The sequence below is a fragment of the Ricinus communis genome, chromosome 9 (genome assembly GCF_019578655.1).
Source record: "Ricinus communis isolate WT05 ecotype wild-type chromosome 9, ASM1957865v1, whole genome shotgun sequence".
Lineage (NCBI taxonomy): Eukaryota > Viridiplantae > Streptophyta > Magnoliopsida > Malpighiales > Euphorbiaceae > Ricinus > Ricinus communis.
Genome location: NC_063264.1, coordinates 21,370,883 through 21,442,971, shown reverse-complemented (window position 1 = coordinate 21,442,971; position 72,089 = coordinate 21,370,883). Strand labels below are relative to the sequence as shown.

The 72,089-nt window shown below is 36.7% G+C and overlaps 1 protein-coding gene and 2 non-coding genes across 3 annotated transcripts; 1 reads left to right on the top strand and 2 right to left on the bottom strand.

Annotated features, from left to right (window-relative positions):
• The first annotated feature begins 10,862 nt into the window (after positions 1–10,862).
• LOC125371215 lies at positions 10,863–11,529 on the top strand. The gene is made up of 2 exons (XM_048379749.1): positions 10,863–11,342; positions 11,461–11,529. The coding sequence occupies exons 1-2, from the start codon at positions 10,863–10,865 to the stop codon at positions 11,527–11,529; spliced, it is 549 nt and encodes a 182-aa protein (XP_048235706.1).
• Positions 11,530–56,398: 44,869 nt separating this feature from the next.
• On the bottom strand, positions 56,399–56,505 carry LOC112535327. The gene has a single exon (XR_003079481.1). It is a non-coding gene; the product is annotated as a small nucleolar RNA R71 (small nucleolar RNA).
• Positions 56,506–62,658: 6,153 nt separating this feature from the next.
• Positions 62,659–62,765, bottom strand: LOC112535334. Its single transcript, XR_003079488.2, has one exon. It is a non-coding gene; the product is annotated as a small nucleolar RNA R71 (small nucleolar RNA).
• Between the last annotated feature and the right edge of the window lie 9,324 nt (positions 62,766–72,089).

The window sequence follows — 72,089 nt, the reverse complement described above, 5'->3', positions numbered from 1 at the left end:
CACAACCACCCCACACTTGAAGAACACACTGTCCTCAGTGTGAAACGATATGGATACCCTGCATGGGATGTTCAACTAAGAGAAACAAAGGCAATACAATCCAAGTGCATGACATGTACAAAAAGAAAAAAAAATAAAGTAAATGCAGAAAATAAAAAGATCTAGGGGACTGCCCTGAACATCCACCGACGCTGGTGTAGTGGAAATTCAGTGCGTCCTCGGTAAAATCTAAAAATAATAAAATAATGAAATAATCGAAACTGAAAATAAAAATTAAATAAAATATGAAAACTAATACTAATAAAATGTTTCAAAATGAAAGGTTAGAATATAAAAAATGAAAAATAAAATTTGGGGTGCCTCCCAAAAGCACTTCTTTTTTATGTGATGAGTCTTTTTAGTTGGACTCATGGTGAAAAGCAAATGGGTGTGATCAACGACCATCCATCTCTCCTCCAAGCAAATGGCTTAAAGTATCCGCTTAGAGGGATAATTGTCAACTTCCTCCTTTCGACTGTCAAGCACGCTGCTAATATGATGGGTAACACTCGCTCCTCACATAATTGCACGTAGTCATGATGCTCTAGGGGCTCTTCCAATTTGAAAGCTGAAGTTTCACCAATTGGAAGGATCAACAAGTAGGCAATTTTGTCAGGAATGTCACTTGGCTTGGTTCATTTGCTAGAAGAAACTCTAACGGCTCCAAGACTTCTTCATTAGATAACTCCTGCTCATCTTCCATCATCGAAGGGACTTGTGGAAAATCCACCAAAAATTCCTGTAACTGCAACTCAGCATCATCAACTGTACGTTCCTATTGGTAGTCTTTCAGGTTTGCCTCTTCCTTTTCTGGTTCTATCTCCATGTTGAAGGAGTCGTTCAGCACATAAGCATCATCGTCAAACATAGTAGATAAACTAGAAAATTTCTCACCTGAACGCAAAGTGACAGCGCTCATATGTTCCTCGGATTCAGTAGTGTTTGATGGAGTTCCCAAATGTTCTGCAGCTACTAACTTGAAGATCAAGCCTACTTGATGCTCTATGTTCTCTATCGAGGCTTATTGACTTTCAAGTATGCTCTTTACTTGTTGGAATCTATCCTCAAGACTTATGAAGAACCTCATCAGTAGCTCCTCTGAAACTAACTCCTCATCTTGAGTTAAAGGTGCAAGACTAGGCTGCTGATGTAGTTGCTGAAATCCTGGTGGTTCTTGGTCATCTAAGCTCCATCCAAAGGATGAATGAGTGCTCCATTCTTGATTGTAGGTGCTTTCATACGAGCTATTTAGCCAAATTCCCATATAATTCACCTGTTCATAGTTATAAGAACAATGAGCAAAATCACTACACAATGGACAATCATTACTCAAATGTAAAGCACAACAAATTTCACAAAAAACTTGAGATGAAAGGATAGGAGCGGAGAGTTGATTGGTCACCCTGCAAAATGATTCCACTCGAGCTTCTAAGGCTGCACGGGTATCTCAATTTTTAGCACTCTCTTGGTTCCTGATCCCATTTTCCAACGCGTCATACAAAGAGTTTGAATTTAGCATTGAACCCATTTATCATTCACTAATTGAATTATAAACTTAAAATAAATAAATATGTACAAAAAAATAAAATAAATGAAATAAAATAGAATAAAAATGGCTAAAGTAACAAATAGTAAATATCACTCTAGTTTTCAAACATTCCCCGACAACGATGCCAAAAATATGATAGCCTTTTTGTGGAGCTACAATCTCAAGCAGTGAACCTATCGATGTAGTCTAGCACTAATGGTGAGTATCAAGGTCGTATCCCTCGGGAAAGTGAAAGCCTAGAGTTACTACTTTGTTCTCTGTTATATTAGCTTGAAATAAATGATGAATAATTTCTAAATTTATTAATAACTACAAGCTGAGTTCTAAGTGAGATGTAAGAATGAATGGATAAATGAAAAAACCAAGACAAGAAAGCAAACCCAAAGGGAACCTAAAGTAGTTGGCAATCAAACAAAAGATAACAGATTGATAAGTCCAATTACGCCACCCGTGGATGAATTCTTAACTGAATTCAATTTCTCTCTCTCGATAACCGAATTCCTAAACTCAAGAACCTAAAGTTGGAATCTCTTCTTAACGATTGATCCTTAAATTAGCATTAAGCTTTAATCTGCCTCTATTAAGCTTTGTTAATTCTTAATCTGGCTAGTTAATTATCCTTATCTCTAAGTGATTATTAACCAATTCTTGCTATTCAAATTTCCAACTGCCAAATGAACTTCTCAATCACACAAAGCAATCTAAACACCACAATTCATAACGTCTCATGAATAATGCATTATCTTATTACTACTGAAAGTAAGAAGAATATAAAACTAAACTCAGACAATCCAACAATTTAATACTAAGCCAACATAGTAAAGAAATCCCAATGGATTTAATCGATCTAGCAACAGATGTTCATGTTTAAAAAAACTAGGAAATCAATTACAATGAAAGAATAACAAAAATGAAACATATACATCATTTTCTCTCGAATTGGATGAACAGCTCCAAATCTGAATCAGCACTACGGTTGGTCTCTCCAATTGCTTGTCGATTTGCTCTACTACTATTTTGCACTCGGAACCTTGCGACTTAGGGATTCTCCCTCTCTGCAACTCTCTCCTGAACTCAGTACTCTGCAAAAATCGAACTGGCCGCCAAAACTCTCTCTGCTCCTCTCTAACCCTAGCTCAAGAAATCGTTTTCCTTATATAATTTTCCCAGCACGATTCAGGCCGTGCTGAACCTTCGGATCTTGCAAATTAGGTCTTCTTCCTGTCCATGCCCTCGCCGATTCTGAGCCACAACGGGTTGTGCTGGAGGCTGTGATAGCATCGAAAACTGTGCCAAAACACCACATTTGAGGATCAAAGGCTAATGGGTTAAGCATGGCCAGAGTCCAGGCCGTGCTGATCAGCACGACCTTGACCTAGGTCGTGCTCAATGTCTGAAATGCGAGCCCTTGTTCAATTTTGATGTATTCCAGTCCGTTTTCGCATTTATTGATCTAAAATTTCTCAAACACTAATGATGGACCTATAAATTTTCTTGAAATGGAAAAGAACACAAAACACGGGTGATCTTGGAATAAAAGCATAATAATTGCTAAGAAAATACACAATAATATGCAAGCAAATATGTGTAAAACTATGCACATCAAGAATAAAAAACTTCTGATTTGTTAGCTTATCGGATCGATAATTGATAGGCATCATATTATACGTATTTACATGCCCGATTGTTTACATTCTTGTGCATGATTATCTCGGTTTATGCTAGAATCACCTGTCTTTTGGTTCCTTTCACGTTTTAGGTCACTATCGACGGAAATTATCAACAATCAAGGGAAATATGCGCGATTACAAACTAGTATCCATCAAATTGAACGAGGATTAGCACTTTGAGGTTGAGCTCGGCCTGGACTCCGGCCGTGCTGAATTGCCAACTAGCTGCCCTCCAAGAGTACCTTTTGGCACGGTTTTCGTAGCCACCACGGCCTCCACCACGGCTGTGGTGGCTCAGCGCCGGCTTGGGCATGCCCTGGAAGAGGTCAACAGGAGCTGATCCGCAAGTTCAACATGGCCTGGACTCAGCACATGCTTAACCATGGCCGTGCTGAAGGAACTATATAGGAAAATTCGATTTGGTGAATGGTGGCTCGATTTTTTGACCTAATTCCAATATACACACTCAACTCACTTGTTTTCTAGACTTCAATTGTCAACTTTGGGAGATCAAATTCATCAGTTGAAGGAGGATTACACTTGTTTCAACATTGATTTGAAGATCAAAACAAGATCTGGGAGCATCCAATAGGCAAATTAGGGTTTGATATTTTGAATTGGCAAATTAGAGTTTCTCATCCAACTTGAAAGAGAAGGTTGTACGTGCCTTCAATTTTCTTTTCCTTATTCGTTCCTTACTTTGCTTTAACTATGAACATGAGTAGCTAGATCTTTTGAACCCATTAGGGTCTTTATTATTGATAGATTGTGTTAGATTCATATTTGCCATTCTTGTAATCTTCTTACTATTTAGTAATAAAGTTTGATTCAGTTAATTTTAGACGTTGAATTAATTGTCTTTTGGGTTGTTTCTTAACATTGAGAAATGCTTGCTACAACTGGAATTTGAATAGTAAGAACTGGTAGTTAACACTTAGAGATAAGGTTAACTTACTCGCCGGATTAAGAATTAACAACTCTTAATAGATCTAAATCACGCTTAATGCTAATCTATAATAATCTGATAGGAAGAGATTCCATTGGGTTAGTGCAGGTTTAGGAAGTCAGTGAGCTCGAGAGAGGAATCGAGTTCGATTCAGGATTTAGGCATGGGTAAGCAAGATTGGTAATTTATAAAAATCAACCTTTAGAATTCCATCACTTAGGTCCCCTTTGGGTTTGTTTCTCTTGTTGCGATTGTCTTTCGATTATCAGCTGTTGTTCATTTATTTATTTGCATTTATAATCATTAGTTAGTCAATTTAACTTCTCACACTCTATTTCTGACTAGATAATATAATGAACAGTAGTAACTCTAGGTTTACCCGATCTCTAGGGATACGACCTTGATACTCACTAGTGCTAGGCTGCATCGATACGTTCACTTGCTTAGGTGTAGGTTGCATAAGTAGCCCATCAATAATCCTACCTATCATCTCATTTTGTTTGTTTGTTTTGTGCCTCTCTTTCTAATGTTTGTCTAATAGTTTTTTTTTTTTAGAGAGCATAAACATGAGTGTTTAGTGAAAGCACAAGGAATCGGTAATCATAGGCATCGATCCAATGCTTAGACAAATGCAAAGAAAGAAAATTAGTTGATCGAGTGTTGATATCATTCTCTGAATGATCGCAGATGAATCTTCTAAAAGAAAAAAGAAATTATAAGAATCGTGGCACGCTCCAATATTTCAATTCAGGTTTTGCACCATTAGAATCTCTATCATTCCTTGTTCCTCTAGGCATGAGGACTCTTGATGACGCAATAATTGGCATAAGGAATCATGGAAACACAATTAACAAGTTTTACTGGTGGCATTGGAGTGTGACTTGATGGTCAAGCAAGATGAGACACAAATCCATGTACATGAGGAAGAAACCATATTGCTTTATATTAATCCAAGCGGGAAGTATGACATAAATAACGAAGTAATTTGAGCCGGAGTGTTATTAGATAGGCCTACACGAATTTTCCCTTATTTCCGTTAACCTCACTGAAACAATTTAGGACTGTGAGATTTGTTGACCAGTCAACTCCTCTCTAGTTCTTGATTTGACTTTATTTATTCATTTTATTTATTTATTTATTTCAAATTTGTCTTGTAGTTTCTTCTTCTTATGGAATGAGGGCCTTTACACTATGAAAACCGCATTCAACTGAATATTTGAGGCTAGTGAGCATATTATTTGATCCTTACACTCAGTTGTATCGAATAGAATAAAGAACTTGCGATTTCTTATTGGATCTGAAATCCTACCTATATTCTCATTTCTTTTGTTTGTCCCTTTATATTCTATGTTTAGTATGATGATTTGGTTTTATTTGGCGAGCATAAACACGAATGTTGAGTTATAGCGTGTAAAAGCGGCAATCATAGCCACAGATCCAATGCTTGGACAAACGTGAAGAAAGAAAATTGATTCATCAAGTATTGATATCATTCTTTGAATGATCGGAGAGGAATCTTTTGGAGGGCAGAAGGAACTTCGAGTCTCAGGGCATGCCCAAATATTCTGATTTAGGATTTGCATCATTGTGAGAAATCTTGTTGTTTTCAATTAATCCAAGTGTAATAAAAGCGAAAATGTGAGAATTTTGATGTTTGGAATGCATATAATGAAGTAATTTGGGTTGGAGTATTATTAGGTAGACCCACACGAATTTCCTCCTGGTTTTGTAAAGCTGGTTCATAAGATCTAGTACTACGAGAGTTGTTGACCAGTCAACTCCTCTCTAATCCATGATTTGACTTTAGTTTATTCATTATTCTTTATTCATTTATTCATATTTAGCTTCTAACTTCTTGTTCTTATGGAATAAGGGCTTTCGCACTATAGAAACTGCATGCAATTGAATACTTAAGGCAAGTGATCATATTATTTATGTTTTCTACCTTGTGGGAGATCAAGTTTTGGATTCGTTCAAGAACTTTGCAGAATGATCAAGACTCATGCTAGCAAACATAGAATTATTGCACTAGCAAATGAATAAATGAGAACTTAGGTAGGATTTCGTATCCGATAAGTAAAGAAATTTCCATTTCTTTATTCCCTTTAATGGTTAAGCATAAGGATCAAATTGGATTGATTTAGACACAATGGTACACAAAGAACACAAAAAAGGAAGGACGCGAGCGATAAGTCTAGTTTCGCTAGTGTGATTATTCGTAACTCCACAAAGTTCTTAAAAGAACCAAGTAAGAATAATCTCACAATAATTTTATTTCAACAATGATCAATCCCTTATGCCATTCAGCTAGATAGGGTTTAAATAGATAAATACATAACTTAATTTCCTATTTACATAGAGCAAATAAACTAATTAGGAATAAATTAAAATATAACCTAAATACATTTTTTCTAAATAATAAAATAAGGAACTATGCTTAATTAGGGAATGATAAAATTCTATTCTAAAAGAATATGATAAAAGACTTCCAAAATAATAAAATAGGAAGGTTGATTGATTTAGTCAATCATAATAAATAAAGATATGACTAAATCAATCAAGATATAGTCCTAAATAACTAAATATGGGTTGCCTGTTGTTTCCTCTTTGGTGTAGATGTTCCATTAGGTCAAGGAAGCACTAAAGTGGCACCTCCTAAAGCTACCTCTTTCGGAAAATTTGTATCCCCCCTTCCTTCTCAAGGCTAAAGTGTGCCATGGCTTAAATAAGCCCAAATAGAAGGCCTAATGATCATGCAAGGCTTGGCCAAGCTTGGGCTTTGTCATTTACTTGCATTTACCCATTATGTCACGCCCCAAATCCACTAATCTTGTATATCCGTATCTTCTTTCAGAATTGGATCTTTCACTAAGGCATCTAATATTGGAATTGTATTAAATTGCCTAAATAAGGCAAATTGATTTCTTCCAAATAATCTTGTTAAGCACATACTCTCATGCAATTCATAGACTTTAATTATGCTTATTAGATCCACATCAGGTTGCCTCTTCCACGTGCTTTAAGTCAACACTCGTGTATATGCTTGCCAAATAAAACCAAACCATCATACTAGACATAGATTAGAAAGAGATGAACAGAAGAAATGAACATATGAGAGCCTAGGTAGGATTTCGTATCTGATAAGGAAAGAAATCATAAGTTATTTATTCTCTTCTATGGCTAAGCATAAGTATCAAATCGAATTGATTTAAACATAATGATAGACAAAGAACACAAAATAAAGGAAGGACATGAGTGATAACTCTAGGTTTGCTAGTGCGAGTCTTCATAAGTCCACAGAGTTCTTAAAATAACTGATAACTTGATTTCCCACAAGGTAGAAAACTGAAATAATATGCTCACTAATGTGGAAGCCCTGATTCCATAAGAAGAAGAAACTAGAAGCTAAGTATGAATAAGTGATGTGCGTAAAATATACACATCTAAATAGGGTTTTTGAGATTGATTTTATGGACATTTGGATGTGAATTGGTCCCAACACTCACCCTATGCATCTGTTTGTGTGCATTAGGTTCAAAAGAAGTCAAAGAATGATAAAGGGAAGAATTCGAGCATAATTGGATGTCAAAGCTGCCGAAACAAGCTAAGTATGCACTTGAGGAAGCTGAACATGGCAGTGTTGATTTTAACACTAGCCGTGTTCCTAACAAGGGCACCAACACGGCCGTGTTGGGTGCATGAAACATCAAAGGAAAAAGAAGTTTTTAGGGAGCACAGCCACAGAGAGTAACACGGGCATAAACACCAGCCCGTGTTGGGAACACGGTCATCAATACGGCCGTGTTGGTGGCGACAAGGGGAATTAATTAAAAGAAAGAAGAGATGAAAGAAAGAAAGGAGAGGGGGGAAAATGTCCCCAACCCTAATATTTCTCTTTCTAAGGGTTTTCTGAGCTGGAACCAAGGGAAAAGGAGACTTGGATCAAGGTTTTAATCGGATTCCCTTCAAAGATTGAAGATTGGGCGAGGTTCGTTTATTGGTTTTCAAATCGAGCAAGAGGAATTGGGGCTGTTTACTCTCATCCAAGGGTGTAATCGGGTTTCTCTACCTTTACTCATTGTTGTAATTGAATTCTTGTGGATTTTGATAATCAACATGATTAGCTAGACTGATTAAATCCATTGGGATTTCTTTACTATGTTAGCTGAGTATTATATTGTTGGATTGTTTGAGTTAGTTTTGTATTCTTCTTGCTTTCAAAATTAATAAGATAATGCATTATTCATGAGACGTGAATTGTGTGTTTAGATTGCTTTGTGTGATTGAGAAGTCCATTTGGCAATTGGAATTTTGAATAGCAAGAACTGGTTAATTATCGCTTAGAGATAAGGATAATTAACTAGCCGGATTAAGAATTAACAAAGCTTAATAGAGGCGGATTAAAGCTTAATGCTAATTTAAGAATCAATCATTAGGAAGAGATTCCAACTTTAGGTTATTAGGTTTAGGAATTCGGTTATCTCGAAAGAGAAACTGAATTTGGTTAAGAATTCATCCACGGGTAGCATAATTAGACTCACTAATCCTTTATCTTTTGTTTGATTGCCAACTAGTCTAGGTTCCCTTTGGGTTTGCTTTCCTGTCTTGGTTATTTTATTTATCAATTACTCCTGCATCTCCCTTAGAATATAGCTTGTAGCTATTAGTTAGTTTAGAAATTATTCATCACTCATTTTAGGTTAATATAACAAAGAACAAAGGAGTAACTATGGGCTTTCACTTTCCTGAGGATTACGACCTTAATACTCACCATTAGTGCTAGACTGCATCGATAGGTATACTGCCTTAGGTTGTAGCTAACATAGTAGCACACATCAATAAGCAAAAGAAAGATGAATAATTAAAGTCAAATCAAGAAGTAGAGGAGAATTGACTAGCCAACAACTCTTATAGTCCCAATTTTATGAGCCAGCTTAACAAAAATAAGGGATAATTCACGTAGGCCTATCTAATAACGTTTTGGCACAAATTACTTCATTTATATATTCCAAACATCAAAATGTGCACATTTCTGCTTGGATTCATAGAAAGCAACATAATTTCTCCATCACGCATGTGGATTTGCGTCTCATCCTGCTTGATAATCAAGTCACGCTCTAATGTCACTAATGAAGCTTGTCAATTACGTACCCATGATTCCTTATAAAAATAAAAGGAAATTCACGTGGGCATACGTAATAACACTCTGGCCCGTTTTACTTCATTATATGACTTCCAAAACATAGAAGACATGCATTCTCACTTCTACTAATTGAAAGCAACATGATCTCTCCCTTATGCGTGTGGATTTGGGTCTCGTGCTGCTTGATCATCAGGTCACACCCCAATGCCACTAGTCAAGCTTATCAATTGCGTTTCCATGATTCCTTAAGGAAAATAAGGGAAAATTCATGTTAGCGTACCTAATAACACTACGGCCCAATTTACTTCATTATATGCATGCCAAATATCAAAATGTGTTCATTCCCACTTGGCTTAATCAAAAGCAACATGATTTTTCCATCACGCGTGTGGATTTGTGCCTCCTTCTACTTGATCATCAAGTCATGCTCCAATGCCAATGTTGAAGCTTGTTAATTACGTACCCATCATTCCTTAATAAAAATAAGGAGAAATTCAGATGGGCGTACTTAATAACACTCCAAGCCAATTTACTTTATTATATGACTCCTAAACATCAAAACCTGCACATTGTTACTTGTATTTATCAAAAGAAACATGACTTCTGCCTTACGCGTGTGGATTTGTGTCCTATGCTGCTTGATCATCAAGTTACACCTAATGCCAATAGTCAAGCTTGTCAATTGTGTTCCCATAATTCTTTAATAAAAATAAGGGAAAATTCGCATCAGAGCACCTAATAACACTCTAGCCCAATTTACTTTATTATATGCCTGCCAAACATCAAAATGCGCTAATTCCCACTTGAATTAATCAAAAGCAACATGATTTCTCCTTTACGCACGTGGATTTATATCTCGTCCTGCTTGATCATCAACCGATACAGTAACACCTATAATTCAGGACGGAAAAACCATTTGAACTTTGGATGGAGGAACAATAACAACCAGGGGCCACTAGGATTTCAACGACTACATCAGCAGCTGCAATAATCTGTCCTCCCACCTCAGGCTCCTCAGACTCAAGAGAAAAAAGCTAACTTAGAGGAGCTGATGATGAAGTTTGTGTCCACTTGAGAGACTAGATTCCAGCAGACGGACGCAGCTCTTAGAAATCAGCAGGCCTCCATTCAGAACTTGAAGAATCAGATAGACCAGATTTCTAAAATGATAGTTGAGAGGCAACCAGGGATTTTGCCTAGTAATACAGAGTCCAACTCGAAAGAGCACGTGAAGGCTATCACTTTGCGATAAGGTAAGCAACTATCTAGTTCTATTCCTATTTCTAATGATGATGATGTTCTACAAGTAGATTTAGATAGGAAAGATGGAGATAGCAAGTTAATGGAGCTAGAGATGGTAGAGGGCAAGAAGAATAGTCCTTTAAGGGAATACCAGTCCCCGATCCCATATTCTGTCAGGTTGAAGCAAGAGAAAGCGATTTGCAGTTTAGTAAGTTTCTTGACTTGTTTAAACAACAGTGAATTAACTTGCCTTTTATTGAAGCTATTCCGTAGATGCCTAGATATGCGAAGTTCTTAAAGGAGATCCTTAGCAATAAGAGAAATTTAGAGGACTTGGCGATCGTGACCCTAAATAAGGAGTATTCGGCTATACTTCAGAACAAATTTCCAAAAAAGAAGCGTGATCCAGGGAGTTTTACTATCCCTTGTGTGATTGGTGATTTGACAATTAGCAATGCTTTAGCTGACTTAGGAGCTAGCACTAATTTAATGTCGTACAGTTTGTTTGCCAACTTGGTGTTGGGTGAGACTAAACCCACCAGGATGAGCATACAGTTAGCTTATAGGACTGTTAAGTATCCTAGGGGTATTGTAGACGATATACTTGTTAATGTTAACAAATTTATATTTCCTGTTGACTTTGTGATCATGGACATGGATTGTGAGAGTAATGTGCCTTTGGTTCTAGGTCGACCTTCCCTTGCAATGTCTAGGGCTATTATAGATGTTTGTGATGGAAAGCTTAAACTTATGGTAGGGGATGAAACTATCACTTTTGACATGAACAATTCTATGAGACAGTCCTTAGATCATTGATGATATTGTGTTTTCTATTGATGTACTTGATGATGTTATTCATACACAATTGCAGGAGATATTGCTTGATGATCCTTTACCAGTTGCTTTGCAGCCAGAGGATGAGCATGAGCTATCCAATTAGAGTGTGTTGGAGTAGCTTGCATTTTTGTTAGCAAATAAACCAAGCAAGAATACTGATAAGTTCGTTGAGATTGATAGGGTAGATGTGTAGAAATTGAGGCCATCACTAAAGGAACCACTAGTCCTTGAGTTTTAAAAGCTCCCAAAGTATCTCAACTATGCATATCTCGATGAGGACAATAGGTTGCTTGTCATTCTACCAGCGGAATTGACACTCGAGGAGAAGGAGATGACTTTGGTCTCTCTTACGAAGTACCAAAATGCGTTTGCTTGGAAAACTCCTAACATTCCTAGGATTAGTCCTAGCTATTGCTCGCACAAGATCCTTATGAAGTATAGTTACAAGCCAGTGGTGCAACCACAACGTAGACTGAACCCGAACATGAAGGAAGTGGTTAAAAGGAGGTAATTAAACTTCTTGATGCAGGTTTGATTTACCCTTATCTCTGATAGTTCTTAGATTAGTCTTGTGTAGGTGGTTCCCAAGAAGGGAGGTATGCCTGTGGTTAAAAATGAGAAGGACGAGCTTATATCGACTAGAATGGTAACGGGCTTTTGAGTGTGCATAGATTACAGGAGGCTAAATGATGCCACTCAAAAGGACCATTTTTCCCTTCCTTTTATTGACCAAATATTGGAAAGGTTATCTGGGCATATGTTTTACTATTTTCTAGATAGTTTCTCAAGTTACTTCTAGATTCCCATTGCACCTTGGGACCAAGAGAATACAACCTTTACTTGCCCATATGGTAAGTTTACTCATAGGAGGATGCCATTTGGATTGTGCAGTGCACCTACGACTTTTCAAAGGTGTATGATGGCGATCTTCCACAACATGATTGAGGAGTCCATGTAGGTCTTTATGGATGATTTTTCTATATTTGGTAACTCTTTCACTCACTTTGCATAATCTGGAATGCATGCTTGCGCGTTGTGTGGATGCTAACCTAGTCGTTAATTAGGAGAAGTGTCATTTTATGGTTAGGGAAGGTATAGTGTTGAGGCATAACATTTCCAATGAGAGGATGTAGGTCGATAGGGCCAAGGTGGATACTATTGCTAAATTACCCCCATCTAGTTCAGTTAAGGCTCTTAGGAGCTTCTTAGATCATGCAAGTTTTTATAGGAGGCTCATTAAGGACTTCTCTAACATTGCTACACCTTTAACTTAATTGCTTGTAAATGATGTACCTTTTGTATTTTCTGACGATTATTTGTAGGCTTTTGAGTTGTTGAAGGAGAAACTAATGATGTGCATCATTTTATACATATTTATATGCCCAATTGTTTACATTCGTGTGCATAGTTATCTTGTTTTATGCCAGAATCACCTGCGTTTTGGTTCCTTTCATGTTTTAAGTCATTATCGAGGGACATTATCAGTAATTGAGGGAAATACATGCAATTACGAACCATAATCCATCAAATTTAGCAAGGACTAGCATTTTAAGATTGAGCACGGCCTGGACTCTAGCTGTGCTGAACCATCAAATAGTTGCCCTTCAAGAGTACCATTTTAGCACGGTTTATGAAGCCACCACAGCCTCCACCATGGCCCTTGGTGGCTCAAAGACCGGCCAGGCACGGCCGAAAAGAAGCCACAAGTTGCGGATGTGAGAGTCCAAAGACGGCCCGACTCCGCCTGCCGATCGAAGGGCTTCACCATGGCCATGCTGAAAGATTTATGTAGGCAAAAACGATTTGTTGAATTAGGGTTCAATTATCTAACTTGATTTCACATATACAAGGATAAGCCATCTTTTTCCAGACTTCAATACTCGACCTTAGAAGACCATTTCATCTATTGAAGGAAGGATTACATTAGTTTTAACATCAAATTGAAGATCAAGAGGAGATTTGGGAGCATTCAAGAGGCAAATTAGGGTTTATCATTATGAATTGGGATTTTAGGGTTTTTCATCCAACTTGAAGAAGAAGGGTGTACATGCCTTCAATTTACTTTTCTGAATTTATTCTTTACTTTGTGTTGCTTATTAATATGAGTAACTAAATTTGTCAAACCCATCGGGGTTCCTGTCACACCCCCATTACATGCTAACCAATAGACATTAGCCAGGAAGCATACAAGCGTCGTAGAATATATACTACATGTAGATAGGTCAGTATGTAAGTTGTTAAGAATTAAGACACAAGGTTATTAACATATAAATATATGATTATACTTAAACATCATTTAACAAGTATTTCAAACATCTTCTTATGCCTTATAAGGCCTACTTCCATATATATCACATAACTGCATACAAAATGCATCAGGAGGAGACTCCACAAAACCGGCCCAACTGGATGTGAATCGCTAAAAGCTAGACATCGCATACAACCAACGGATGCACTACTATTTACAAACCTGAAAAGAAAAATTTTGGAGAGGGGTGACCCTCCAGCTCAGTAAATAAATAATCAACATAATCTATATCACATACACTTAATACAATTTCCACCCAATCACATAACTTTCCATGATTCATAGTTTAGGCATAAATTCATACCATTCTACTCAATTCATTACAACCATCATAGAAAAAAAATACAATTCAACAATTATTGTTAGTTCTCACGGCTTGTGGATCCCCTTTAATGTGCTGCTCCGCCTCATCCTCACCTATCGCACACGTAAGCTGCTAAGCCTCATCCTCACATTATACACTTTTATAGCCTCTCTAGGCTTTAGCCTCCCAAGGCTTTATATATATATATATATATTTTTTTTTTCACAGGGGAATCCACCATTCACATGCACATATGCACTTAACATCACAATTCAATCATTTCACTTATATCATATTCAAGCAATAACAATTGTTCCACTCAACACCAATCATTTCCATCTCATTCATTCAAACATAACACAATATTAAGCAAACACAACCATTCGCGGAATATTTGATTAAATATATAAACATAGCAAATATTAACTATTTACTTACTCAAAATACATTTATTCCTTTAGCATATAAGAACCTCCTTTCTCCACAACTTCCTTTCCAGACCTTTGAGTACCTGTCAACACATTCATCAATTCACATTTCATGCATATTCCAAATATTCATGTAAATGCTAGTTCTAATGCATTACAAGATCATCCCCTCTCTAATTCATATTAACTCTTCCTCTAAGACTCTCAATTATTGTTTTAATATCATAGAAACATTTTCCATCTAGTTAAATACCAATTTAACTTAAATTAACATCATATTTATTGCATAAAACTAATCTCCAACATCTCTGTTTTCTAGACAGAATTTAGTACCAAGGTATATTTATTGCTGGGCAATATTAATCTCCAACATATCCGTCTATGCGTCTAGTTTCATCTCCAAAAAGAATTACTCAATTCCGACTTCTATAGATTTAATTATGTTCAAATTACTGAGCAAGGGTCATACGGCTAGTTGTACCCGAGCAGAAATCTGTTTGCTCCATTTAAGCAATCAAAACGGCAAAAATAGCGAAATCACAAAACTACAAAGTTATAGAGGACTCTTCAAAATTTCCATAGACACCAATTAAGCTTAATTTGGACTCATATAGCCCATGTTATGCCTAAAATACAGAACATCAAGGTTGCTGGAATTTTGACAGTTTTCTATCTTCACATACTTAAACTTAAATCAAGCTTAATCTCTATGCAATCATTCAATACTCTACTAATTTATGATAATCAGACCTTTAATTAATCAATGAGAGCATCAAATAAAGTTTTTCCAATTTGTAATCAAGAACCCTAATGACAAATTAATAACACTCAAGTAACAACTTACCAATTTCAGCTTTTGGGTTGCTAATATGCTTAAATCCTTTAGCTTTAGCTTGGCTCCTTCAATAGTTGGCAAAATCCTATCTTAATCTTAAGTTTTTCTAGGTATTCCACTCCTCTCTTATTCCAAATTTTGTGTTTTTTTGGCCATGTACGAATTTTAGAGAAATGAAGAGGTAAAATGAGCTTGCTCACGGTTCCAATTTTCAAGATTCATCTCTCAATGCCACCACCTACTTAAACTAGTTTTATCATCCTATTTACCCAACCTTCAACTATTGGTTCAATTAAGTCTTAAGGCTTAATACACATAACCCAAGTACTTAATCAACTTATCTAAATTAATAACCTAATATCATGCTTCTTATTCTCTACTTATAATTAATATATATTTGTTCTCATAAAATAAAAATATTATTGATATACCATCATATGCTCAATGATTAAATGTAAATGCACATAACATGGATGATGAGAAAATGCAAGCGTTACAACTCTCCCTTCCTTAAGAAATTTCGTCCTCGAAATTTTAACAACTCACCAACATTACAATAGAATAGATGCGGATACTTCTGTCTCATATGCTCTTCTACTTCCCAAGTTGCTTCTCTTGGTGAATGATGACTCCGCTTAATTTTGACCATAGGGATGTCTTTATTTCTCAATTTCTTAACCCTTCGATCAAGAATTTCAATCGGTTCTTCCACATATGTCAACTTTTCTGTGATTTCTATCTCTGGCTCTGGAATGATATGACTAGGATCTGATCTATATCGCCTCAACATAGAAACGTGAAAAACATCATGAATAGAAGACAACTCTGTAGGTAATGCTAACCTATAAGCCAATGGTCCAACTCTTTCAATAATTTCATAAGGTCCTACATACCTCGGACTCAATTTCCCTTGTTTACCAAACCTTAATATTCCTTTCCATGGTGACACCCGCAAGAAAACTTTATCACCCACAATATATTCCATTTCCCTTCGATGCAAATCAAAGATAACTCTTTGTCTCATCTGTGCTACTTTCAAATTCTTTTTAACTATCTCTATTTTATCCACTGTTTCTTATATCAATTATGGACTTTCAAGCTGTCTTAAACCTTCAACATCCCAGCATACTGGACTTCTACATTTCCTCCCATACAAAGCTTCATAAGGAGCCATACCGATACTAGAATGAAAACTGTTGTTATACGCAAATTCTATCTGTGGTATGTAATCATCCCAATTACCCTTGAACTCAAGTGTGCAAGCCCTCATCATATCTTCTAATGTCTGAATAGTTCTTTCTGATTGCCCATCTGTTTGAGGATGAAAAGCTGTACTGAAATGAAGCTTAGTACCATATGCTTTTTGCAAACTCTCCTAGAAACGAGAAGTAAATCTGGGATCCCTATCTGATACAATAGATATTGGCACACCAAGCAATCTAACAATCTCAGAAATATACAATTCAGCAAGTTTATCAAGTGAATCTGTTTGCTTCACAGGTAAGAAATGAGCACATTTAGTAAGTCGATCAATAATTACCCAAATAGCATCATGCTTGTTAAATGTACGCGGCAATCCCATAACAAAATCCATAGTAATCTTATCCCACTTCCACACGGTGTATAGATAAAGAATGAAGTTTACCTGCAGTGCCCGGTGCTCTCCTTTCATTTGCTGACATGTCAAACACTTACTCACAAATTCCGCCACATCCTTCTTCATTGCTCGGCCACCAATAATAAGGCTTCAAATTTTTGTACATTTTGGTACTTCCAGGATGCATTGCATAAGGTGCATAGTGCGCTTCATGCATGATTTCCTTTCTCAAATCCCCTACATCAGGTACACATACACAATTTCTATTCAATAACACACCATCATCTTTCAACACAAATTTTGTATTCTTTCCTTCTTGTACTCTACCCTTCATCCTTTGCAAATAAGAATCTTCACACCGTGTCTTTAATTTTATCTCCAATCAAAGGCTTTACTTGTAATGTGGCTAACAGATCATCGTCATAAACATAAAACTTCACATCCATAGCTCTAAGTGCAACTAAATATTCCACATTGTAACAAATCATACTTGAAAAATTTTCCACTGACTTCCTGCTTAAAGCATCAACAACAACATTTGCTTTTCCAGGATGATAATCAATAGTGCAATCATAATCCTTCAGAAGCTCAATCCATCTTCGTTGTCTCAGATTCAACTCTTTTTGCGTAGGGATATATTTCAAACTCTTCTGATTAGTAAATATCTGAAATGTCTCCCCGTATAAATAATGTCGCCATATCTTCAATGCATGTACAATAGTTGCTAATTCAAGATCATGCATAGGATAATTCAGCTCATGAGGTCGTAATTGTCTTGAAGCATAAGCTATAACCTTCCCATGCTGCATTAAGACACATCTAAGTCCTTGCCTAGAAGCATCGATATACAACATAACCTCCATTTCGGATGGCAATGCGAGTATCTAGTAGTAAGCCTTTTCTTCAACTCTTGAAAATTTTGATCACATAACTCCGTCCACTGGAATGGCACATTCTTCTTTAACAAAGCTGTTAGAGGCTTAGCAATAATTGAAAAATCTTTTACAAATCTTCTATAATAGCCAGCTAACCCAAGAAAACTTCGAACTTCATAAACATTTCTAGGCGGTTCCCATTCAATAATTGCTTTAATCTTTGATGAATCTGGTTGCACTCCATGTTTAGAAATAATATGCCCTAAGAATGCAATTTCCTCCATCCAAAACTCGCTTTTGTTGAATTTTGCATACAACTGTTTTCCCTCAAAATCAGAAACAATTCTCAAGTGTTGTTCATGCTCTTCTGGGCTTCTAGAGTAAATCAGAATATCATCAATGAACACAATAACAAAGTGATCTAAATATGGCTGGAAAGTCTTGTTCATCAGTGACATAAAAGCAGCAGGAGCATTTGTTAAACCAAATGGCATCACAATAAATTCATAGTGCCCATACCTTGTTCAATGCCGCTCTTGGCAATAGATTTCTCTTCAACCCGGAGTTGCCAATAACCCGATCTTAAATCAATTTTAGAGAACATAGTTGCACCTTTTAACCGATCAAGCAAATCATCAATTCTCGGCAATGGATATTTATTCTTCAACGTAATCCTATTCAATTGCCTATAATCAATACATAATCGCATACTACCATCCTTTTCTTCACAAATGAATCGGGTGCTCCCCAAGGTGAAGTACTTGGCCCGATGAAACCTTTATCAAGTAACTCTTCTAATTGCTTCTTTAATTCTTTCAATTCTAATGGAGCCATTCTGTATGGTGCAATGGAAATAGGTGCGACGTTGATGATGTCAATCTCAAAATCAACCTCTCGATTTGGTGGCAAACCGTGCAAATCATCTAAGAATATGTTAGGAAATTCTCCGACCATTGAAATGTCTAATACCCCTGGACCGACCTTAGTAGTATCTATAAAACTAATTAGATATGCTTCATATCCATTTTTAATTAATCGACATGCAAATACCGCTGAAATCAAACAATTAGGAATTGTCTTCCTTTCACCCACCATTACTATTTTCATTTCTCCTTGTATTTCCATAGCCACTTCCTTCGTTTTACAATCAACAATAGCATGATTTCTTGACAACCAATCCATCCCCAAAATAACATCAAACTCTCTAAGATTAATAACAACCAAATCGCATGTAGTTTGACACTATCTACTACTACAGGACATGATCTCACTATCGATTTACCGTGATAATATCCCCGAAGCAGGCATAGATACATATATATCATAACCTAATGCCTCTATATTAGCATGAACATGCGATGCAAAATCATGTGATATGAATGAACATGTGGATCCGAGGATCAATAAGAACATGTGCATAAGAATCATGAATAGAAAGTATACCAAGAATAATTTCAGTGCTACAAATGCTTCATTTCTAGTAGTAGCAAATACTCTACCCAGGCTTGTGGTTGACCAATCTGTTCGATGGTGTTGCTGAAATAGTTAAACCTTCTCCGCCACCTCTTCCTCTCCCGCCTCGAACCAACTGGAATATTTTCACCAACACTACTCTGACCCACTGTATAAGATTCTCCAGCATTATTTCTTCTCATAGGACAACCTCTAGAATAATGTCCTGGCCTACTACAAGTAAAACATACTACTAGTCTAGGTCCCCAACATTCTCCAATATGTCTCATGTTGCACGTAGGACAAATAGGAGCAAACCCTCTACTGGCTGAAACTTGTCCTCCCTCAAGTCTGGATGAATTGTATCCACCTCTACTATAAGGTACTGTGGAGGATCTACGAGACTGACCACCAAACCCTCGTCCACAATAACTACTCCGCTGTGAATTAGAGCCTCTGAACGAAGAAATACTAATATGTCTTGGAGGATTACTATAAGTACCAATGATCTTCTTCTTTTTAGCTTCCATAGTATTCCTTTCAAATGATATTTCTTCAGCTCTCAAAGCAGCTTCAATTGAGGCATTGTAATTCTGAGGTTTCACTGACATTTTCTCACGAATGTCAAGCCTCAAACCCATCTCAAATTTCTTCCTTTTCAGTTCTTCAGTGGCTATTTCTTCTAGTGCATACTTAGATAATCTCACAAATTGAACTTCGTGACTGCGAACCCATATATCATTCTGTTTCAATTGAAGAAATTCAAGCTTCTTTCTGTCTCTATAAATTTCTGGAGTATACTTCTCAGCAAATTCTCTCAAGAAATCATTCCAAGTCAAAGTGATTGGTCGATCTTTGTTTCTTAAAACTGTTTCCCACCAATCAAGTGCATCTTTTTCTATTAAAGACATTGCATATAGAAGCCTTTGTTCTGATGTGCCATTAAATCTATCCAACACCCTTTCTGTATTTCGTAACCATTCTTCAGCCACAGCAGGATCAGTAGTACCCTGAAAAACATTAGCACCTTGTTTCCTAACCCTTTCATAATTCTTATCTATCACAGCATCTTGTTGTTGAGTCTGAGGTGCCGGTGCTTGTTGTCGAGCTACCCGTTGCATCAGAAAATCCATAAACTATTCCATAACATTTTGTACATTCGATTGTGCAGCATTTTCAGAATGTAGCTCATGCTCATCATGTTGATCATGTTCAGATGCATTTTCATGACCATGCACAGACTCTAATGACTTATCCGGGCCAGCTATGTGTTCTCCTTGTCTCTCCATCTATATATATCAAATGCAAATACTCAGCCAAGTTCAAAGAACATATGTCATATGCTTAATGATGTGCAACATGAATCTACTCCCAATGAATCTAATCCCTGCTCTGATACCACTAAAATGTCACACCCCCATTACATGCTAACCAATAGACATTAGCCGGAAGCATACAAGCGTCAGAGAATATATACTACATGTAGATAGGTCGATGTAGGTTGTTAAGAATCAAGACATAAGGTTATTAACATATAAACATATGATTATACTTAAACATCATTTAACAAGTATTTCAAACATCTTCTTATGCCTTATAAGGCATACTTCCATATATATCACATAATTGCATACAAAATGCATCAGGAGGAGACTCCACAAAACCGGCCCAACTGGATGTAATCGCTAAAAGCTAGACTTCGCGATACAACCAACGGATGCACTACTATTTACAAACTTGAAAAGAAAAATTTTGGAGAGGGGTGACCCTCCAGCTCAAAGAAATAAATAATCAACATAATCTATATCACATACACTTAATACAATTTCCACCCAATCACATAACTTTCCATGATTCATAGTTTAGGCATAAATTCATACCATTCTACTCAATTCATTACAACCATCATAGAAAAAAATACAATTCAACAATTATTGTTAGTTCTCACGGCCATGGATCCCCTTTAATGTGCTGCTCCGCCTCATCCTCACCTATCGCACACGTAAGCTGCTCCGCCTCATCCTCACATTATACACTTTTATAGCCTCTCTAGGCTTTAGCCTCCCAAGGCTTTATATATATATATATATATATTTTTGTTTTTTTTTCACAGGGGAATCCACCATTCATATGCACATATGCACTTAACATCACAATTCAATCATTTCACTTATATCATATTCAAGCAATAACAATTGTTCCACTCAACACCAATCATTTCCATCTCATTCATTCAAACATAACACAATATTAAGCAAACACAACCATTCGCGGAATATTTGATTAAATATATAAACATAGCAAATATTAACTATTTACTTACTCAAAATACATTTATTCCTTTAGCATATAAGAACCTCCTTTCTCCACAACTTCCTTTCCAGGCCTTTGAGTACCTGTCAACACATTCATCAATTCACATTTCATGCATATTCCAAATATTCATGTAAATGCTAGTTCTAATGCATTACAAGATCATCCCCTCTCTAATTCATATTAACTCTTCCTCTAAGACTCTCAATTATTATTTTAATATCATAGAAACATTTTCCATTTAGTTAAATACCAATTTAACTTAAGTTAACATCAAATAAATTGCATAAAACTAATCTCCAACATCTCTGTTTTCTAGACAGAATTTAGTACCAAGGTATATTTATTGCTGGCAAAATTGGCTTAATACAAAAATCTCATATTAAATAGACATATCCGTCTATGCGTCTAGTTTCATGTCCAAAACGAATTACTCAATTCCGACTTCTATAGATTTAATTATCTTCAAATTACTGAGCAAGGGTCATACGGCTAGTTGTACCCGAGCAGAAATCTGTTTGCTCCATTTAAGCAACCAAAACGGCAAAAATAGCGAAATCACAAAACTACAAAGTTATAGAGGACTCTTCAAGATTTCCATAGACACTAATTAAGCTTAATTTGGACTCATATAGCCCATGTTATGCCTAAAATACAGAACATCAAGGTTGCTGGAATTTTGACAGTTTTCTATCTTCACATACTTAAACTTAAATCAAGCTTAATCTCTATGCAATCATTCAATACTCTACTAATTTATGATAATCAGACCTTTAATTAATCAATGAGTGCATCAAATAAAGTTTTTCCAATTTGTAATCAAGAACCCTAATGACAAATTAATAACACTCAAGTAACAACTTACCAATTTCAGCTTTTGGGTTGCTAATATGCTTAAATCCTTTAGGTTTAGCTTGGCTCCTTCAATAGTTGGCAAAATCCTATCTTAATCTTAAGTTTTTCTGGGTATTCCACTCCTCTCTTATTCCAAATTTTGTGTTTTTTTGGCCATGTACGAATTTTAGAGAAATGAAGAGGTAAAATGAGCTTGCTCACAGTTCCAATTTTCAAGATTCATCTCTCAATGCCACCACCTACTTAAACTAGTTTGATCATCCTAAATTAATTCTTACTAACCATATATAGGTACTAACTTTTAATTGTATCTTTTAAGTCCAATCTATTTACCCAACCTTCAACTATTGGTTCAATTGTCTTTTGGGTTGTTTCGTGACATTGAGAAATGCTTGTTACAACTGGAAATTGAATAGTAAGAACTGGCAGTTAACACTTAGAGATAACGTTAATTCACTCGCCAGATTAAGAATTAAGAACTCTTAATAGATCTAAATCATGCTTAATTATGAAGAGATTCCATTAGGTTAGTGCAGGTTTAGGAACTTGTTGAACTCGAGAGAGGAGCTGAGTTTGATTCAGGATTTAGGTACGGATAGCAAGATTGGTAATTTATAAAATTAACCCTAGAATTCCATCACTTAGGTCCCCTTCAGGTTTGCTTCTTTTGTTACGGTTGTCTTTCGATTGTCAGTTGTTGTCTGTTCCTTTATTTGCATTCACAATCATTAGTTAATTAATTTAGACTTCTCATACCTTATTTCAGACTAGATAACATAGTGAACAGTAGTAACTTTAGGTTCACCCGATCTCTAGGGATACGACCTTGATACTCACTAGTGCTAGGTTGCATCGATAGGTTCACTGCCTTAGGTGTAGATTGCATCAGTAGCCCACAAGATGAGCGTATAGTTAGCTAATAGGTTTGTTAAGTATTCTAAGGGTATTATAGAGAATGTGCTTGTAATAGTAAATAAATTTATATTTCCTGTTGATTTTATAATCTTAGACATGGATGGTGAGAGTAGTGCACCTTTGACTCTAAGTAGACCTTTTCTTGCAACATCTAAGGCAATTATAGATGTTTATGATGGAAAGCTTAAACTTAGGGTAGGGGATGAGACTGTCATTTTTTACTTGAATAATTATATGAGACAATCTTTAGATTATGATGATCATGTGTGTGCTATTAATGTACTTGATAATGCTATTGAGATATAGTTGTAGGAAATATTAGTTGAAGACCGTCTACAAGTTACTTTGCCAATGGGAGATGAGCATGAGCTGTCAAATGAGGAAGTGTTGGAGCAACTTGAGTTTCTGTTAACAAATGAGCTAAGCAACAATATTGATAAGTTTGTTGTGATTGACACAATAGGTGTGCTGAAGTTAAGGCCATCACTTGAGGAACCACTAGTCCTCTAGTTGAAAGAGCTCACACAGCATCTCAACTATGCATATGTAGATAAGGATAACAGGTTGCCTGTCATTCTAGCTGCTGAGTTGACATTCGAGCTAAGGAAGATGACATTGCCCTCTCTAAGGCAGTACCAAAAAGCATTTGCTTGGAGGATTGCTGACATTCCAAGGATTAGCCGCACTTATTGCTCATCCAAGATTCTTATGGATGACATTAATAACCTGGCGATTGGACCGCAGCACAAGTTAAACCCGCACATGCAGGGAGTGGTCAATGAATCCAGCTAAATGACTCGAGGGAAAAAGGAAGCGCTTTTTGGGAGGCACCCCAACTTTTATTTTGTGTTTTAACACTTTGATCTTTGGTTTTCGAATATTTACTTAGTTTTAGTTTTCATATTTCATTTAACTTTCATTTTCATTTTCTATATTTTCCAATTTCAGCTCCTACAGGGGACGCACCAATTTTCACTCCACTAGCCTCAGCGGATGATCAGGGTAGTCTCCACTAGATTTTCTTTCATTTTTTGCATTTATTTACTTTACTTTTCATACATGTTATGTAGTTGAATTTTATTGCTTCAGCTTCTTTTACTTGTACATCCCATGCGGGGTACCCACTTTGTTTTACACTAAGGACAGTGTATTTCTAAAGTGCTGGGTGGGCAAAACTGTATGCTTTTTTCTCTTTCTTGTGACTTTTGGATGTGTCTGAAATTGCTATCGCTAATGATATATAGTGTTAGGATGTTAGGATACCATGTTTTCATGCACTTGAGTTATGCTACTTTTTAGCTAATTGACGATTTGATTTATAGAATTATAGTTACTTCTTTTTGTTGTTCATTGTCCTTAGAAAATAGTTAATGGTGTTTAATACATCAACTCTGTCGGGTTAAACCAGTGTTACTTAATTGTTTCTCGAGTTTTTGAATTTCAAATTAGATGATTGATTATGTCATATGCATGTGCTTCTTAAGTGATGATTCAATTAATGATGTTGAGAATTAATTGCAACCATTGCCACACTTCAAATGTGAGATTTTGAGCCAATTGAGCATTCATTATACATATGCTCTTTAGATTTCTTGTTTGAGTGTGCATTGTACTTGGCTTTGCTTCTCGAACTTGCTTTGTAATGCTTGTTGAGGTTACATAAATTTGTGAATACCATGAGATGATTTGGGCAACTTAGGATTCACCACACTTGGCCAAAAGCCTACCCTTTGTGTTTCCATTAGTTATCCATGGTTCAGCCTTTACCCTTTTTTTCATTTAATACCATTTCACACTTTACATCTTAGACTTTTCATTTTATCTTTCTTTTGTCCTTATGCTGAGATTTTTTTTTTATTTGCTCTCTCTTATTTAGGATTAAAAGGGCATTTGCTATGTTGGTGAATTCACTAAATACTCTTGATATTTTAGATGCTCCTTTCAATCCAAACTGTATTTTTCTCTTTACTTTATTCAATTGTATGCAGCAGTTCTCCTATAAGCTGCTAGTCTAGTTTTTCAAAAACAAAAAAGAAAATCTTTCTTTATTCCTTATTTTCTTTATTAGATTGATAGTAATTTCGAGTGTTATTCTACAAATTGAGGATTTAATAAATATGTTTTGTATTTCTGGGCATTTAATCCTCTGAGCATACATCATTGTTTATTGCAAGAATTTTCAGCATTTTCACACCTCTTTCCCAAATCTCCATACGTTGACCTTAGCCCCATTACATGCCTGGTAAAGACCCTTTCATTTTTGGTATTCATTTATTCACAGTAGTCGAGATAGGATTTATGAGCAAGCCTATGGTAAGCAGATTTTTTGCATTTGCGTTGAGGGATCTGTTTCTCAACTTATACACATTTTGAGTGACTAGAGTGGTCCCTGTGAGGTATTGGTTCTTGATGTCTGTTATTGAGCTATTGTTTAAATTATTCATGCATTGATATTATCTCCATTCTCTGCTAATGATTTTCAACTTGACTTATGATTTAGTTTCTTTTGAGATGTGTTGAATGCTATCTGTTGTGACTTAGGGGCATGAACCTTGAGGACTTGCTGACTGTAGTTTTGTGAGGTTGAATTGCTAATTGCTTGAGGATAAGCAAAAGCTTAAGTATGGGGTGATTTGATATGCATAGTTTTTCACATATTTACTGACATATTATTGCGCATTGTCTTAGCATTTATTATGTTTTTATTCCAAGATCACCCGTGTTTTGTGTCCTTTCATGTTCCAAGATATTTTAGAGGTCCGACATCAGTATTTTAGGAATTTTAGATCAATTTTGGGCGAAAATGGAGGAATCAGAAGCGTTTGACCTTGGGTTGACTTTTGGGAAGTCAACAATGCTTGTATTGGAACTCGTGTAGAAATTCCAGGCAATGTAGCTTAAGCACTTTGAAATAGCACGTTTTCCAAGGGTACCACGCCTTAGCGCATGGCCCGTGTTGGCTCACACGGGCAAGAACACTAACCAACACGGGCCAAAACATGGCCTTGCTCGATTCAGTTATTTGGAGGCCAATACGGCCCGGTCACGGGCTGGAACACACCCGTATTTAATGTATAAAAGGAATTAGCCAAAAAGAGAAACAAGAGTTCGGGATCAACGATTTTGACTTTTGATCTTCCGTTGTAATTTTGCTAAACGTTTTATCAGGAATTTCAAGGGGCTTCCAGGAAAACAGATTCCATCTTCGAATGTTAAATTCGTGATCTGGTTTTCGATTGAAGATTGAGGAGTTTTGAAGCAAATCAAGGAGCAATTTTGGAAATCAACTGCAGTGTAGATCAAGGCTTTAAGCTGTTCATCGAATTTTAGGAAACGAGTGTATGTGTTTCGATTTTTTTGTTCTTTCACCATAATTCAATTCCTAATTGTTTTAGACATGAACATGTGTAGCTAGATTCCATTGGGGTTTCTTGCTATGTTGGCTTTGTACTGAATTATTGAGATTGGTTGAGTTTCCTTTCTTGTATTCTTTTTGCAATTAATAATTAAATCCAATTTTCCTTACATTGAATGTGTTGATTACTGTTCATAGAATTCTTTTAGCAATTGAAAAATTCTAATTGACTTTGGAAATTTAATTGCAAGATAAGGTTAATTTTCACTTAGAGATAAGGTTAATTAATTTGCCGGATTAAGAATTAACAAAGCTTAATAGAGGTCGATTAAAGCTTAAGGCTAACTTAACAATCAATCGTTAGGAAGAGATTCCAACTTTAGGTTCTTAGGTTTATGAATTCGGTTGTCTAGAGCGAAAAATCGAATTCAGTTAAGAATCCGTCCACGGGTAGCATAATCAGACTCAACAATCTATTATCTTTTATTTGATTGCCAACTAGTCTAGGTCCCCTTTAGCTTTGCTTCATTTTCTTAATTGTTCTATTTACTCATTCATTCTCATATTCCATTTAGAGCTTAGCTTTTAGGTATTAGTAAATCTAGAAACCATCCGTCACTAATTTTAGGCTAGATAATAAAGAACGGAGTAGTAACTCTAGGATTTCACTTTCTCGAGTGATATAATGTTTTAATATTTGTCGTTGTGCTAGGCTATATCGATAGGTTCACTGCCTTAGTTGTAGTTGTATACGCAGCACATCAGGTACCAAATCCTATATCCCTAGTAGACACATCGATGATAACATATTAATAGTTCATGAATACTTGCATGGGCTTAAGAAAGCCAGTGGCCCAATCAGTGTTTTGTTGTACTATTAAGCTTGATATTTCCAAAGCATATGATAGGGTGGACTGGGAGTTCTTTAGGCAATTATTGTTAAGGCTAGGTTTTACTTGGAAACTCATCCACCTCATTATGCAATGCGTATCCACGGTATGTCACCAAGTGCTGATTAATGGTAACCCATTAATAAGGAGATCCATTTTCCCTTTATTTATTCTTATTTGTATCCCATGCATTCTCTGCTTTCCTTAATGGGGCGTTGGAGTCAGGTGCTATTCAAGGGGTGAATTGAATAGAAGATGTTCCACTTTTTCTCATTTGTTATTCACTAATGACACCATTCTGTTGTCCAAAGCAAACGAGAATGCCATATCTGGCTAAAATCTAGTATTATTTTTTATATATCAGTAAGGCAAAAGGCTAGATTTCAGATTGTGGATTTGCTAGGTGTTAAGGAGCTTATGGAGGGGTATAGTTAACTTAGTGTGCTTGTCATCTCGGGTAGGAGGAAAAGAAACTCTCAATTTCAAAAATGAGAGGATGATGAGTAAAATTACAGGATGGAAGCACAAGTTTTTATCTTTAGGGGGTGTGAGGTGATGATTATAGATGTTCTTACAACTGTTTCATCTTATGTTATGTCGTGCTTTATTGACCTAAAGGGATATGTGATGAACTAAATGTTGTCAAGGCTAGGTTTTGGAAGAACTGGCATGGGGAGGGGAAAAGGCTTTCTCTAGATAGTTGGGATGCCATTCTAAGCTAAGCTGCTTAGGGGTTTAGGATTTTGAAATTTCTAATTCTTTAACCTGGCTTTGCTTTCAAAAAAAGCATGGAAGTTACTATCCAACACTAAGTGCCTCTAGAGTAGGGTGATGAGGGTTGTTTACTTCACTAATGGGGATTTCTGGAATGCTAAGTTGAAGGGGTGGGCCTCTTAGGGGTGGCATAACATGATTGCTGCAAGGCAAGTTCTATGTTGGGGGGCTAGGCTGAAAGTGGCCGAGGGCAATTTAATCTCTGTATGGAGGGATCCATGGATTCCTAGATTACCTAGCTTTAAGTTGTTTTCCCCTATGCCTGATGACCTAAAATTTTAGAGCTGAATGACATTGCAATCAGCATGGATGTTGCTTGGATGTTTTAAAGAATGTTCCATCTAAAATAGAACTAAAGGGAATTAGAATCATGCCTAGGAACCCAAAAGGTGGGATTGACAGTTGGATCTGGGATCCCAACAAATTTGGGGTGTTTTCTGTTAGGTCCGCTTATTTCCTAATCCAAGATCATATCGGGTCAGGTAGTAACCTTGGAGCAACTTCCCCTGCTTTTATGGCCATCGCAAATTCTGGAAAGTTATTTGGTCCATTAATCTGCCTTTGAAAATTGAAATTTTTCTAAGCGATCCACAATAGAATCCCTGTTAATATGGCTTTAACAGTTAGGCTTTTACATATGATGCATGTCCTCTGTGTAGCTCCCTACCTGCATCAATTGAGCATGCTCTCCTGCTTTGTCCAATTGTGGAAAGAGTGTGGGGCGCCTCGGCTCTTAATTATAAAATGTGTGGCAACTCTCTATCATCATTGACACAGTGGTGGGAGGGCATTCTGGCATGCTTTAGAGGAAGGGAATCCTCTAGGGCTATTACCCATATTAGATCTCTATGTTGTCCATCTGGAAAGCTAGAAATGAGTTTGTATTTAGAAAGCCCTTGTTTGACTTTAGTGGTGGCTTAGCCTGCTGATGGCCTTATAAATGATTTTATTTTTATTAGTTTTGTAGTGTTGAGGTGGTTAGATTATATGGAGGTTAGTTTGTATAGAGGGGAAAAGTTTTCCAGTTCTTTTTATGTTACTTTAAAGTTTTAGGCTAATGAGGATAGAGCGACTATTGCCATTATGTGCAGGAACTCTGAGGGGGATATCACTAATGGAATGTCTTTCTATGCTGAGGCCTTGGGTAGATTGCAAGCCGAATCGTTATTTATAGTTAAAGCGTGCTGCCTTGCTAAAGAGATGTAGATCTCTGACTTTTGTATTTTGAGCAGTTGTAAATTAGTTGTTAATCTTATTAACTCTTGTAATTTTCAGGTTCCATGGGAGATTGACCATCTCATTTTCCAAGCAAGGGAGATACTTTCTCTGATGTCTCGTGCTAGTGTGTCTTTCGTTCCCAAGGGCCTTAATAAGCCGGCTAAATGGGTGGTATCTAGACTTGTTCAAGGAAGTCTCCCTTGTGCTTGGGCAGTTCATCCTCCCCTTGAGCTGTTGAACCTCTTGGCTTTTGGTTAACATATATGCATTTTTCTGTCTAGAAAAGGATTTATTGTACTTGTATTAATTAAAACAACCTTTTAATTAACCGCCTAATCATATTAGGACTAAGACAACTAAGATATGTCTTAAGATAAGGAGTCACATGCTAACTAGGATACCTCATCTAGAAATCCATACAAACAAGGCCACTCCTTATTTAACAAGATTTAAAGATCTAACAAGGTTAGTTAATCACATTAATTCCAAAATTAATTGAGTTCATCAAGATCCATCATCAAGAAGACCAAATTTTTATCGAAGAATTAAAGATAATCAAGATTCACATGGCAATCATCAAGAAACATGATCAAGATTCAAATCGATCTTCAAGATTGCCTCAAGAACTCATCTTATGCATGATCTAGATCTGATGTTCTTCCTGAATAGGCTTGCTATTAGATCAAGAACCACACATGTGTTGAATTCCAACAAGTAACCCATACTATGCATATAACTCATCAAATCGACACTTGATTTGTATGTTTTATGAATATATGGTGTTCATGAAGATCAAACCTTCAATTTCTAGAAATCTAAAGTTTCATTATTCATCTTCTAAATCATACTCATTACTGTCTCAAATCAAATCAAATCAAAACCCATACACACATGCACATGCCAAACCCTTAGGATTTATAGTACGTGCATAGTTTTGCTTTGATCATCAAAAATCCAATTCCAAATTATTTTGAATGAATTCTGAACATCTAATATTCAAGAAAAAGTTGTTGTAACAATTACCCATCCAATTATTTCAATTAATTTTCTTATCTAAATTTGATTAGAGATTGGGTGTTGTTGATCACATCAAAAGTTGTATATGCATATGGCATAGATTTCAAACGCCCAAACCCTAATCAAATGAGATCCAAAAATTCCTTAGATCATAAATTATATCCCTTAGATTTCATATGCAACAAGAATCACCTAAAACTTTAAAGTATAGGTATGGCAACTAATGAAAGCTCTAAAATAATTAATAATTATAGGACCATTATGACTAAATTAATCAATGTAGCTTTTGATACTATTGTTGGGAATTGAATTTAAAACATAAGCACAGGTGCAACAGAAGCAATTTAGAATTTTTCTTAATTCCCACCAAGGATGTTATTGGTTTAGATAATCATAACATACAAAAACAAGCAAAAGATGGAGAAAGCTTACAAAGGGTGTGTACCGCCTATTCTAAGGAGTGCTTCTTGCTTTGTTGATTCTTGATTCTTTAAGGATGATTGATACACTTTAAAGCTACTCAAATGACCATCCTCTAAGATAATTCGCACAAGCTTCAAAGTTGGAATCTCCTATGAACAATCCTTCATAAGAGAGAGAAGAGATGGTGAGGAGGGAATGCTAATTCCAAGCTAGGTTGAATCTTAATTAATCTTATTAATGAAGTGTTTATGGCATCCTACATTCACACATAATACATATGTCTCTATCCCTAGCTGATAAGCATCATAATACATATGTTTTCATGCCCGATTGTTTACATTTTTTATGCATGATTATCCCGTTTTATGCTAGAATCACCTGTCTTTTGTTTCCTTTCTCATTTCAGGTCAATTTCGAAGGACATCATCAGTAATTGAGGGACATACGTGTGATTACGGACCAAAATCCATCAGATTGGGCGAGGAGTAGCACCCAGAGGGTTGAGCACGGCCTGGACTCTGGCCGTGCTGAATTACCAAGAGGCTATCCCCAATTGTGCCATTTCAGCATGGTTTCCGTAGCCACCACAGCCTTCAACACGGCCTGTGGTGGCCAACACGGCCGTGGTGAAACCCTACTTGGTGAGATCCACAGTTTCAGCACGGCCTAGACTTTGGCCGTGCTGAGTTAAATATATAAGAAAAATGAATTTTTCTTAGAGAAAAAAAAAGAGGAGGAAAAAGAGTGACATAGAGCCTTGGCGATCGGTTCGATTCGCACAGATTGAAAAGCGAGAGAGTCAGTAGGAGTAAGAATCCCGAAATCACAAGGTTCCGAGTGCAAAATCATAGTGGAAGCAATTCAAGAGGCAGTTTGGGAGATTAATCAAAGTGTAGATCCAGATTTGGAGTTGTTCATCCAATTCGAGAGAAAAGGGTGTACATGTTTTATTTTCATTATTCTTTCATTGTAATTGACTTCGTAGATTGTTTTAAACATGAACATGTTTAGCTAGACTGATTTAATCCATTGGGATTTCTTTACTTTGTTGGCTTTATATTATATTGTTGGATTGTTTGAGTTGGTTTTGTATTCTTCTTGTTTTCAGTATTAATAAGATTATGCATTATTCATGAGACGTTGTGAATTGTGATGTTTAGATTGCTTTATGAGATTGAGAAATCCGTTTGGCAATTGGAATTTTGAATAACAAGAACTCAGTTAATAATCGCTAGAGATAAGGATAATTAACTAGCCGGATTAAGAATTAACAAAGCTTAATAGAGGCGGATTAAAGCTTAATGCTAATTTAAGAATCAATCATTAGGAAGAGATTCCAACTTTAGGTTATTAGGTTTAGGAATTCGGTTATCTTGAGAGAGAAACCGAATTCGGTTAAGAATTTGTCCACGGGTAGCATAATTAGACTCACCGATCCTTTATCTTTTGTTCGATTGCCAACTAGTTTAGATTCCCTTTGGGTTTGTCTTCTTGTCTTGATTATTTCATTTATCAATTACTCCTGCATCTCCCTCGGAACTTAGCTTGTAGTTAATAGTTAGTTTAGAAATTATTCATTATCCATTTTAGGTTAATATAACAAAGAACAAAAGAGTAACTCTAGGCTTTCACTTTCCCGAGGAATACGACCTTGATACTCGCCATTAGTGCTAGACTGCATCTATAGGTACACTGCCTTAGATTGTAGCTAACACGATTGCCCAACCATCAAGTTTTTGGCGCCGTTGCCGGGGAATGTTTGAAAACTAGAGTGAAATTTGCTATTTGTTAATTTAGCCATTTTTTTTTCTTTCTTATTATTTTATTATTTTTATTTTTATTTGTTTAATTATTTTATTTTATTTGTACATATTTATTTAGTTTAAGTTTATGATTCAGATAGTGAATAATAAGGAGGTTCAATGCTAAATTCAAACTCTTTGTATGACACATTGGAAAATGGGATCAGGAACCGAGAGAGTGCTAAAAATTGGGATGCCCGTGCATCTTAGAATATGTTAGAGGACCCCCTAAAGATAAAGAGTTGTTAGATCATCTGTGTTAATATATATATCATAATTAATAGCATATAATTATACTAAAGGCATCGTTCGACTATAATGGTATGAGTAGCCGGGTATTATTAAGGAATAATCCAAACTGTTAGAGATGAACACCATGGAAAGTAAACATAAATGTAAGAGAAATTATAAAGCAACTTTATAATAATGAGACTTTCATTACATACATTCCTAAACTTTATTCATAGTCGATGTTTGACCTAGAATTAGATATTGATCGTTTGATATTAATCAAACGCTCGAGACTGCATAATGTGTTATCACTTACTTGTGAAGTAAGCAATCTATCTCATAAGGTTGAGGAATAGGGATTCCAAGATAAGCATAGGGGTGCTTCTTACAAGAACAAGTTTATTGAACACGACCCTACTAAGTAGTCCATATGGAATTTACCCCAAGTGTCTATGGACAATACTCTTGTGACAATCATGTAAGACGTGACAATCTTGTACGAGGACTGTTATACTTTGATACTATCTTATGTTCTCTTATCCATGAAGCGCTCAAGGGATAGTCATTGGATATAGTAAGAGTCATATGAAGATTATAAGTTATCAATAAAGAATTCATTTCCCTAAGTAATATTTCATGGGAACTTATCCTAATGATTCTTCATATGCTTTAACATGGGAATCCTTGGCCAAGGTTGTTTGAATGAAGATTATGAAAAGTGTTTCATAGATCTTATTCAAGATGTTGTATGCAATTATCAAGAACAAATATGATTGATTCAATTATAGAGTTGATAATTGCATCCATCCTCTATGAATCAATTAGGATAAAAGTATAATGAAATGATTGAATTACATTATGAGATTGTTCACTATAAAGGTTGATTAAAGCACTTTAATCCTTTCTCACATTTGGGTGGTCATGATGCATTGTCGGATGCCAATCTTGATCTATGAAATATGATTTAAGGTAATTAGAGAATTAACATTGAATTAAAAGGGTTTAATTCATAATTTATCATTCATTACCAACATGTTAGAAAAACATTTTGGGTCACACATAAATGGGCTTAAAAGTTGATATTAAAATAAGGCTTAAGATTAGGCTTAAGCTTATATATACTGGGCCAAATTAAAAGTTAATTAGTTTAATACATATTAGGCTATGATATTCGGCTATAAGGGCCCAATAACTATGCTTATATATTAATTAAGTTAACTTAGCCTAAACAAGCGCAATTAAGGCTGAACTTAAGAGTAAGTGAGGCCTTGCTGTTTATAGGACTAGGTTAAATCCCATGTATATATATATGGAGTTTAATGGGCAGCTAGGGATAGAGACATATGTATTATGTGTGAATGTAGGATCCCATAAATACTTAATTAATAAGATTAATTAATATTCAACCTAGCTTGGAACTACCATTCACTCCTCATCATCTTCTCTCTCTCTCTTATGAAGGATTATTCATAGGAGATTCCAACTTTGAAGCTTGTCTGGATTACCTTAGAGGCTGGTCATTTTTTAATAGCTTTAGAGTGCATCAATCATCCCTTGAAGAATCAAGAATCAACAAAGTAAGAAGCACTACTTGGAATAGGCAGCACACACCATGTGTAAGCCTTCTCCATCTTTTGCTTATTTTTTTTTATGTTATGACTATCTAAATTAATGACATCCTTGGTAGGAATTAAGAAAAATTTTAAATTACTTTTGTTGTGCCTTTCCTTATGTTTTAATTTCAATTCCCAATAGTGGTATCAGAGCCCTCATTGATTAATTTAGTCATAATTATTCCATAATTCATCTTGGTGGCTATTGATTATATCTCTAAATGGGTAGAGGCACAACCTTTACCTTGCAATGATGCAAGAGTATTAGTAAGATTCTTGAAAAAGATATTCTATAGGTTTGGCATCCCTAAAGCCATTATTAGTGATAGGGGTACACACTTTTGTAATGGTCAGCTAGAAAAGATGGTAAGGAGAGTTGGTGTCGTGCATAAATTTGCCGCCCCTTATCACCCCCAAAGTAATGGCCAAGTAGAAAATACCAATAGAGAGCTACAGAGGATCCTTGAGAAAGCTATAGAACAATTTAAGATGGATTGGTCCATTAAACTTGATGATGCCATATGGGCTTATATGATTGCGTTCAAGACAGCCTTGAGGACTACTCTTTATGGATTAGTATATGGAAAATCTTGTCATCTACCATTGAAATTGAGCACAAAGCCTTTTGGGCTATTAAACAAGTTAACTTTGATCTAGCTACTGCAGGTTTGAAAAGGAAATTGTAGGTTAATGAGCTGGATGAATGGAGGCTGCATACATATGAGAATGCTCGTCTAACCAAAGAATGCACAAAGAGGTGGAATGATGCTAGGATTAAGCCAAGGATAGAGTTTCAAGCTAGAGATAAGGTACTTCTATGTAATTCTAGACTTTGGTTATTTCCAAGTAAGTTAAAGTCACGTTGGTCATGCCTATTTATTGTTAAGCAGGTTTTTCCATATGGAGCAATTAAGTTGACCCATCCTTAAAAGGGTGATTTTAAAGTTAATGGCCATAGATTAAGACTATATGTTGGAGTAAATTTTGATTCGAGAAAAGAAGTCTTACAACTTCTCGAGTCAATATGAGGAAATACCTAGCTATCTAACTAAGAGGACGTTAAAGAAGCACTTGGTAAGAGGCAACCTACTGTCTACTTTTAATTGGTTTTACTGTTATTTTTCTTTTTTTTAATTATGTTTTTCTTGTTATTTTCTTCTTTTGTTTAAGGAATAAGGATTTGAGCCCATTCCTTACTCCTACTAGGCTTTAGTTTAATATTTTATAGATTTAATCCCATTTCAGTATAATTAAGTCCAATAAGGAATTAAGAGTTTTAGTTAACTAGAATTAGACTAGTAGTTGTATTAGAGTTATCTTTCTTTTCCCTTTCTCTTTGAGGAGTAGTAGTTTAGTTTCATTATGGTAGCTAGAATTCTAATATTATTCCAATAAGAATTATCAACTTCAATAAGGACTATCCTTTAGATTTTTCATTCTTCCTACTTTTCTCATAGCCATGAGTACTAAAGAAACCTAGTGCCTGATGTTCTTTCTTCACCTTCACTATCACCAATTAGATCTAGGCATATATCAAGATCACCCACACCACGCCGAGATATTGTGAAGTAGGATTTTCCTTACCTCATTCAACCTTAACTAGAAGATGGGTACCAATCTATAGGAGAAGAAAACTATGGGATCCAAAGCCAAAGGAATTTATTGCTATATTAGCTTATCAAAGAGCATACTCCGAGATCAATCAACAGGTATATACTTTGGAGGAAATAGTGGAGAGTGAGTGCTATGAGAGAGCTTACCAAGAGAGATATCTTTATGAAGATTAAACTATGGATGAAGATCCAAGATCCGATGAAAGTATAAAAAGTGATCCTAGCGAACCTAGTGATTGGAAAGATTGAGAAGCCACCCCTCCTACCCCACAACCTTAGGGACATCCTAAGAAGCGTGATCGTGTCATATCGATACCCAAAAGAGGATGGCGACGTCCAAGGAAAGTTATGCAACCTCCTAAGGTTAAGAGAATGAAAGGACGCCCAAGGAAGACATTGGAATAGTGTTTGGTCTAGTGGTTTTATTTAATAAATTTTTCTTTTAGTTAGTTGATTGTTCTTTAGTCTAGTTTAGGGTCTTCAGTTAATTTACTTTAGTTTTGGTTTATTGTTTAGTTTAATTCCCTTCAATCCCAATTCTATTTGATATTTAGTTATGTTTGTATGGATTTTTCTATTTTCACTTTTATTTTGGCTTGAATAAGGCATAAGGGAGTTAATTGGACGTTTCCATTCAGAAGAAAGATGAAAAATTGCATAATATTCGGTGCTACATAAGGAGCTAGACAACCGTGTCTCTTCCCGTGTGGATCAAAAGAAAAAGGCTGAAGTGAATGGGCATGACACGTGGAGAGGGCACGCCCGTGTCCCTCCCATGTGAATTTGAGAAAACCACTCGAAGCTGGTAGGATTGGCACAAGGAGGTGACACGCCTGTGTCACTACCTGTGTGACGCACACAAACCTACCCGAAGTATATCCAATCCACATGGGGAGGGCATATGCCCATGTCTCTCTCGTGTGAATTCAAAACTCAAATACGATTTTGTTTAAAAGATGTTACACGAGGACCCACACGCCCATGTCCCTTCCTGTGTGACATAAAAAATTTCACAATATATAGGTTTGTGTCCTCATTTTCTCACTTTTTCATAGCAAACCATAGCCGGCTACCCCTTTTCTCTCAAGTTTTCTTCATCTTTCCCCATTCCTTTGACCTTAAACACCATCTCTCATCTTAACATTAATCTTCACCCATCTTTTTCCTCTTCCTCTTTCAATTGGCTTTATGCACAGCCGAATCAGCTCTACACAGAGCCGATTGGCTCTACATTGGTTAATTGGTATTTTTTTTGAATTTTTACACAGTTTTAGATGTATTTTCGAGCTAAAACGCTAATGATTGGTAAAAATTAGCTTTTATAAGGTATTTATGATCATTATTGGAATTTTTTAATATTTATTGATGATAATTGTTTGAAATTAAAAATAAAATTATTTATTTATTTGATATTAATCTAATATGGGAAGGGATAATTACAGATTATTTATTTTAATAAGTCAATAATTATCAATACCTTCTAGGATTTTCTAACCCTACTCCTATAAATAGAGGAGTATGACATAGGTCTAGAGAGGAGAGCAACACGCATCTAGCTACAGAGATTAAGCAATAGAACCGGGTACAAATATTTATATCGATACATATGGAGAGAAAACCTTAGGCAACCCACTAAGAAAGAACTCCAAAAGTATCTCTTTATGATTATTCTAAATAATCGACCTAAACCTTTGATAACCGAAAAAAGGCAGAACTGGATTCTCATCCTCTCTTTGATTAACAGCTTTCTGATCTCCTGAAACTCATAAAATGATGACTAACAGTGACAACCTGAGGGTTCGCCTACATCAGCATCATCAACATCTCTCTTCTAATTGCTTCAATTTCTTTCTTTTTTTTTTGTGAAAACATGTTAGGAATATCTCTTTATGATTATTCTAAATAATCCATGATTAGATTAAGATTTCTTTCCTATTGAACATGCTGATTTTATTAGGTTTTGAATCTAATTATAAGAACACATAGGCTTTTGAATCTAATTTGAATAGATTTTAAATCTAACTAGACAAGTAGGTTATATTTCCTTTCTTTTTTTATTATACATGTTCTAGCCTTATTCTTTTTCTCTTATGCATATAAAAAAACTCAATTTTGGGCGAAAAGATTGAGGAAAGACCAAAGGAAATCCCTGAAATCCTCTAAAGCTAATCGGCTCTATGCATTAATTTGCAGGTTCTCGAGTTTTCAATGTATTTTGATAGTTTTTTGAGTTGTAATTCAGTTTTTATGATTCTTTTAATTTTTAAATTGTAGGTGGGTTGTAATAGTTAGATTTATTTCTCACCCCTTTAATTTTTTTCCTTTTTTATTTGTTATGGATGCCTAAATATATGTTACATGATTGCCTAATTAAAATTGGACAGATAGACTTAGGTCTTAAATTTAGACCTTGCATGAAAACTGTAGTCTATTAGCTTAAATAAAATGGTAATTGTGCTTTAATATAAAAGCCATATAGCCTTGATGGGTTTCGCCATGCTTAATTAGGATAAAATTGGGCCATATTAGATTTAGGGTTATTAAATTGGACCTTTCCATAAAAAGTAATTGATTAGGCTTAACAAGCTTAGTGATTAAAGCATAACTTGTAATTAACCTAGACCAGATAGGCCTTGTAAATAATTGACTAGTAAATTAGGTTAATAAACTTTGAGTATTAGGCTGGATTTTAATAAAACGAGCTAGACTTAGATCGACTTCGCATGTTGTAGTACTTGATGTGTAGAAATATTATGCTGCATTTATAGGGAATAGTCTATGTGTCTTGTTAGCGCATTATCGATTAGGTTGAAAAGCCTTGTAGTGCCATAGTCGATAAAGACACTTGGGTGCGCGCTCGTAACCACTGCCCATAAGGGATATATTTTTTAATATGACAAAACAACACAATAATTGGGGTATAATTTTTAGTATGCGACTATTGTAAAAGGGGTATATTTGTAAGTGTGATGAAATAACATTATAAGAGTGGTGTTAGCACTTATTTTCAGGATCTAGATATTGAGGGAATTATAAAAACTCTTATGATGACAGTTACTTCCTTTCTTTAGTCTCAGGAAATGGGGAACGAGTGAACCCGAGGTTAGGTTGAGTTTAATCTAATCAAATATTACCTTTCTAAAATTAATTTTGATTTAATTGTCAAGAAAGTGAAGTGTTAAGGTCAAAATGATGATTTTTGCAAGTTCAGGGACTAAATTCTAAATTATTTTTTAGCTTTTTCTCTTTAGAGCCCATCGGCTCTACCTAGAGCCAATCCGCTCTACATAGTATTAATTCGTGGTTTTCTTGATCTGATGTCAATTTTTGGCATTTTAACATCCAAATGATTTTCTATAAGTCTTTTTATAGATAAATATGGGATTTTATTTGATTTTATCAGACATAATCTCTGAAAGACTTAAAACATATCGATCTGTTCCTTGGGTTTCCTAGACCCTAAGCCTATATATATATATTTAACTCCTAAGTCTAGTGAGCAACACAAACCAATTCTAAGCTACAGTTACACACACTGACTCATAGAAACTTTTAGCAATCAATATACTTAAAAGAAATATAGATAGTTGAAACACTAAGAAAGAACTAAGAGAATTAGAAAGTTTTCTTGAAGAGAATGACATAAGCCTTTTCATATCCCAAGTAGCATTGGATCCTCAACTGATCTCCAATTCAACTGCATCATCGTCTCTTGAGAGTCACAGAACAACCAACTACGATGACAACCTGAGGGCTCCTTAGCATTATCATCATCCATATCATCTCTCAAACCTAGTCTTTTTATGCTTTTCTAAGAACATGATTGGAGATATTTTTATTGAAACATATTTTTTATATGATTAGAATGGTTTTTTTTTAGATGATTGCATGTTATAATATTACTGGAATTGAATCTGGTAATAAGGACTTCTTGGGAACTGAATATGGCACTAGGAATATGTAGGGTTTTAATTGTTTTATTTCCTTTAATTATTAGTAACATGATTAGGATGTTAGATTAAATCTATAATTCTTTAATGACTTGATAGTTAAATGTTTTCGAAATTGCATTATCAAAATCTAATATTTAGTTTTTCTTCTATTCTGCTAGTCTAGGTATTTTAGGGTTTGCATGTTTTGTTTAAGGCTTTCTTAGTTAATTTTATGTTCTTTGTTTTCTATTTAATTTTACATGTTTTAATTGATTTCGTATTATTTGTGCATGTGTGATTGGCTTTGGGGCATCGGATTGAGGGAAGAACGGTAAAAAATCACCCGCCAAAGCCCTAGAGCTAACCAGCTTAATGTAGAGGTGATTCGGCTCTTCATCTATAGCCGATTGGCTTTACACCTCGAAACCCTAAATTTCGGCTATTTGTGAATGTTTGATGTATTTGTTAACTTAATTACCTTTGTACTTAGTGTTAGGTTTTTTTCTCTTTCCCTCTTTAGTTGTAGGCAGGTTGTAATAGTTAGGTTTATCTCTTATATCTTGTTTTGCTTATTTTTGCATACTGTATAATTAAATAAGTGTTGTGTGATTGATTAACTAAAATGGGCCACATAGACTTAGTCCTTGAAATTGAACCTGACATGAAAACTGTAGTTTATTAAATTAATTAAGATGGTAATTGGGCTTTAATCTAAAATCTATGTAGACTTAATGGGCTTTGCCATGCTTAGTTAGGTTAAAATTGGGCCATATTATATTTAAGATTACTAATTAGGCTTCTCCATAGAAAGTAGTTAATTAGGCTTAACAGGCTTGGTTAATTTGAATTTAGGCTAAACTAGATGGGCCTTGTACATAATTGACTAATAAATTAGGTTAAGAGTTGATGTGTAGAAATATTATGCTATACTTATAAGGAATAGCCCATTAAATACTAAAATTAAAGACAAATATACACAAATAAGAAAATTAGCTTTCAGATCCTTAAGAATGCTGAAGAGATGGCCAACGAAAGAGCTAATGAACAAAATGTCAAAATCCTTAAGAATGTTGTCATTGATGACTTGAAGGGTGTGTGATTTAGGAAGAGCTCTAGCAACTCTTGGCTGGGATGGCTGCAAACCAAGTCCCAGATACTGCTCTTGTAGCGCTAGTTAATCTCCCTATTGTTGTTGACCCGACTATGGTTGTCGTTAAGACTACTGCTGCTACCACATCCGCTACTGCTGCTGCAACTAATGTTAATGCCAATGCTGAAGATCCAGCTAGAAGGAGATTGCCCCGAAATTTTTAGCACTTTGATGATTGTTTGCTAGATCAGGCTATAAGGGAAACTGGCCTTGCCACCAATAACGTTGTGAATGGACTGAGCACCCGGCTTGACAAGATGCAAGGTATGCTCGAAATCAAAGATTTGCACCCTACCTATGATTTCGAGGAACTGGTTTTAACAAGACAAGACAAGCTGCCTGCAAAGTTTAGAATGTCCGAGATGAACAAGTTTAATGAGACTGGTGACCGGAAGGTTCATTTGAAGTAATATGTATCCATCATGGAAGCTACTCAATCGAGCAAGACCTAGATTGTCAAGCTATTTATGTTATCTCTTGGAGGACCTGATGTCGACTAGTATCACGGTCTGGAAATATTCGTAGTGAAAAATAAGCAATTCCTTTATCAAGTAGTATAACTACAATACTCATTTGGAAGTCTCAATCAGGAATCTTGAATTCACTAAGCATAAGACAAATGAGTCCTTCTCTGATTTCCTAACTAGATGGAGGAATAAGGTGGAACTGATGAAGAACAAGCCCTCTAAAAAGGACTAAGTTGTGGTCCGGAACATCCTTCAGGATGGGTGGAAAGGTTGTAGATAAGGAACCCTAAAGACCTTTATGGATCTGTACAATGTGGGCTACAGGTCGAGGAGACAGAGAATGACAAAAGAAAGACTGTGATAATCGGCAGAAGGGCAAACTACCAGGTTGGAGGGAGCAGGACCCTAGATGTGAATGTTGTGCAACAATTGAGGAAGTTATCCAACTTCAAGCAACCTCTCTGATGTTGGCTAAACACGACTAATAATCTACAGGCAAGTGCACCTATCGAATGTAATCTAGCTATAGCAAGTATTAATGTCGTATCCTACAGGAACTAAGAAGCTACTGCTACTATGCTATTCCTATTATCTAACCGATCAAAAGATGGTGAAGATCAATAATTAAAAATGATTGAGAATGCAAATGAAAACTAAATTTTAACAAAGAGAATGAAAGTTTGAAAAAGACAATGAAATGAGTTAACCCAGTTGGGGATCCCTTTCAATTGAATTTCTTAATTACAAAGAAGTTCTAAAATTGATTCAACAATGAAGAAGAAACAATAGATTTTATTATACTTGAATGAAAATTACAATCTTAAATTAACAATTCAATCAATTCAGCATAAAACAAGCCTAGCATAGCTAAAGATCACCCCCAAATGGGTGTAATAAGATTAATTACGCTTTTTCATGATTAAACTAATACAAGAATTAAATATAAAGTAAACAAGAATCAAAAAGAACATGTACACCCTTTTCTCAAATGATGGAAATGCTATCCCCTCTTGAATAACTCTCAATCCAATCTCTGCAGCTCAAGATCTCCTCCTTCTTTCCTTTGAATCTTCAATCTAATCCTCAAGAACAGCTATATGGATGATGTTGAAGTGGAATTCATCTCCATTATCCTCTTTTTTATCGTCTAGAAGGTTGCTCTCCAAGTCTGTCTTCAATATTCTAAAGTTCTCTTCTCCAGAATTCCCTTTCTTTTTCTTTTTTTCTTTTTTTAAATCAGGCTTCGGGATCCAACACGGCTTGAATTTGGGTCGTGCTAGTAATCCATGCCATGTCGAGCTATAATTGTACATCTGGCTTCTTTCAGCATGGCTTGGATTCAGGTCGTGCTGCTCAGCACGAGCATGCTCCTAGGATGTGTTACTCCTGGAAACTGTGTTGCAGATTGTTTCTTCTCGCCATGGGTAAGGAATTTCAATACACCCTCTGACCCTAACCATGCTGCTCAGCATAGGTATGTTGGCAGGGCATATTGAATAGTCTAACGCGCCTGATTCGTCCCTTTCTTCCCAATTTTGGTCCGCCTTCTCTCTAACTTTGATAATATAACTAGAAAAACACCTGAGACATAAAGGAAACTAAAATAGGGTGATTCTAATACAAAACACATAATTTGCCCTAAAAACAACTCAAAATCAAGTATGCAAATATGTGTAATATCAAGGATATCAAATCACCCCACACTTAAGCTTTTGCTTGTCCTCAAACAATCAACAGCGTAATTCACAAACATGCAATTAACCCTCCATAAAATTCATGCATTGGATTACAATTAAGCAACATTCAGTCTTTCCCAAATTGAAACTCAACCAAAAACTAAACTAGCAATCTAAACAAGAGTAATTATCATGTTACTGTATGAAGAAATTAAATAATACATTCAACATCAAATATTAAAACTAAATGCATGTGAGGATCACTACGTGCATTCACGGTTGTTTAACGGAAATCATCAATCCCTCAAAGGAATTATATTCAACTTAGTTACCATAGGCTTGCTCATAAATCTCATCTCCACTACTGCAAATAATCAAATATCATAATCAAAGGGTCTTCACAAGGGTTGTAATGGGGCTTAGGTTTGGGTATGGAAATTTGGAAGTGAGGTGTAAATAATTTTTGGACTTTTGCAATGCCTTACACACAATTTCATCTAAAAAAGGACTAAATGCCAAACAAAGATAATTAAATTCACTATAGTTCCCAAGTCTCTAAAACAAGAAGCTCAAAAAGTGTAAAATGAATAAATACTCAATAAAGAACTATTTCTTTTTTTAAGAAGAAACAATAAAACATAATTACTTTGGATTGAAGGAAGCATCTAAACCAAATTTTTGAAGGACTTAGTGAATTCAAAGTACAAATAAAATCGGTATTTTATCCAACAACTCAATGAACACATTGCAAAAATTCCAGAAATAGGGTAGGGATCAACAAACGAAAGGCTTAACAAAGTGTGATGATAAAGCAAAATGGTAAAAATGAAGAAAGTGGATATGCTCAAACTTGGCTAACTAATGAAAACATTCACAGGTTGGTTTTTGGCTACAATGGTGAATCCTAAGTGCCCTTATCATTTCATAACATTTTATTGTTCATGTAACATCAACAAGCATCACTGAGCAAGTTCTAGAAAAAAGAAGACTACAATGCACACTCAAATAAGAAGAAAGGAGCATTTATGATGTATGCTCAATTAGGTTCTAAAACTCACAATTTAAGTGTGTACATTTGCATAAAGTGTCCAAATACCATCAATCAAATCATCTTAATTAATTCATACGCAAAACACAACAACTAATAAAATTCAATTTAACTAACTTAAAGAATGGTCAAGTAATAGTAGTTTAACCCAACCATTATGATAAACTAAAAATTGCTCAATAATGTTCCAAAAGTAATAAACAACAAGGAGGAAAAATCATATGCTTGTAATCATAACTATCAATCTTTCGAAGATAAACAAAAAGCTAAAAAACATCCTAAGTATCCTAAATATATACATCATCAATAATACAATAAATAACAATAAGAAAACATAAAAAAAAAAAAACCAAAACCATAGCTTACCCATCCCACATTTGAAGGACACACTGTCTGCAGTATGTAAAAGAGTTGGAAAGCAATGTAATAAGTACAAAAAATAAAAGAGATAAATATGAAAAATTACTGCCTTACTCATCCTGCTAGGGTAGTGGCGATAGGGGAGGCGGTGGTGCCTCTACTGGTGGTGGTGGTGCCTCGGCTGGTGGTGGTGGTGGTTGTATTGGAGGAGGTGCATCATCGGCTGTTGAAGGTGAAAAATACTCGCTAAAGTCAGCGAAGTCAAGATCATCCATCCTAGGTTGTTGCAAGGCTGCTTCTATCATGTCCCTCTAGGCCAACTGCCTCTATAGCAAATCCAGAATTTGCTTTAGCATAGCATCAAAGTGCTGGAGTTGTGCTCTAATCTCCTGCTCGAACGTGTCAAAACTGTATGTGTGTTATCATTGCATGTTGGTGATCTGATCAAATCTCGTAGTCAACTCATCAATTTGCCCACTAGATGGCCGAGGAGCTTATGAGGATATAGCTAATAGGCCATGTCAAAAGAAATTCTCAGGTTGTTTAGAGAGGCTCTATGATTAAAGTTTAAGCTTATGGGGCATGGCTTATATAGCTCACATATCCTTTTGCTATATCCTTGATGACTATGATTTGTCTTACTTTATTTAATGCATTACATCCTCATAAATTTTGACAAATCATGAGCAGCTGTCAACACCCCTTTTATGGATCTAAATATCGAGAGAAATATAAAAAACCCTATGATTAAAGTTACTGCCTTCTCAGGTCTCGAGAGATGAAGGATAGGCGAATCTGAGGTTAGGATTAAGGTTAATCCAGTTGGAATCACATTTTTAAAATCAATTTAGACTCAATTGTCAAGAAAAATAAATTTTGACGATTAAAATGGCAGTTTTCATAAGTTCAGGGACCAATTGTAAGGTTTTAAACTTCCTCTACATAGAGCCAATCGGCTCTACACTGAGCCGATTGGGTTTTGCATTCCGACATCATATATCTCAATGATTTTACATCCAAACACAGATTCTAGAAGGTTTTCTTGACGATAATCATCATTTTTATTGATAATTATTTAAATTTTAAAAATAAATTTGGATATTTATCAATATAATTCTAAAATCTATCGCCTCCCTTATAGTTTCCCTTAAAACTCTACCTCTATAAATAGAAAGAGGTGATTACGGTTAGGGTTAACAATTAAGAATTGAGATTTGGCAATAAGTAATATCGACACTTGAAAAACATTGAGAAAGAAAACACAAAGAGAAAAACCAGAGGGAAAAGAAAGAAAAAGACTATTGTTTTTATTTAACAACAGAAGACTCAAACCACTAAGAAAGAACAGTTTTTAGAAACAAGCCACTAAGAAAGAATCATTTTTAAAAAACCTATTTCTAAATCGACAATTGATTTCTCTACACCAGATCCAGCACTCGATTCCTACCAAGTCTTTGACTCAACTACATCTTCATCACTTGAGACTCGCATATCTATCAACTTCGGTGCCAACCTAAGGGTTCCTTTAAACGTGCATTTACCATCGTCATAAAATTGATTCCTTTGTTCTCTCTTTTATTCTTTTGTTATTTATTTTTAGAAATCTGATTAAGATTATGATCTATGATTAGTATGATTAGATTAGGGTATTTTGTAAATATGCATATTAATTGGATTTTGAATAAGATAATAGGAACTCTAGGGTTTTAAATATGGTACTTTTCCTAATTAGTGTTTTGTATCTAATTAGAAGCATGCTTGTTTTGTATCTGATTAGAAACATGCCATAGGATTAATGTTTAAATCTATTTTTCCATTATGATTAGGTGATTAAAACATGTTTAACATGATAATGAATGATTTGCCATCTTTTAATTTACTATACTTAGGGTTTTTTTTTATCAATTTAGGATTTTGATCGGTTCAATTGACTCTTGTTGTTTTTATTTTAATATATTCATTCTATTTCTTTTATTCAGCTCTAAGGATGTAAAAATGTATTGATGAATCGACGAAAACTAGCTTGAATCACTAGAGTCAATAAGCTCAATGTAGAGCCTATTGGGTCTGTGTTGAGCCAATCGGCTCTACATATAAAGCCGATTGGTTGTTCAAGGAAAACCTCCATTTTTTTTTATTTTCTGGAAGTTTTTGATGCATTACTACGTTTTGAATAGTTTTAAGGTCTTTTTCTTTTGCAATCATAGTTAAATACTGGTAGTTAACATTTGTTTATTAATTAAACTGGGCAACACAAACTTGGGTTTAAAAACTAGATCCAACATAAATATTGTAGTCCATTAGGCTAATCAATATTAATTGGACCTAAAATCCTAAACTCTAAGTAGACTTAGTAGGCTTTTGCATGTTTTAGTTAGGACTTGGGCTTAATTAGAATTAGGATCACAATGAATGGGCCTCATCATAATAAGTAGTCTATTAGGTTTAAAAGTTGGAAATTAGAAGCATAACAGGTAATTGGGCTAGACTATGTGGGTCTTATATATATTAACTAGTAAATTAGGCTAAAAACTCCAATATGAGCTGGATTGAGTAAAAATGGGGCTAGACTTAAGTGAATTATGTGTGTTCTTTTGGCATGCCTATGTAAAATTTTTTTGCATTTATAGGGAATAATTTATTAAATAATAAAATTAAGGATTAATATATACAAATAAGGAAGTTAGCTTTCAAATCCATCTCTCGATTTTATGGCGTAAGCTTCCTTATATAATATGAGAAATGCCACTCATTAGTGAAAGTGTCTTAGTGATTACTCGGGTGGCGATTCCCATCTTCACGCTAGGCTCAGTGATCAGTTAGCGTATTCCTGATTAGGTTGAAAAGCATCATTGTAGTCATTAAAGACACTTGGGTGCATACCCGAAACTGCTGCCCACAAGGTCGCTGTTTCAAGATTGGTTTTGTGAGATTTGGTTAAAAAACGGGTGAGAAATTGAAGAAAGAACGAAATAGGATTTGAGAGAAAACAAAAAAGACAAATGAAGATAAAGTGATTTGTAAATGGATGTGAAGGCTTATCTAGGTCCCAAGGGGAGGGCAAAAGTGCCATTTAGGTCCCTAATCTATCAAAATTACATTTTAATTCTTGAATGTACCAAGTACTTATACAAGTCCCTAGAAAACGTATGGAAGGCCAAATTACATCTCAAGGTGGAAATTTTAAAAAATTACAAAATTAGTCCTTGTCCTATTAAAATTACATTTTAGTCCTTAGGTATACTAAAGGTCAGCATATCCTCCAGAAAACATCAAACGAATCAGATCCCACTCTGAGGTAGGAAATTCTAATTAAAAGATCCTGGAAGTGGAAAATCACCAAATTGATCCGAAGTGGTAAATTATTTCCTAAGATGGAAAACAGTTAGAGGGAAGTCTCTACAAATATTAAATCAGCGCGCATGGTCGCCATAAGCCGTTTTGCTCTCTTGCTTGCTTTCATGTACACGTGTTACCTTTCCTCCTTGCTGTAGGGATCACCAGTAGAAAAGGCGGGTTGTTGAATTCATACACATCCCATCAACGAACTTAGTTCCCAAATTGTTATGTGGTCCCCAAATAGTAGGCAAAGTCCTCAATTTAAGAAGGCGAAATCTCAAACCTAAGCAGGTGAAGCCCTCAACCTAAGCAGGCATGGTCCCCAAATGATAGCTCACTAAGATATCCTTTTACCGTATCCATGATGTTCATGATTTGTCTCAATTTATTCAATCACACTGCATGCTTATAAATTTGGCAAACCGGGGGCAACTGTCAACACCTATTTTATGGATCTAGATATTAAGGAAATTATGAAAAATCCTATGATGAAAATTACTACCTTTCTCTTGAGAGATGGAGGACGGGTGAATATGAGGTTAGGGTCTAAGGTTAATATAATCAAAATTACCTTTCTGAAATCAATTTGGATTTAATTATTAAGAGATGTGAAGTTTGAGGGTCAAAACAAGTTCAGGGACTAAATTGCATACTTTTTTAAACTTTTGAATTGGCTCTGCATAGAGCCCATCAACTCATCATAGAGCCAAATTAGCATTGTGTAGAGCCGACCGGCTCTACACAGTGCCAATTCGTGGCTTTCATGATCTGATGTTATTTTTTGGCATTTTAACATCCAAAATGAGTTTCTATGAGGATTTTTATTAGTAATTATGGGATTTTATTTTATTTTATCAAAGATAATCCCTAAAAAACTTAAAATATGCCGATTTGTTCTTAGGGTTTCATAAACCCTAGCTCTATATATACATATTTAACTCCTAGGTTTAGGGAGCGACACATACCGATTCTAAGCTATAGTTATACACGCTGACTCTTAGAAACTCATAGCAATCGATACAATTTTTGAGAAAAAAATACAGAGAGTTGAGACATTAAGAAAGAACTAAAAGGATTAGAAAGTTTTTTTGAAGAGAACGACAAAACCCTGTTCATATCCCAAGTAGTACTGGATCCTCAACTGATCTTCAATTCAACTACATCATTGTCTTTTAAGACTCGTAGGACAACCAACTACGATGACAACCTTAGGGTTTCCCAGCATCATCATCATCCATATATTATTTCAAACATGTTCTTTTTATGCTTTCCTAGGAATATGATTAGGGTTATTTTTATTGAATTATGTTTTTTATATGATTAGAATGGTTTTTTGGATAATTGCATGTTATAATATTACTAGGAATTGAAACTGATAATAAGAGCTTCTTGAGAATTGAATTTGATAATAGAAACATGTAGGATTTCATTTGTGTTATTTCCTTTAATTATTAGTAACATGATTAGGATGTTAGATTAGATCTATAATTCTTCAATGATTTGATAGTTAAATGTTTCACAAATTGCATGATAAAAATATGATATTTAACTATTTCTTTTTTTACTGCTAGTCTACGTATTTTAGGGTTTACATGTTTTCTTTAGGGTTCTTAGTTGATCTTATGTTATTGTTATGTTTTCTATTTAATTTTACATGTTTTAATTGGTTTCACATTTCCTATGCATATGTGATTGACTCTAGGGTGTCGGATTAAGGGAATAACTATTAAAAAATTGCCTGCCAAAGCCCTAGAGCTGATCGGCTTAGTGCAGAGCTGATTCCCGTCTATGTTGAGCCGATCGACTCTTCACCTATAGTCAATTGCCTCTATACCCCAAAACCCTAAATTTCGGGTATTTGTGAATTTTTGATGTATTTGTTAAGTTATTTACTTTTGTACTTAGTTTTAGTTTTTTTCTCTTTCCCTTTTTAGTTCTAAGTGGGTTGTAATAGTTAGGTTTATTTTTTGCACCTTTTTTGCTTATTTTTGCTTACTATATGATTAAATAAGTGTTGTTTGATTGATTAACTAAAATAGCCACATAGACTGAGGCCTTAAAATTAGACCTGGCATGAAAGCTATAGTCTATTAGCTTAATTAAGATGATAATTGGGCTTTAATCTAAAATCCATGTAGACTTAATGAGCTTTGCCATGCCTAGTTAGGTTAAAATTAGGCCATACTAGATTTAGGATCACTAAATTGGGCCTCTCCATAAAAAGTAGTTAATTAGGCTTAACAAGTTTGGTTATTAAAGCATAACTTGTAATTGGGCTACGCTAAATGGGCCTTGTACATAATTGACTAGTAAATTAGGTTAATAACTTTAAGTATTGGCCTAGGCTTTAACAAAATAGGGCTAGACTTAGGTGGACGTCATATGTTGTAATGCTTGATGTGTAGAAATATTATGCTGCATTTATACTGAATAGCCCGTTAAATACTTAAATTAAAGGCAAATATACATAAATAAGGAAATTGGCTTTTGGATCCATCTTTGCATTTATGATGTAAACTTCCTTATGGAATCAAGAAATGTCACTCATAAGTAAAAGTGTCTTAATTCCCCGAGTGGCGACTCTTATCTTCACGCTAGTCTCTATGACTAGTTAGTATGTTCGCAATTTAGTTGAAAAGCATTACAGTTTCGTCATCGCTAAAGACACTTAGGTGCGCACCTGAAACCGCTAACCACAAGTGATTTATTTATGAGTAAGAAAAAACAACCTTGTATAAGAGGTATATTTGTAAATATGAGAAAGTAACCCTGTAAGAGGGGTATATTTATGAGTATGAGAAAACAACGCTATAAGTAGAGTATATTTATGAGTATTAAAAAAACCCTATAAGAAGGGTATATTTCTAAGTATGAGAAAACAACCTTGTAAGAGGGTTATATTTATTAATATGGGAAAACAACATTGTAAAAGAGGAAGATTTTTTAGTACGAGAAAAGTACCCCATAGGAGTTGTAAATTTATAAAAATGAGGAAACAACCTTGTAAGAGGGTTATATTTGTGAGTATGAGAAAACAACCCTTTAAAAGATGATATATTTATGAGTAAGAAAACAACCCCTTAAGAAGGATATATTTCTAAATATGAGAAAACAAACCGTAAGAGTGGTATATTTGTAAATATGAGAACGCAACCCCATATAAGGGGTATTTTTTAAGTATAAGAAAACACACTTGTAATAGGGGGTATTCTTGTGAGTATGAGAAAACAACATCGTAAAATGGGTATTGTGGGTGGCAGTTTCAGGTGCCACCAAGTGTATTTAGTGACTACGGCACTGCAAGGCTTTTCAACCTAATCGGGAACACAATAACTAGTCATAGAGATAAGAGTCACCACCCGTGTAATTCACCGGGATACTTTTACTAATGAATGACATTTCTTGATTCTATAAGGAAGCTTATGCCATAAATCAAAAAATGGATTTGGAAGCCAACCTTTCAATTTATGTATCTTTGTCTTTAATTATATTGCTTAGTAGGTTATTCCCTATAAATGCAATAGTTATATTTCTACACACATGAGTTCCACCTAAGTCTAGCCCATTTTGTTAAGCCCGACCCATGTTTAAAGTTATTGACCTGATTTACTAACCACTAAATGGACTACTATTTATGCAAAGGACCAATTATGTGATCTTAAAGCTAATATAATCAAGATGTAGGTTAGAACATGTATAATCAAGAAAGGGAAAGGAAATATAATCTTATTATCTAATTATATTTAAAATCTAATTAAATCAGGTTTAAAACCCTAGATCTTCTTATTATCATATTTAAATTCCAATAAAATCAGCATGTCTAGTAAAAAATAAATCTTAATCTAATCATGTGGATTACATAGAATAATTATCAAATAGACACTCATAATATGTTTTCATAAAAAAGAAAAAGAAATTGAAGCAATTAGAAGAGAGATATTGATTATGCTAATGTAGGGGAACTCTCAGGTTGTCACCGTTAGTCGTTAGTTCTATGAATCTCAAGAGATGAGGAAGCTGTTGAATTAAAGAGAAGATGAGAATCCTGTTTTTCCTTTTGGGTTTTCAAAAATTTTTGTCGATTTTTTAAAGTTTCTAATTTTGGAGTTCTTTCTTAGTGGGTTGCCTAGTGTTTTTTCTCTATAAGTATTTATGTTTCTTGCTAAATGGGTGTGTTATTGCTCAATCAGTGTAGCTAGCCCTAGACCTGGGCCATACTCTCCTATTAAAAATGTAGGGTTAGGAAACTGTAGGAGGTGTTGATAATTATTAACTTATTAAAATAAATAGCTTGTAGTTATCTCTCCCTTACTAGATTAATATCAAATAAAAAAAGGTTTTAATTTTGATTTTAAGTAACTATCATCAACAAACATTAAAATAACTCAATAATTATCATAAATACTTATAGAACCTTATTTTTTTAACATTTGGTGTTTTGGGTCGAAATTACACGCAAAACAGTGTGAAAATCAAAAAAATAGCCAATTAGCCTATGTAGAGCTAATTAGTACTACATAAAGCTGATTCAACTTTATGCTCAGCCGATGGACTCTGTGTAAAGTCGATCCAACTGTGCACATAGGCAATTGGCTCGAAGGATCAAAATGTTTGAAGATTTTGGCAGTTTAGTCCCTGAACTTTATTTTTTTATCAATTAGGTCCAAATTGATTCTAGAAAAGTAATTTTAAGTCCACTTAATCCCATCCTTCTATCAAATTCGCTCCTTTTCAATCTCTGAGGCTCGAGAGAGACAATAACTTTCATCATCGAGTTTTCTGTAATACTCTCGATATCTAGATTGGGGAATTAGGTGCTGACAGCTGCCCTCGATTTGTCAAAATTTATAAGCATGCATGCACTTAAATAAAATGAGACAAATTATAATATCAAGGATACGAAGAAAAGGATATCTTGATGAGTTGTACAAGCCACGCCTCGTGAGCTCGAAAAGGATTTTGATTTAATATAGGGACCACGCCCGCTTAAGTTTTGAGGACTTCGCTTGCTTGAATTTGGGAACTACACCCTTTGATTTAGGAACCATGCTTATTGATATAAGAACCACGCCTGTTGATGTGGGAACTGCACCAACTGATATAGGAGCCATGCTAGTTAATTTCCTAATTATAGAGATTTTCCTAAAGAATTTTGCCACTTTGGGTCAATTTGGTAATTTTTCACTTTTAGTGTTTTGAGTTAGGAATTCCCGCCCTGGGGTGCGATCTGACTCAATTGACATGTTTCGAGAATTATATTGGCATTTGGCCCTCTCAAGGACAAAACATAATTTTTGACACATTGGGGATCAAAATGACACTTTTTACCTTTTTTAAGGCTTATGTATACCCTATATCCATCCATAAATCACTTCATTTCTCTTTTGTTTTCTCTCAGATCCTTTTTTTCCTTTTTTCCAATTTCTCAGCCAATTCTTAGTCAAATTCCATGAAACTAAGTCTTCACTGCCTTAGTTGTAGTTGCATAAGCATCAAACCGAGTTTTTGGCGCCGTTAATGGGTAGCTTTATTTGAAATTAGAGTGAAATTTGCTATTTGTTACTTTAGCCATTATTCTTTTTTTTTTTGGTTATGTCATTGCTTTTTATTAATTTATTCATTCATTTATTTGTCTGGTTTGTTGCTGCTGTGTTCATTTCAGGTAATTTATTACCATGAGCTCTAATCCTGCACCAATAGACCCTCTGCCCGAACCAGAGTGATCCCTCAAGCAACTGAGGAAGCGAATAGACGTGGAGAAGGAGGAGTAGATTGAGATTCCTACATAGGAGACGACAACAGCAACGTCACTGAAGCAAACAGGATGATGTACGAGTTTGCTAGACCTTCCTTGAAGGGGATGCACACTAGTATATTGAGGCCACCTGTTGCAGTGAATAATTTCGAAATTAAGCCAAATGTCATTCAGATGATGCAGTAAAGTGTACAGTTTGGGGGCTTACCCAGTGAAGATCGTAATGCCCACATCGCGAACTTCTTAGAGATTTGTGATACCTTCAAGATTAATAGGACTACTAATGTGCATTGTTTTATACATGTTTATATGCCTAAATACTTCCACTTTTATGCATAGTTATCTTGTTTTATGTCACAATCACCTATGTTTTGGTTCCTTTCATGTTTTAGGTGAGTATCGATGAACATTATCAGTATTCGAGGGAAGTACGTGCAAATACGGACCAGAATCAATCAAAATTAACCAAGGGCTACCATTTCAAGGTTGAGCACGGCCTAGACTCTAGTCATGCTGCACCATCAACACTTGACCCTCAAGAGTGCCATTTTAGCACAGTTTCTAAGGCCACCACGGCCTCCATCACGGTCCGTGGTGGCTCGGCGCCAGCTGAGGCACGACGAAGAAGCCCCAACTTATGGATTCTAAGTCCAAAGACTACTCGAAGCACGGCTTAACCACGGCCCTACTGAGACATTTATATAGGGAAATGTGAATTATTTTGCTAGGGTTTGATTTTCTGACTTGATTTCACATATACATGCACGAGCCATCCTTTTCCAGACTTCAATATTCGACTTTAGGAGACAATTTCGCCTATTGAAGGAAGGATTACATTGATTTAAACATCACATTGAATTTCAATAGTGGATTTGGAGGCAATTTAGGGTTCATCATTTAGATTTGGGAATTTAGGACTTTTCTTACGACTTGAAGAAGAAGGGTGTACATGCTTTCAAATTGCTTTTATGTATTTGTTCCTTACTTTGTGTTGCTTATTAGCATGAGTAGCTAGAATTGTTGAACCCATTGGGGTTCATATGTTGTTGGATTGCTTTTAATCTTTATGACACTTTGATTATTAATGCTCGTTTCTTCTTATTTTTATTATTAATGAGAAATCACATTATTCATGAGATGTTGTGAGTTGTGGTGTTTAGATTGCTTTATGTAATTGAGAAGTTCATTTAGCAGTTGGAATTTAAATAGCAAAAACTAGTTAATGATCACTTAGAGGTAAGGGTAATTGACTAGCCAGATTAAGAAATAACAACTCTTTATAGTGGTGGATTTAATCTTAAGGCTAACCTAAAATCAATCATTAGGAAGGGATTCCGTCGTTTAGATTCTTAGGTTTAGGGATTCGATATTCTCGAGAGGAAAATTGAATTCAATTTAGAATTTGCTCATGGGTAATCACAATTGGTAATCAATATATTCTCTACCTTCACTAAATCCAACTAGCTTAGGTCCCCTTGGGTTTGCTTTTTCCTTTGATTGTTTCATGAAATCCTTTCAGACTATTTGACACTTAGTTAATCACTTTGCTTGCATCTACTCATAGAATAGTAACTTCATCGATTTTGTTAGGGTTAGATATCATAAGGTGCTGCAGTAGTTCTAGGATCACCCTTTCCCGAGAATTTGATCTTGATACTCGCCGTTAGTGCTAATCTGCATCGATAGGTTCACTGCCTTAGATTGTAGCTACATAAATAGCCTATCAAGTTTTTGGCGCTGTTGCTGGGGAAACTTTGTGTGAAGTATAGTGAATTTGTGTTTGTATTAATCTAGCCTTTTTCTATTTTCTTTCTATTCATTTCTTTTTATTCTTTATTATTTTATTCAATTCTGTGTTCTTTGGTTGCTGCCTCTTAATTTCAAGTAGTTTATGACCAGGAGCTCTAATCCTACTCCTATAGACCCTCCTGCTGAACTAGAGTGATCCCTCCGTCTTTTTAGGAAGCGTATGCAAGAAGAAGAGGAGGCGTGGATAGAGATTGAAGCCCCTGTTAATAGACCAACAGTGATGGGAGACAACAACCAGGCTGCGGATGAAACTAGGACAATGTACGAGTTTGCTAGACCTTCTCTTAAGGGGACACAAACGAGTATATTGCGACCACCAATGGCGATCAATAACTTTGAAATCAACCCGAACGTGATACAAATGGTCCAAAATAATGTATAATTTGGGGGACTGTCGAGCGAGGACCCAAACGCTCACATAGCCAACTTCTTAGAGATCTGCGACACCTTCAAGATAAATGGAACAACTGATGATGCCATTCGGTTGAGGTTGTTTCCTTTTTCTTTGAGGGACGGAGCGAAAAGATTGCTGTAGTCACTTCTAGCCACACTATTACGACTTGGAGATCGTTAGCTGAGAAGTTTTTATATAAGTACTTTCCTCCTGCTAAAACTGCTAGATTGAGAAATGATATATCTTATTTTGTGCAGTTCGATGACGAGAGCATGTACGATGCTTGGCAGAGGTACAAAGACTTGCTCTAATGTTGCCCGCACCATGAACTACTAGTATGGATGCAGGTTCAAACCTTCTCCAGTAGTTTGAACCTTGCTACTAGGCAGATGGTAGATGTTGCAGCAGGTGGGGCCCTGAATAGTAAGATGCTGGAGCATGCACAAAATCTGATGGAGGAGATGCCCATGAACAACTACCAGTGGCAATCCTCTAGGAGTCAGCCAGTAAAGCAGGGAGTGGTTAACCAGCTAGACTCCACAGCAGCCTTGGCAGCTCAAGTGGAGCTTCTGACCAAGAAATTAGACCAGCTTCAGATGCCGGTTCATGTAGCCTAGATAAGCTGCGAGTTTTACGGTGGCCCGCACTATAGTGCAAACTGTAATACGAGAGGTATGTTTGCTTCACCTTCTAATTCTTCATCTTCTATTGTTTCTACTGACATTGAACAGGTAGACTATATGCATAATGCACCTAGACAGCAGAATAACCCCTACAGCAATACATACAACTCCATTTGGTGAAATCATCCCAACTTCAGTTGGAGGAATAACAGTGGCTAGGGACCACCCGGTTTTAAGAGGTTGCATCAGCAATATCTACAGTCGCAAGCGTCGACCCCAACTACCTCCACCTCAGGAGAAGAAGCCTAATCTCAAGAAGTTGGTGATGAAATTTGTGTCTTCTACCGACAATAAAATTCAACAGATGGACAGCGCACTTAGGAATCAGCAGGCCGCCATTCAGAATTTGAAGACTCAAATAGGCCACATTTCTAGGATGTTGGCTGAGAGGCGGCCAGGGAATCTGCCTAGCACTACAGAGCCCAACTCGAGGGAGCATTTGAAAGCAATCATGTTGCGGTCAGGTAAATTTGTTCCTAGTCCTTCTTCTGTTTCTAACATTAATGCTGTTGCGCAGGTAGATTCAAGCAGGGAAGTTAAAGCTACCAAGGCAAAGGAACTGGAGAAGGAAGAGGCAAAGGAGATTCCACTAAGGAAATACCAGTCCAAAATCCCGTACCCTGCTAGATTAAAGCAGGCGCAAGTCGATTAGCAGTCTGGTAAATTTCTAAATATTTTTAAACAACTGTATATAAATTTAACTTTTGTTGGAGTTATTTCGTAGATGCCTCGGTATGCGAAGTTCTTAAAAGAGATTCTTAGCAATAAGGGGAAGTTTGAGGACTCGGTGTGCGTGACATTAAACGAGAAATGTTTAGCAATTTTCCAGAACAAGTTACTGGAAAAGCGATATGATCCAGGGAGTTTTATTATCCTTGTGTTATAGGTAACTTATCTGTCAATGATGTCTTAGCTGATTTAGGGGCTAGAATTAATGTAATGCCTTATAGCCTGTTGGTAAAATTAGGGCTGGGAGAGACCAAACCGACTAAGATGAGTATACAATTAGCTGATAGATTTGTTAAGTATCCTAGGAGTATTATAGAGAATGTGCTGGTAAAAGTAAATAAATTTATATTTCCTGTCGATTTTGTGATCTTAGACATGGACGGTGAGAGTAGTGTACCCTTAATTCTAGGAAGACCTTTTCTTGCAACATCTAGGGCAATGATAGATGTTTGTGATGGAAAGTTAAAACTTAGGGTAGGGGATGAGACTGTTAGCTTTGACTTGCATAATCCTATAAGCCAGTCTTTAGATCATAATAATTATGTGTACGCTGTTAATCTAATTGACGATCATATTGAGACACAATTGCAGGAGGTGTTAGTTGAAGACCCTCTACATGTCACTTTGCCAAGGGGAGAAGAGCATGAGCTGTCAATAAGGAAGTGTTTGAGCAGCTTGAATTTATGTTAGCAAACGAGCCAAACAGAAATACTGATGAGTTTACTATGATTAACAGGATAGATGTGCAGAAATTATGATTGACAGGATAGATGTGCAAAAGTTGAGGCCATCACTTGAGGAACCGCTGGTTCTCAATTGGAAAGAGCTTCCACAACATCTTGACTATCCGCATATGGATGCGGATAACAGGCTACCTGTCATTCCAGCAGCAGACTTGACAACTGAGGTGAGGGAAAGGACATTGCCCACTCGAAAGAAGTACTTAAAAGCGGCTGCTTGGAGGACTGTTGACATTCTGAGGACCCATAACCTTGCAGCTAAATCGCAGCAGATGTCAAACCTGCACATGAAGGGAGTTATCACTGAGTCCAGCTAAATGACTCGAAAACCAAAAAGAAGCATTCCTATATTTAGCTTTATGTTTTTATTTTTATTTTATCAGTCGTTTGCATGTTTGATGGTAGTTAGAGCACTTACTTAGTGACAACCAAATTGTATGAATCTAGGGTTTTAATAACTTAAGTTGGATTTTTGGTGATTGGTGAAGATGAACTTTTTTGTTTAATATATTTTTACTTGAATTATAGCCTAAATGTGTATGTATGTGTGTTGAATGCAGGTAGGGAGTTTGGCGGTTCGAGATGTCGAAGAAAAGCTCAGATTTCAGTGGTTCACCACGGTTTCCGTGGGCATCACAGGTTGGATCCCCAGGCCGTGCTGATCAGCATGACCGGAGTCCTACCCGTGATGAATATACAGATGAAAAGTTTGGAAAATCAGCCATCCACAACGACTTCCTAGGCCACCACAAGTTGCAACACCAGGCCATGCTAGCCAGCACGGCCGTGCCCTAGCCCATGATGGACATGTACGTAGCTCACATTCAAAATCGGCCGTCCACCACAACTTCCAAAGGCACCACGGGCGGCAACACCAGGCCTTGCTGACCAGCACGACCATGCCCTCGCCCGTGGTGAACTAGCTATTGGAGGAAGCTTCAGGGTTTAGCATAGCGCGTTGCCTTGCCCCCGCCCGTGCTGACCCCCGTGACTATAGAAGTAAGCCATTCCAAACCTCTTCCAATTTTTCTCCCTCTAAAGTCTAAGGTGCTTTTTCTCCTTCTTCTTGATTTTTCTTACCTGTCACAGCAATTTCAAGTAAGTTTCTTCGCCTTTTGCTTTTATTTGGTAAAATTTGATATTTTTTTATATTTTTATTATTTAGGACATTTTGTTATGCTTTAGTAGTTGTCGATATTTATTGCTTTGGTTGGTTTATTGTTTTGTTTTATTTTATTTTTATTTACACTACTTAAGTTTGATTTGGATTAGATTTAGTTCATATTAGTTGCTGTATTTGTGTGACTTTGAATAATGAAGTGCTAAGTTTGGGGTTCGGTAGCAGTAAAGTTAATTTATGGCATTCTATTCTAAAAAATTAATAGCATAAATTCTCTTTACTTGGTGCATAATAATGTTGGCTAGATTCCATTGTGAATTGTTTTTCTGCAGAAAATTGAGGCTTGAGTCTTAGTTTTAAGTCTAAAGTTTTCTATTAATCAAATCATAGCCGTTATGCTACTAAATTTTTCAATGTAATTTATGTTAACTTGATTTATTGTTCAAATACTAATAATTGACTGTATTAGGCAATATGAGGGACTGAGATCAATCCTGGCAAAAGCAACCGCAACGCGCCACTACTAACAAGCGCTCGCATGGTGAGGGAACTTCTTCTTCCACTTCACGTTAACCAACACTAGCACCAGCACCAGCACCCCTACCACAACAGCAACTAGTCTGAGCACGAAGAACACCAGTTGCAATCCACCTGCACCTGGTCGACATCCCTTATGGACATTTCAGAATGCTGATAACGAGAGCCGCTTCCAAGTCATGAGATGGAAGCAAGTAATGGTTGGACGTCGCATCGACTTTGTATTCCTGGAGATAGTGGGATTGGCTCAGGATGTTCGTGCACTGTTCGACACACTGACTTACGCACGATTCTTCGACATCATTGAGCCCACCTACCATGAGCTCACTGATATAGATGATTCTATGCATGTTTATTGACTGTTTATCAGTTGTTTATTCATATATTTGAGTCATATTTATTCTTGTTTGATCGCACTTTGGTATGTTTATGAGTTTTTCAGGTTTTCGGACTCCTTCACGGGAAATTAATTGATTTTCGGGCAGAAACCAAGCTATTTGGATGACTTACGCATATTAGATGTTTGTCGGATTCAATTCCTTATTGGTGCGCATTTTGAGGCTTTTGCCACGGCCCATTGCACGGCCTCCCTTGGACAATTTTGAAGATTGGCATTTTTTTGGATGTTGGTGCTCACATTCGCTGCACGGGCCATGCATATCTGCACAGGGGGCACCCGCCATAGCACTTTGCCCATAAGTAGGCACACGCAAAACGAGCCAAGGTTCTGCTTCTGACTTCTAAACTTCTCTATGCGCGCTACCCCACACTTCTACACCTCTGTTCTTGACATTTTGGGCTATAGCACTTTTGCCCATAAGTAGGCACACGCAAAACGAGCCAAGGTTCTACTTCTGACTTCTAAACTTCTCTATGCGCGCTACCCCACACTTCTACACCTCTAAGTGTTAACTACCATATTTGCACAGGCCATGGCACGGGCTATGGCACTTATGCCAATAAGTAGGCGCACACAAAACGAGACAGAGTTTCGCTTCTGAGTTCTGGACTTATCTATGCGGGCGACCCCCCACTTCTACACCTCTGTTCTTGACATTTTAGGAGATCAACATCATTTCAAGGGATTGATTTGGGAGATTCAAGCAAAGATTGAAGGTTCTAAATGATTGATCGAGACATCCGAGATCCATACTTGAGGCTGGTTTCATAGTTGGTGCTTGCAACATTTCCACTCCGATTCAAGAGAAGAGGGGTTACATGTTCCATTTCCTTTTCTGTTGTTTATTTCCTTTTGTATTTGTTTCTTTCATTATGAGTAGCTAGGGCTGCCGAACCCATTGGGGTTCACCTGTGTTGATGGATTGTGCTTAGCTATTAGATTTTTATTTGCCATTCTTGTAATCTCCTTGGTATTCAGTAATAAAGTTTGATTTAGTTAATTTGAGACGTTGAATTAATTGTCTTTTGGGTTGTTTCTTGACATTGAGAAATGCTTGTTATAACTGGAATTGAGTAGTAAGAACTGGTAGTTAACACTTAGAGATAAGGTTAATTTACTCACCGGATTAAGAATTAAGAACTCTTAATAGTTCTAAATCGCGCTTAATGCTAATCTGTAATAACCTGATAGGAAGAGCTTCCATTAGGTTAGTGCAGGTTTAGGAACTGGGTGAGCTCTAGAGAGGAACTGAGTTCGATTCAGGATTTCAGCACGGGTAAGCAAGATTGGTAATTTATAATATCAACCTTAGAATTCCATCACTTAGGTCCCTCTTGGGTTTGTTTCTCTTGTTGCAGTTGTCTTTCGATTGTTAGTTGCTGTTCATTTATTTATTTGCATTCATAGTCATTAGTTAGTTAATTTAGACTTCTCACACATTATTTCAAACTAGATAACGTAGCGAACAGTTGTAACTCTAAGTTCACCCGATCTCCAGGGATACGACCTTGATACTCACTAGTACTAGGCCGCATCGATAGGTTCACTACCTTAGGTGTAGGTTGCATTAGTCGCCCATCAAGTTTTTGGCGCTGTTGTCGGGGAACCGTAATGGTGAACTAGAGTGAATTGTTGTCGTGTTACTTTAGTCATTATTTTTTTATTTTTTTATTCTTTGTTCTTTACTTTATTATTTTTATTTATTGGTGGTTGTTTGGATTGTCGGTTTCAGGTAGTTTATGACTAGGAGCTCTAACCCTGATCCCATAGAACCCTTATCTGACTCGGAGCGCTCTCTCAGATTTTTAGGATGACGTTTGTAGGCAGTTGAGGAGGAGGTCGGAGTTACAGTTCAAGTTCATAGAGCTAACGTGATGGAGAACCACAACCCCCAGGCCAATGATGATCAGAGGACGATGTACGAGTTTGCTCGACCATCTTCGGATGGGATGAAAACTAGCATAGTCAGACTCCTGTAGCGGCCAACAATTTTGAGATATAGGCCAATGTTATCCAGATGATCCAGCAGAGCATGTAGTTTGGAGGATTGCCCAGCGAGGATCCCAATGCACATTTATCCAACTTTTTGGAGATTTGTGACATATTCAAGATAAATGGAACAACCGATAACGTCATTCGGCTGAGATTGTTTCCATTTTCCTTGAGGGACAGAGCAAAGAGATGGTTGCAATCTCTTCCACAGCAGACGATTACTACCTGGAAGGTGTTGGCCGAAAAATTTCTCTATAAGTATTTTCCTGCCGCTAAAACTGCTAAACTTAGAAATGACATATCTTCTTTTGTGTAGTTTGATGATGAGAGCATGTACGATGCATGGGAGAGGTTTAAGGATCTTTTGAGATGCTGCCCACATCACGGATTGCGAGTGTGGATGCAGGTTCAAACCTTCTACAACAGGTTGAACCTTACGACGAGGCAGATGGTGAATGTTGCAGCAAGTGGGGCGCTAAACAATAAGATGCTCGAGCAGGCTCAGAACTGGATAGAGGAAATTACCATGAACAATTATCAATGGCAATCCTCTAGGAGCTGACCAGGAAGACAAGGAGTGGTCAACTAAGTGGATTCTAGAGCAGCCTTGACAGCTCAGGTGGAGCTTCTAGCCAAGAAGTTAGACCAACTCTAGATGCCGGTTCATGCAACGAACGTTGGCTGCGAGTTTTGTGGTGGCCCGCACTACAATGCAAACTGAACTGTGGGAGGTATGTTTGCTTCATCTTCTTCTACTCTTCCATCTGTTTCTATTCTTTCTTCTGATGTTGAGTAGGTTGATTATATGGGGAATGCCCCAAGGCAGCAGAACAACCCTAACAGCAATACATACAACCCCGGGTAGCACAATCATCCCAACTTCAATTGGAGGAACAATAATGCCCAGGGTCCACTAAGTTTTCAGAGACTTCATCAGCAGCCACAGTAAAGCCAGCTGGTCCTGCACAAGCTCCTCCTCCATCAGAAAAGAAGTCAAATTTAGAGGAGCTTATGATAAAGTTTGCAATGTCTACGGGGACGAGATTCCAACAGACTGATAATGCACTTAAGAATCAGCAGGCCTCAATTTAGAACTTGGAGACTCAGATTGGCCAGATTTCTAAGATGCTTTCAGAAAGACCCTCAGGATCGCTCCCCAGCACTATAGAGTTAAACCCGAAGGAGCATTGCAAGGCTACCACCTTGTGATTAGGTAAGCAATTGTCTAGTTTTCTGCCTTTAGCTAATAAGGATGATATGATTATGCAGGACGAGCCAGCTAAGGAAGGACTAGAGCCTGAGGTGGTGGAGATCGAGAGGAAGAAAGAAGATAGGCAAAAGAGCCTTGTGCGGGAGTATGAGCCCCCAATTCTATATCCTGCGAGGTTGAGGCAGGATAAGGTGGACAAGCAATACAGTAAGTTTCTTTACTTGTTTAAGCAATTGAAAATTAACTTACCTTCTGTTGAGGCAATTTTGTAGATGCCGAAGTACGCTAAGTTCTTAAAGGAGATTTTGAGCAACAAGAGAAAGTTGGAGGATCTTGGTCAAGTAGTACTTAATAAGGAGTGTTCAGCTATTCTCCAGAACAAGCTACCACTCAAGCGACGAGATCTAGGGAGTTTTACTGTCCCTTGTGTGATTGGCAATTTGCCAATTAGTGGTGCATTGGCAGATTTATGAGCTAGTATTAATTTGATGCCCACTAGTTTATTTGCTAAGTTAGGGTTGCATGAACCCAAGCTTACTAAGATGAGCATTCAGTTAGCTGATAGGACTGTTAAGATTCCTAGACGTATTGTTGAGGATGTACTTGTGAAGTTGGATAAATTTATCTTTCCTGTGGACTTTATGGTGATGGATATGGAGGGTGAGAGCATTGTGCCTCTTATCTTAGGTAGGCCTTTCCTAGCTACATCGAGGGTTGTTATCGATGTAAGCGATGGGAAGCTTAAGCTTAGTGTTGATTATGAGACCATTACCTTTGACCTAGCCACTTCTATGAGACAGTCACTGGACCATAATAATGATGTGTATTCTATTGATGTGATTGATGATATGGTTGAGTCCCATTGATAGGAAATGTTATGTTTTGACCCTTTGCAGGTAGCATTAGCTGAGGATGAGGAGGAGTTGTCTAACAAGCAAGTGTTAGAGCAACTCACTGTTTTATTGGCTTCTGAGTTGAGCTTGTCAACTGATTCTTATCTTTTTCTTGACAGGTCTGGAGTGTAGAAGGTAAATACTTCATTCGAGGACCCACCAGTCTTAGAATTGAAGGAGTTACCGAGCCACTTGATTTATGCCTTTTTGGATGAAGAGAAGCGCTTACTAGTGATCGTAGCAACTGATCTGACTCTCGAAGTTCTAAGGAAGTACAAGAAGGCCTTTACCTTCAAGGTAGCTGACATCCCATGCATAAATCCAAGTTTTTGCTCTCATAAGATCTTGTTGTACGATAGTTTCAGGCCGGTTGTTCAGTCTCAGAGACGGCTCAACCCGAACATGAAAGAAGTGGTGAAGAAGGAGGTAATTAAACTTCTTGATGCAGTTTTGATTAATCCCATTTCTGACAGTTTTTTTGTGAGTCCTGTGCAGGTTGTGCCTAAGAAAGGAGGCATGATGGTGGAAAGGAATGAGAATGATGAGTTGATCCCGACTCGGATGGTAACAGGCTTCCGAGTATGCATTGATTACAAAAGGCTTAATGATGCAACTCGGAAGGATCATTTCCCTCTTCCTTTCATTGACCAAATGATTGAGCGTTTGGCAGGTCACATGTTCTATTGTTTTCTTGATGGTTTTTTAGGTTATTTCCAGATTCCTATTGCATTTGAGGACCAAGAAAAGACTACTTTCACCTGCCCCTATGGGATGTTCGCTTATAGACGGATGCCATTCGGATTGTGCAATGCACCGGCTATATTCAGCGGTGCATGATGGCTATCTTCGAGGACATGATCGAGGAGTCTATGAAGGTATTTATGGATGACTTTTCTGTTTTTTGTGATTCTTTCTCTCTTTATTTGGCAAATTTTGAGCGCATGTTAGCTAGGTGTATTGAGGCTAACTTGGTATTGAACTGGGAAAAATGCCATTTCATGGTGAGAGAGGGGATTGTATTAAGGCATAAGATCTCTCAGGCTGGGATGGAGGTGGAGAGAGCTAAGATAGAGGTTATATCTAAGCTACCTCCTAGTTTTGTTAAGGCAGTTAGGAGTTTTCTAGGCCATGCAGGGTTTTATAGGAGATTTATTAGAGATTTCTCTAAGATTGCTAGGCCTCTTACTCAGTTGTTAGTTAAGGATGTACCTTATGTTTTTAATGATGCATGCTTGGCTGCTTTTGAGTTACTTAAGAAACTTCTGACTACAACCCCGATCATGGTTTCGCTTCATTAGGTGCTGCCTTTTGAGTTGATGTGCGATGCTAGTGATTATGCAGTTGGAGCTGTGCTTGGACAGAGGATTGAAAAGAAGTTCCAACCCATTTATTATGCTAGCAAGACTTTGACAGGAGCCTAGGAGCACTACACCACCATAGAGAAGGAGTTGTTAGCTGTTGTTTATGCCTTCGACAAGTTTATATCGTACCTTGTTCTCTCCAAGACCATTGTCTTCACGGACCACTCGGCATTGAGGTACTTATTCCTAAAAATGACGTGAAACCGAGATTGATTCGGTGGATTCTTTTGTTGTAGGAATTTGATTTCGAGATCAAGGATAAGAAAGGCGTGGAGAATCTGGCGAGCGAGCCACTTATCGAGATTGGAGAATCCTCACTTGGATGCACTTGATGAGACAACCATAGATGATATATTTCCAGATGAGCAATTATATGTCACTCAGGTATTCACTGATACTCCTTGGTTTTCAGATTATGCTAACAATTTAGTTTATAGGGTTCTACCAAAGGGTATGACTTATCAGTAAAAGAAGAAATTCTTTGTTGATTTAAAATACTACATTTGGGAAGATCCTTTTCTGTTTAGAGTGTGCGCAGATCAGGTGATTCGCCGTTGTGTGTATGGCACAGAGACTCTCCAAATATTGAGGCACTGCCATGAGGGACCCACTGAAGGTCATCAAGTGGCAAACCATACAGCGAGGAAGGTGTTAGAGGCAGGATTCTATTAGCCTACGCTATTCCAAGACGCACGAAAATTCATTTAGGTTTATGATGCTTGTCAGCGCGCAGGTAATATCTCTTCTCGTGATGAGATGCCCCAAACTAGTGTGCAAGTTGTTGAGATTTTTGATGTTTGGGGCATCAACTTCATGGGACCCTTTCCCTCTTCATATGGTAATAAGTATATTCTAGTTGCTGTTGAGTACTTTTCTAAGTGGCCTGAAGCTGAGGCTGTTACTACTGACGATGCTAGGGTTGTTTGCAGGTTCCTTAAGTGATTGTTTGCTAGGTTTGGCACACCTAGGGTGCTTATTAGTGATAGAGTAACACATTTATGCAATGCCCAATTAGATAAGGTACTTAAGCAGTACAGGGTTACTCAGCGGTTCTCTACTCCCTATCACCCCTAGACTAGTAGGCAGGTTGAGGTAACTAATAAGGGTATTAAGCGTATTTTAAAGAGAATCGTTAGTACCAGTAGGAAGTATTGGGCTTTTAAGTTGGATGATGCATTGTGGGCATTTAGAACTGCTTTTAGGACATCTATAGGTTTTACGCCTTATCGTCTTGTTTATGGAAAGTCATGTCATTTGCCTGTTGAGTTAGAGCATAGGGCACTTTGGGCCCTTAGGACTTGTAACTTTGATATTGATTCTGCAGGTAAGGAGCGACAGTGGCAGCTGAGTGAGTTAAATGATTAGCGACAGCAAGCATATGAAACTCGTTAACTTAAAAAGCAAGGATGAAGAAATGGCATGATCAAAGGATTTGTAGGCCTAAGGAGTTTCAGGTCGGGGATCGAGTGTTACTTTACAACTCTCGCCTTTGTTTGTTTCTTGGAAAGCTATAGAGTTGTTGGTCTGGGCCATTTCAGGTCAGACAGGTCTTTCCATATGGATTGGTAGAGTTGCATCATCCCAAGAAGGGAGATTTCTAGGTGAATGGCTATCGATTGAAGTTTTACCATGGTAACTCGTTGGATGGTGAGCAACGAGTTGACCTAGCTTTGTATGCAAAGGAGGGTTGATCCGGATGAGTCAAGCTTAGGACTCAATAAAAATAAGCACTTTTGTACATTCGACTTTGGTTGTGCCTTCACGTTTTTATTAGTTTTTGTTATTTTGTTATTTTCTTTTGACTTTATTCATTTTAGTTTGCTTGATTGTTTATATGTTTAGTGTTACTCTTTTAACTTGTTTTGATTCCTCTGTTTCAAAGTATTTGAGGATATTTGGTGTCGGAAAGAATATTTTTATGTGTTATAAGTGATTTGGATCGCATTCCGTGCACTTTCAGGCCCGTTCGCGTGTTCGGGACCGTGCATGGGCTGTTGCACGGCCCGTGCATATTTAAATGAACCCTATTTAAACGAGGTTTTTCATATCTTCTCACTCTTTTGGCCGGTTTTCTCTTATTCCTAACTCTTTCTTTACTCTTCAACTTCTTGTTAGAGACAATCCAAGTAAGTAATTACATGTTTTTCACATAATTTTGCTTAGTTTTGTTCCGTTCTTGCATGATTTTCATTCTGTTCTTCTTATACTTTTGTTAGTTTTCGCATTATTTGTCTCCTGTTCTAGCTTACTTTCCCGCAAATTACATTTTCTTTTGATTCTTCACCTGAGGTATGTCATCTCATTCCATTCTTTATTTATCTTTCGTTGCAATTTCTGACTTTAATACCTATTCTATTATTTATTTTTGTTCATTTGCATTATTTCAATTATGTTATGCTTGTCTTTACTTCTCTATTTTTGCATTACTTCTCTCCTGTCCTCATTTTGTTTTTATTATGCTTTTCTATTTTCGGTTAATTATTTCAATTCTGTTTTTCACTTATTTTTCTACACTTTTTCTTTCACTAGTTTTTATGTGTGTTTTTATTATTCTCTATTTCTGTTATTTTATTTTTACATTCTCCGTTGCTGGCTGTGTCATTAGACACAGAATCTTGGATGTGCTGGTTGTACCAATGGGTACATTGTGATGTTATGCGCTGAAATGCCATTGGGCATTATATCTGTTATTATCTATTTTCTCTTCTCCCCCTCCACTCTAAATTCTCAGCCTTGCAGATTTTGACAGTTAGGGTAATTTACCCCTAGCTTCCTGGGTTAACAACCAACCCGTTATACTGTCGAATTTCTATCAAATTTTATGTAAATTGAACATGCATGATTTATTACAGTGTTTTGCTACTTATTTTGTTATCTGACATTGCATTTTATCAGGTAGCATGACCAACGATCAGCAAAGAGCCGCTGGGAAGCGAGCTAGAGTTGAGGATGGTTCTTTTAGTCACCAGACTACTGCTCCAGTACCTCCTGGATGATAGGTTTACCCTCGGGCAGCCGATCAGCAGAGAGCCCGAGCTCGACCTGTCCCCACACCTGCAGCTGGCAGGCATCCTTACTTGATCTTCACCAACCAGGCACATATTGATCGATTTTGAGTAGTGAGGATGAAGCCGCTTCTGACTAGGAGGTGCATTGATTGGTAGGCCCTGAGGGATGTTGGGCTTTTTGAGGAGATTTCTATTTTGCTGGAGACAGTACCATGGAATAGGTTCTTTGACATTAGAGAGCCTACTTACAGAGAGCTAACTTTGGAGTTCTTCAAGACCAAGTCATAGGATTTTACTGCCAAACACGGTTTCCTTCGTATGACCGGCAGGGACTTATGGGATGTCCCTAACTGAGTTTGATATAGCTTTAGGGATATGGACTAGAGCGGAGGCGGACTCCGATTTGTTTGATCAGGCAGTTAGACATTTGGGGACAGATATAGACTCGTATTTAGAGGATATTAGGGTGGCCCGATGCTCTTTCTCTTCTAGCCGGACCAAGGTTTCTTGTATTTCAGACAGTTTGAGATACCTCCACAATATATTGGCCTGCATATTGGTTGGTAGGGGTCAGAGTTGGGGAGCTCTCAACAAGCTTGATGTTGCTTTACTTTGGCATATTCGGCAGAGGACCTATTTGGATTTAGGGTTTCTGATAGCTACACAGATGGATGGGATTCAAAGATCGGCTAGCAGGGCAGTTATTAGTTTTGGACCCTATGTGACTAGGCTAGCTAGGAATATCGGGTTATTGACTACAGCCGTTGTTCAAAGTATGATAGAATTGGGCTCTATGCTGGCTGTTGGGACACAGTAGATGTACAACATGCAGATGGTTACTCGGACTAAGTCTACCTCAAGCGGTTTCGAGTACCACTTGACAGGGTCCACTTTAGCTAGCCAGACGGGTGGCGACGGTGCTGATGAGGGTGATGATGATGATGTTGACATCACCGAGAAGCATCTTGTACCTCCACCACGTCCCTTATTTAGGCCCACAGATGTTCCTGACCCATCTATGTTCTTTAGTCCATCAGCAGCCGGCGCCTCTTCTTCTTTTTCACCAAGCACATCAGTAGCATCTAGATTAGATAGGATGGAGGCCTGGATGACCTAACAGTGGGATCTTACATAGACCTTCCATACCGAGGCTACGCATTCAGTGAGAGCCTTGCGCAAGATGCTTCAGACATAGTCACATGCGACCTAACTTCTTCGGCATGACCTTGTGGCCTTGCGCACCAAGATGAGAGAATACCATAACAGTTTTTGTTCTTCTTTATAGGATATCTCTTAGTAGTTGGCTCGGATGCAAGTATCCAGTTCTCATGTGCCACCACATGTGCCTACGCCTTGACCACCGTCTGTGCCGGTATCACCTTTTGACCTTGAGGGTTTCTTTGATAGTTTTGGTGACCCCCACTTGTCCATTACTTCTCCTCCACCGCCACCTGCTCCAGCCCCAGTCCCGAGTACTTCTACCAGCGCTGATGCCCCGATGTCTCCTCAGCTGGATGATCCTTTGTTTACTCCAGATTTCACCTAGCAGGACCAGGGTGGTCGGGTTGATCGTGTTGAGGATTGAGGATCCCCTTCCATTATTGGACATTTCTTTTCTTTATTTAGTTCTTTATATTGTTGGACAGTTTATTTTCTTTCTATTTTTGTTATGGACATTATTAATTCTGTTTTAGTCTTAGTCATTGAACGTTATTTTATATCATGTGGGGTACTATATCTATTTCACACTGATGGTTGCTAAGTCAGGCAAGACTACGACCTAAGGCAGTGTACCTATCGGTGAAGTATAGCTAACGGTGAGTACCAAATGTCGTATTCCCCAAAGAACGTGTGAACCTAAACCTACTCAATCTTCTCTGTTATCTAATCTAAAATAAATGGCGTTGATGAATAATTCCTAAATTAACTAATAGCTACTCTAATTGTTGTCTAACTACGTCTACTAGGGAAGGATTAATTCGAGTAAAGGAATAACCCCTTAGGAATTCTTGTCTCTAGGGAATGGAAACTGAAGGTGGAATTGATTGATTGAATTCAATTTCCGTGGGGAAATCTCTACGTAATTAACGCCTTTCTCAAGGACACTAACATCTTAACTTAGATTAATTAGGTTGAAATCTCTTCCTAACTCTAATTATCCGAATTAGCATTATGTACCATTTAACACTATTGAGAGTTATTAATTCTCAATCCGGTAGAACGAATACCCTATCTCTAGGTGAATTCAATTCTAGGTTGCAAAGGACAATCCAAACCTAAACGTCTTTCGCAAGATCATTCAAATTTTAAAAATCATTCAACAAGATATGAAGAACAAATCAATAAACACTTCCATTGCAAACCAATATTGACAATCAATACATTCAATTCAAAATTTAAGTACAAAAATCCCTAGATAAAGAACCCCAATGGGTTAACAAGTTTAGCAAATCATGTTTAATTACAAAAATGAGTAAAGGTAGAGAAACCCGAATACACCCTTGGATGAGAGTAAACAGCTCCAATTCCTCTTGCCCAATCTTGGATCAATTCTTGTTCCTCTTCATCGGGTTGAAACCAATCGACGATCCATGCCAATCTTTAATCTTCGAAGAGAATCCAAGTGAAACCTTGGTCCAAGTCTCCTTTTTCCTTTGTTCCAACTCAAAAAACCCTTAGAGAGAGAAAAAGATGAGTTTGGGAAGTTCTAATCCTAGTTTCCTCCCTTTTTCTCTTTCTTTCTTTTTAAATTAATTTGTCCAGCTGCCGTGAACATGGCCGTGTTGATGCCCGTGTTGGAAACACGTCCCCGTGCTGATGGCCGTGTTCAGCTTCCTCATACGCAAACTTAGCTTGTTTCGGCAGCTTTGACGTCCCATTATGCTCCAATTCTTCCCTTTATCATTCTTTGACTTCTTTTGGACCTAATGCACATAAACAGACGCATAGGGTGAGTGTTGGAATCAATTCACATCCAAATGTACAAAAAATCAATCTTAAAAACCCCATTTAAATGTGTGTATTTTAAGCACATCACACACTAAGGACAGTGTTTTTCTCAAGTGTGTGGTAGGTACCTTAGTTTTGTGCAGGTACTGATTTTGTTATCTTGAACCTCTGTAAGGATGGTATTCTATTGTTTTTATTTTGCTTTCATTTTCCTTATTGATTGAGTCCGTTCATTCTCACTATCCTTATCTTGAGTTTTGTTTTAATCGAGTAGTTGATGATTTTTCTCTTTT

Excerpts from the sequence above, each read along its gene's own strand:
- LOC125371215 (XM_048379749.1), top strand. The coding sequence starts at position 10,863 with ATGCCTAGATATGCGAAGTTCTTAAAGGAGATCCTTAGCAATAAGAGA. Across the intron at positions 11,343-11,460 it reads ATGGAAAGCTTAAACTTATG|GAGATATTGCTTGATGATCC; the intron begins GTAGGGGATGAA and ends ACACAATTGCAG.